This window comes from Ovis canadensis, chromosome 14, assembly GCF_042477335.2.
Source record: "Ovis canadensis isolate MfBH-ARS-UI-01 breed Bighorn chromosome 14, ARS-UI_OviCan_v2, whole genome shotgun sequence".
In the NCBI taxonomy this organism is placed as follows: Eukaryota; Metazoa; Chordata; class Mammalia; order Artiodactyla; family Bovidae; genus Ovis; species Ovis canadensis.
In genome coordinates this window covers 75,336,568-75,394,474 of record NC_091258.1, presented here as the reverse complement: position 1 = coordinate 75,394,474, position 57,907 = coordinate 75,336,568, and the positions used below count along the sequence as shown (strand labels likewise).

General features: G+C 40.8%; 1 protein-coding gene across 9 annotated transcripts; it reads left to right on the top strand.

Annotated features, from left to right (window-relative positions):
* The first annotated feature begins 23,003 nt into the window (after positions 1-23,003).
* On the top strand, positions 23,004-47,442 carry LOC138419241 (zinc finger protein 708-like). Of its 9 annotated transcripts, none has more exons than XM_069551843.2 (6): positions 23,004-23,097; positions 23,694-23,777; positions 37,362-37,488; positions 37,979-38,071; positions 40,861-40,964; positions 43,309-47,442. In XM_069551843.2, the coding sequence occupies exons 5-6, from the start codon at positions 40,943-40,945 to the stop codon at positions 45,093-45,095; spliced, it is 1,809 nt and encodes a 602-aa protein (XP_069407944.1). In that variant the 5' UTR covers positions 23,004-23,097; positions 23,694-23,777; positions 37,362-37,488; positions 37,979-38,071; positions 40,861-40,942; the 3' UTR covers positions 45,096-47,442. The 9 variants fall into 9 exon arrangements, with proteins under 9 accessions (XP_069407944.1, XP_069407934.1, XP_069407937.1 ...); XM_069551833.2 differs by lacking the exon at positions 40,861-40,964 and adding an exon at positions 27,663-27,749 and having other exon boundaries at positions 23,042-23,097; XM_069551834.2 differs by lacking the exon at positions 40,861-40,964 and adding an exon at positions 27,663-27,749 and having other exon boundaries at positions 23,058-23,097; positions 23,383-23,777.
* Positions 47,443-57,907: the final 10,465 nt, after the last annotated feature.

The following is a 57,907-nucleotide window of genomic DNA, read 5'->3' as shown; positions in this document are numbered from 1 at the left end:
GAATACACAGAAGAACTGTACAAAAAAAGACCTTCATGACCCAGATAATCACGATGGTGTGATCACTCACCTAGAGCCAGACATCCTGGAATGTGAAGTCAAGTGAGCCTTAGAAAGCACCACTACGAATAAAGCTAGTGGAAGTCATGGCATTTCAGTTGAGCTATTTCAAATCCTGAAAGATGTTGCTGTCAAAATGCTGCACTCAATGTGCCAGCAAATTTGGAAAACTCAGCAGTGGCCACAGGACTGGAAAAGGTCAGTGTTCATTCCAATCCCAAAGAAAGGCAATGCCAAAGAATGCTCAAACTACCACACAATTGCACTCATCTCACATGCTAGTAAAGTAATGCTCAAAACTCTCCAAGCCAGGCTTCAGCAATATGTGAACCATGAACTTCCAGATGTTCAAACTGGTTTTAGAAAAGGTAGAGGAATCAGAGATCAAATAGCCAACATCCTGGCAATTGGAAAACTCCTGGCAAATTGAAAAAACCTTGGATCATTGAAAAAGCAAGATAGTTCCAGAAAAACATCTATTTCTGCTTTATTGACTATGCCAAAGCCTTTGACTGTCTGGATCACAATAAACTGTGGAAAATTCTTCAAGAGATGGGAATACCAGACCACCTGACCTGCCTCTTGAGAAACCTATACGCAGCTCAGGAAGCAACAGTTAGACCTGGACATGGAACAACAGACTGGTTGAAATAGGAAAAGGAGTACGTCAAGGCTGTATATTGTCACCCTGCTTATTTAACTTCTATGCAGAGTACATCATGAGAAATGCTGGACTGGAAGAAGCACAAGCTGGAATCAAGATTGCCGGGAGAAATATCAATCACCTCAGATATGCAGATGACACCACCCTTATGGCAGAAAGTGAAGAGGAACTAAAAAGCCTCTTGATGAAAGTGAAAGAGGAAAGTGAAAAATTTGGCTTAAAGCTCAACATTCAGAAAACGAAGATCATGGCTTCTGGTCCCATCACTTCATGGGAAACAGTGGAAATAGTGTCAGGCTTTATTTTGGGGGGCTCCAAAATCACTGCAGATGGTGATTGCAGCCATGAAATTAAAAGACGCTTACTCCTTGGAAGCAAAGTTATGACTAACCTAGATAGCATGTTGAAAAGCAGAGACATTACTTTGCCAACTGAGGTCCGTCTAGTCAAGGCTATGGTTTTTCCTGTGTTCATGTATGGATGTGAGAGTTGGACAGTGAAGAAAGCTGAGCGCCAAAGAATTGATGCTTTTGAACTGTGGTGTTGGAGAAGACTCTTGAGAGTCCCTTGGACTGCAAGGAGATCCAACCAGTCCATTCTGAAGGAGATCAGCCCTGGGATTTCTTTGGAAGGAATGATGCTAAAGCTGAAACTCCAGTACTTTGGCCACCTCATGCGAAGAGTTGACTCATTGGAAAAGACTGTGATGCTGGGAGGGATTAGGGGCAGGAAGAGAAGAGGATGACAGAGGATGAGATGGCTGAATGGCATCAGTGACTCGATGGACGTGAGTCTGAGTGAACTCCAGGAGTTTGTGATGGATAGGGAGGCCTGGCGTGCTGCGATTCATGGGGTTGCAACGACTGAACTGAACTAAGCCAGGTGGCGCTAGTGGCAAAGAACCCGCCTGCCAAAATAGGAGACTGGAACAGACGTGGATTCCATCTCTAGGTGGGAAAGAGCCCCTGGAGAAGGGACTGGCAACCCACTCCAATATTCTTGCCTGGAGAATTCCATGGACAGAGCAACCTGGCGGGCTACAGTTCATGGCATTGCAAAGAGTCATACATGACTGAAAGGGACTTAGCCTGCATGCACAGCAGGGAAGGACATTACCATAACAAAACAGAACCTTTTGGATGAATTCAACATCCTATTATTTTTCTTTGCTGCTTCAGAATTTATAGCAGGAATTGATGTGTTCTATGATGTATTGACTACTTCCCTGACTTTGTGTTGACCATAAAAAAGGCTGAGTGCTAAAGAATTGGTTCTTTCAAATTGTGGTGCTGGAGAAGACTCTTGGGAGTCCCTTGAACAGCATGGATATCAAACCAGTCAATCCTAAAGGAAATCAATGAGTATTCATTGGAAGGACTGAAGCTGAAACTCCAATGCTTTGGCCACCTGATGCGAAGAGCCGACTCATTGGAAAAGACCCCGAAGCTGGGAAGGATTGAAGGCAGGAGGAGAAGGGGATATAGAGGATGAGATGGTTGGATGGCTTCACCCACTCAGTGGACATGTGTTTGAGCAAACTCTGGAAGATGGTGAAGTACAGGGAAGCCTGGCATGCTGCATAGGGTCTTTCATGGAGTGGCAAAGGGTCGTATAGAACTGAGGGACTGAACAACATCCCTGTCAGGAAAAGCGCAGGAAGAGTTGGTGAGACGAGCTCTTCCACTGTCTGCCAGTAGGGGGTGTGATAGGATAGGATGTAGCCTGTGTGCCTTTGTTGACAATTTGGATGGCTTGAACCTCAATTTCTCTATGAGAAACTGTGAACACGTTTCTGCCAGTAGGAAACAGAAAAGTTGAGAGTCCTGTTTACCAATTAAGGTTTATTGGTGGCTTCCCTGGTGGCCCAGTGGTTAAGAATACATCTTGCAGTGCAAGGGACACTGGTTCAGCCCCTGGTCTGGGAAGATCCCACATGCCTTGGGACAACTAAGCCCTTGCACCACAACTACTGAGTCTGTACTCTAGAACCTAGGAGCTGCAACTGCTGAAGTCCAGGTGCCTTAGAACCTGTGCTCCACAAGGAAAGAAACCACTGCAATGAGAAGCCAACACACAACAACAAAGATGCACCATAACCAATAAATATAGGAGAAAAAAAATTTATTGAACTATTCAAGCAAATTTCCCATGTTTAAACCTTCTCCTCGGGATATCAATCTGACAGAACTTGTGCTTCTAGAAGTTCCAACCCCAAATGCTCACACTGCTTAGAGATCCCAGGTGTGCTGGGTGTGGTATCTCTAGCTCAGGGCTACTGAAAATGGATCTTGGGAAAGCAACATCAGCACCAGCAGGAAACTTTAGTTATAGACTCATTGCACGGGTTCCACCTCAAACCTCCGGATTCATAGCTTCTTAGAGTCGGGCCGTGATCCCAAAGATTTTCTTCATTTTCAAGGTTCAGGAAAAAACCATTCAGCCAGGTGATTTCCCATCAAGATCACATGACCAGTGTTAAGAAATAACCTCACCGGTGCCCTCCTCACAGACTTCTCAGTTGGCTCTGTGGGAACATCAGTGTGGCTTGTAGGAAGTGGCTCTAGGGAATTGTAAGGGGAGGCCCGGGTTAAGCACATGGTTTTCTGGGTATGATTATGAGTTCAGACCATGCTTTAGTCCGAGGACAGGCAACAAGTTCTGCTCTCCATGGGCTTTGAAGGGGCAAGTCAGTGCATCCCACACACCCCATGTTAGCAGAATTTGTGCAGGTATTTATATGAAGAGAGAAGTGTTGACAACAAGGAAAACCTCATAGATTGATCTCCATGTAGGAGCTGATTGTTCCCAAATCTCTCCTGAGACAAAAGACAGGAGACTGTGGCCTTTTCAGCTTTTCAAGGTCCTTCTGCCTGTAGGTATGTTGGGAGAAGGCGAGGAGCTATGCTGACACCTTTGAAGGCATAATCTCACGAATCTAATGTGATTCTTCCACATAACCTTGATGAGAAAATGATCCAGGGCAGGAGGAAGAAGAGGAAGAAATGGCAGCTTCTAAGGTAAATGTCCTGCTTGTGTTTAGAGACTGGGTTTGGTTTTCCTCCGGAAATGTCATGGTTTGAGAACCTGCAAACCTATATCTACTTTTGGTGTTCTTGCCTAGGTAGCTTGTTTTGAAAGTGTATTTTTAAACTTTTATTTATTACAATAATGAAGACCCAGCCCTTTAGACTACTTTTTCTTACATCTCCACTGTTTGCATCTAGGCTCCCTGTAAAGCATGATGAATTCTCAGTATGAATGAGTGAATTTCAAGTATTGAAAATACGGCCTTTGTGAGAGATCAACACAGGAAGGGATCAATAACTAAGATACCCATTGGGATGGGGTGGGACATTGGTATCTTAGTGAATAAGGGGAAAGTGGAGTCATTTCCTTACATCTGGATACAACATCAACTCTTTAGAGCTGGAATAAGAAAACGCACATATAAACAGGATGAACTTAGTGGTTCAGGATTCCTTAGAAATTTCTGAAAAAAAAAATTAGAGACTATACACTGGTAAGAAGGACTCAAGTATTTAAATGTATGGTTAGGGATACAGAAAAAGAGTAGTTATCTATGGATTGAAATTTGCATAAAAGATTTTTTAAAGATAGATTGATATTTCCTTTATTTTTGTCAAAAATATCTGAGCAGTGACAATGAGTCCTCTTGAGTGTTCCAGTCACCTGACACCAGTTTATCCCCTTACACCTGAAGTTCATGATTCAAGTGTTTTCTGTCAGATTCCCACACTTATGAAGTTCTTGTTTTTCCCCCATTATCTTTAATACTGATCTTGGAAAGATTTAGTGAGGGATGTGCATAAGCCATCCTGGTTAATATTGAAACTCCATTTCTTCTAGTTTCTCTTTGCTCCGAGTTGGCTTTGAAATATGAACAGGCAATTGTTTTAGTAGAGATACTGAGTTTTGTAAGGAGAGCTTTTCATGAGTCAAGTCAGGTTCTTTTCCTTTATAGATTATTATAGGTATTGAGTATAATTTCCTATGCTAGCAGCAGATCCTTGTTGGTTATCTATTTTATATATACTAGAGTGTATATGTTAATCCCAAACTCCTAATTATGTGTATTTTTCTAATGAATGTGTCCCCATTTTGGAAGAATCCCTGGGCTAGATGTGAATGAATGAAGAAGATGACACAGGTGAGAGATCCAAAGACCACAGAGGAAGCCAGATTTATTCAGATAGTTTGGGGAGATTGGCTTCACTAGAAGGATTTTTGAGAAGCCTGGGTTTATTTCTGTCAAAGAGGGACATGACGCCCCATTCTGTGCTCTTAAATCCTCCATGTGTTCTTCAGCTCCAGTGGTTTGCCCTCACATTCACTGAGAGCCAAAACCTTCCCCCTGGTCTGTGACGATCTGCATAATCTGGCTGCTCTTCCACTGTTTTGGGGGACCTAGGAAAAGCTGCTAACAGTTCTGACAAACTCTGTGTTAAACCCTTTTAAAATTTTTATGTCTGCCTCAAGTCAGAAAAGTGTGAGGAGAGTTGAGGAGATCCTGGGACTAGTTGACAAGATTCCAGAAATACTGGGGAAGGATATATGCTTCCTGCTTTCTAATTTTCAATAGACTCTTAAAACATAAGTCTCCAAAGTTCAGACTCGGGCATTTCATCAGAGGGTAAAGCACCTTAAAATCATAAAATGTAATCCCCTCTTTCTACCTCCCAGTTTTCTTTTACTACCTACAAGCAGGCATTACACAAATCTCCACCGCCCCTGAGGCTATGTCAGGTCTAAGCCCACCTGTGGACCTCACCTCACTGAACAGATGAGAAAACAGATGAGTTTAGTTTGGCTCCTTCTGGCACTTCTCCACAGCTGGTGTTCAAAATTTCCCCAAACCCAAAAGTAGATAAATGGGAGGTGTGTTTTGATGCTTTCATTTCCTGCGTTTTTATTAATAACTGTGCCCTCATAAGCATCCAGTCCATCACCCTGTCCTTATTTCCATGGATCCAGGACCCGCTGAGAGACTTTTCCCTAAGATCAATAACAAGATTAAGGATGCCCACCCTCACCATTTCTATTAACACAGTATTAAAAGACCTAGCATAGCAATCAGCCTATGGAATAAATGGAATCCTAATGAGAAGGGAAGAAGTAAAACTGTCACTACTTGCAGATAACAGAATGCTGTATATAGAAATCCCTGAAGACTCCACCAAGAATCTATGAGAACTAATCAATGACTTCAGGAAATTTTCAGGATACCTAATTATTTCTACATATAATTTTGAAATTCTGAGCGAAAGCAAAAAACAACCTGCCAGGACTGACTGAGGAAGAAAGGGAAATCTGAACAGACCCATCACTAATAGATTAAATTTGTAATAAAGATAACCAAAAAAAAAAAAGGTCCATGACTGGACTGTTCTAGAGAAGAATTCTAACTAACGTATAGCGAAGATATAATATCGTCATTTTTAATAGTTTATTTATTTATTCATTCAGTTTTGGTTATGCTGGGTCTTCATTGCTGATTGGGGCTTTCTCTAGATGAAGTGCAAAGTAATTGCAGTTTTTCATTGTTGAACTTTGGGATTTGATATTGGAATACTTTCTGAAACGTGGTTATGTTATACATCATTTTGATGTGCATTTCACACTTAATTTTTTTTTTTTGCTAATGACATCACTTGCTATTTATTTTAGACTATGGAAAAGATGTTAGACAAAAAGCAAATTTGAGCAACATTTTTTATTGAAGTTCAACATGGGTCTTAAAGCAGCGAAGACAACAGACAACATCAGCAACAATTTGGCCCAGGAACTGCTAATGAACATACAGTGCAGTGGCGGTTCAAGAAGTTTTGCAAAGGAGACAGGTCTTGAGGGAGCACCAGCACTAAAAGGGAACTTTTTAAAGAGTCATTTCATGGCCCCACTTCCAACCTGCTAACTTCTTAGAGGAAAGAACCAATCCCAAAGGGCTTTGTGGTCTCCCTGGTGGCTCAGATGGTAAAGAATCCGCCTGCAATGGGGAAAACACGGGTTTGATCCCTGGGTTGGGAAGATCCCCTGGACTAGGGCATGGCAACCCACTCCAGTATGTTTGCCTAGAGAATCCCCATGGACAGAGGAGCCTGACAGGCTATAGCCCATGAGGTTGCAAAGAGTTGGACACGACTGAGGGAGACTTTGTAACGCCTCAAGGCGGGGCGGGGCGGGGCGTGTGGGAGTAACATTTGGCTAAGTGGTTCCTATTGGTTTCTCATTAGGGTCATATGACCAGCATTAATAAGTAATGTCACATGTGCCTTCCTTACAGAGTCCATCAGTTGGTCCTGTAGGAGCGTCAGTGTTCTTTAGATGAAGTGCTCCAGATGATTCTGAGGTGTGACCAGCGTTAAATCCTTGAGCTCCTGAGGGAGTTTAGACCATTTAGTCCAAGGAGAGGCAGTAAGTTCTGTTCAACACGGGTTTGAAGGGCAAGTCAGGCAGCCCTTACCCTGGGGGAGCAGAACTTGGGGACCTCCATAGGAGAGGAGAGAGGTAAACAAAGAACAACTCACAGGGCGGAATTCACATAGGAGCTGATTGTTCCTGAATCTTTTCTGAGACCAAGAGGTGGGTCTTCTCAGATTTTTAAGGTCCTTCTGCCTGTGAGGGTGTTGGGAGTAGGCAAAGGAACTGGCTGATGCCTTTGAAGGTATAGTCTCATGATGCTGCTGTCATTCCTCCATGTAACCTTGGTGAGAAAACTACCCAGGGCAGGAGGAAGAGGGAGGAGCAAATGGCAGATTCTCAGGTAAATGATCTGATCCAGGTTAGAGACTGTCTGCTTTTCCTCCTGAAATGCCCTGAATTGAAAACATACAAATATTTAATTCTCTACTTATGATATTCTTGCCTAGCAAGATTATTTTCAGCTACTTATGTTATTTATTTATTTTTATTCTTATGAGTCACAATCAGCTCTCTTCTCTCTCCCTGAGTTTCTTTGCCATTGTCTGCATTTAGACTTCCTATAGTGCATGAAGCATTCTCACCATGAATTAGTAACTTTCAGTTATTGAAAATATTCCCTTTGTGAGAGATCAACACGGGAAGGCACTGTAATCAGCATTCCCATCAGGTTGGATGTGGGTGTTGGGATCTTAGTGAATACAGTGAAAGTGGAGGAGTTAACCTTAAATCTGGATACAAGATCAGCTCTTAGAATAGGATTAAGAAACAAAAGGCACATATTAACAGAATGACCTTAGTGGTCCAGAATTCCTTAAAAAATTCTGAGAAAAAAATCAGTCTATTCTCTACACTGGTTTAAAAAAAAAAAAAAGACTTACTATTTAAATGCACTATTAGGGATACAGAATATGGGAGGTATGTATGGACTGAAATTTGCATGAAATTGATATTTTTTTCAAGATTCAGATTTCCTCATTTTCCCCCAAAACATCCATCCAATGACAGTTGTCCTTAGTGTTTCAGTCACCAGACACCGATTTATCCAGTTACACTTGATATTCACTGATTCAGGTGTTTGACACCAGATTCACATACTATGAAGTTCCTAATTTACCCTTTATCTTTTTATTTATTTATTTATTGCTGTGCTGGCTCTTTGTTGTTGCTAGGGCTTTTCTCTAATTATGGTGTGGGGGAGGAGGCAGTTGGGGGGGGGGGCTACTCTCTAGTTGTGGTGCATGGGCTTCTTATTACAGAGCACCAGCTCTAGGGCTTGCAGGCTTCAGTAGTGTAGCACGTGGGCTCAGTAGTTGCAGTTTCCAGGCTCTAGCTTGCAGGCTCAGTACTTGTGGCACATGGGTTCAGTTGCTCTCTGGCATGTAGGATCTTCCTGGACCAGGGATTGAACTCATGTCTCTTGTGTTGGCAGGCGAATTCTTCACCAATGAGCCACCAGGGGAGCCTGTAATTTCCCCTTTGTCTTTAAATGAATGTCTTTGAAAGATTTAGTGAAGAATGTGGATAAGCCAATCCAGTTAATGTGGAAGCTCATTTCTTCCAGTTCTCTTTGTTTTTAGTTGGCTTTGAAATATGAACAGGCAACTGTGTTCAGTAGAGATACCCAGTTTTGTAACCATACGTTTTCATCAGTCAAATCAGATTCTCTTCCCTTACATGTTATTGCAAGATATTGAGTATAGTTCCCTGTGCTACACAGTTGGCATTCATCGATTATCTATTTTATATATACTACAGTATATATGGGCTTCCCAGGTGGCACTAGCAGTAAAGAACATACCTGCCAGTGCAGGTAGGCATAAGAGAGGCAGGTCTGACCCCTGGGTTGGGAAGATCCCCTGGGGGAGGGCCTGGCAACTCACTCCAGCATTCTTGCCTGGAAAATCCCATAGACAAAGGAGCCTCGTGGGCTATGGTTGGACAAGATTGAAGCAACCTTGCACACACATGCACAGTGTATATGTTAATCCCAAACTCCTAATTATGTTTATTTTTCTAATGAACAGGTCCTCTTTGTGGAGTAAAGGAAGAATCCCTGGGCTACGTGTGAATGAATGAAGCAGATGACACAGGTGAGAGGTCTAAAGATCACAGAGGAAACCAGGCTAAAAATTTGGTTTGGGAAAATCTGCTTCATTAGAATGATCTTTGAGAAACCTGAGTTTATTTCTGTTGTTGTCATAGAGGGAGTTCTCCGGCCTAATTCTTGGGTTCTTAAACCTCCATGTGTTCTTCAGCTCCAGTGGTTTTCCCTCACATTCACTGTCTGTGAGGACCTGCATAATCTGGTTGCTCTTCCACTACTTTGGAGGACCTAGGAAATGCTACTAACAGTTCTGACAAACTCAGTGTTAACCCCTTTGGAAGTTCTGTGTCAGCCTCACGTCAGACAGGTGTGAGCAGAGTCCTGGAGATACTGAGATTAGTTGACAAAATTCCAGAAATACTGGGAACAGATATATATTTCCTGCATTCTAATTTCTGATTGAAATTTCAAACATGAGTCTCCAAAGTTCAGACTCAGTCATTTCATCAGAATGTAAAGCACCTCCCTAAAGTCTTAAAGTGTTATCCTCAGTTTCTACCTCCCAATTTTGTTTTACTTCATCCCTTATTTTTTTTTAGATTGGAGGAAATTGCTTTGCAGTGTTGTGATGATCTCTGCCATACATCAATACAAATCAATCATACATACATATATATATATATATATATATATATATATATATATATCTTCACTCCCACTTGAGCCTCCCCCCCCATGCCCATTCCACTCCCTGAGATTGTCACGGAGTAAAGTAACTCAGAAAAAGATAAACAAATATCGTATATAAATGCATATATATGGAATTGAGAAAAATAATACTAATGAACATTAGACATTTCAAGTGTATTTGCCCCAATTGTAAAACCATTTAATATGTCTATTAACTCATAGAATTCATTTTTTAAACTTCTCTTTAACTTTTTATTTTATATTGGAATGTAGCCAACTAACAAAAATGAGATAGTTAAAGCTGAACAACAAAGGGACTCAGCCAACATATTTAGGTATGAATTTTCTCCCAAACTTCCATCCCATCCAGGCTGTCACACAATGTTGAGCAGAGTTCCCTGTGCTATGCAGTAGGTCCTTGTTGGTTATCCATTTTAAAAATAGCCATGTGTACATATTGATCCCTTATGGAGAATTGATGCTAATTTTTCTTAGTGTTGCTGGAGTAATCCAGTTAATTCATCTACTCCAGGGTTGTTTTTTTTTTTAGTTACTCTTTTAGTCTATTTAATAGTTGTAGGTATTTTGTAATTTTTAATTCATTCATGCTAATACCTAAGGGGTTCTGTTTCCAGAAATTCAATCTTTTTGTTGTTGTTGTTGAGGTCTTCAATTTTTTGTTGTAGTATTGTTCAGAGTAGCATGATATAATTACTTTTAGCTCTATGGTATCAATTATTATGTCTCTCCTTTTATTTCTCATTTTAGTTGCATCTCACCTCTTCTTAATCTGGCTAAGGGTTTGTCAACATTGCATACAATTGTAAAGCATGTTCACTCAAAGTTAAATGGGCTCTTGGTTATTTGTTATCTTTCGGTGATATCTTCTCATGACATCCAATGTTTGTTCCCAAAGAAGCCATGCATAGGAAATTCACGTGTAATGTGCTGGGAAATTCTGAGAGTTCTTGGCTTGGAAATTTACTTAATGAAAGAGTGGGAATGTAAGGAGGCCTGTGAAGGGCCAAAAGGATGTTATTTTGGATGTAACCAATTAGGACAGTTACTCATAATGAAAACATGATTGCCAAAAGAAATTGAGGATATACATCAAATTGGGAAAAATTTCATTGGAAGTCAGTAATTTTGGCAGAAAAACAAGTTTTTGTAAGACCCACATGATTAAAAATATATGTATATTCTCTGAATGAATTTTGGAAAACATGGAAAATCATCTAGTCTATGCTACAAATAATTACTCAAACCAGTATGAATATAGGTTTGAATTAAACAGTCAGTCATACATGTCTGGAAGCCAGAGATTTGAAAATGAGGGAAGAAAATCTCACTATGATCAATTTGAGAGATCCTTTAGTGAGGGCTCATTATTTTCCCACCAACAAACATTTTCTCCCTATTCCAATATCTATAATGTTGATAATAATGAGAAAGTCTTTATCCAGCCATCATCATTCAATGGATATTATAACGTGGAACAACCTTCCATGTGTAATCCAACAAGTGAGGCCTTAAGCAACAGCTCCATCTTCAATCATTACAACAGTGTTTATGATGGAGCCAGAATCTACCCATGCCTTGAATCTAGGAATCACTTTGACCAAGACTCTGGTCTCATGAAATATCAGAGAAAATGTTCAGAGAACCATGGTAAAAGGAATTAATGTAATAATATACTTTATCAAAGTTCAAATCTTATTACACAGGGAAGCATGCACACTGGAGAGAAGAACTGCACATTTAGTGAATGTGGTGGAGTTCTCAACCTGTCTTCAATGCTTCACATCAGGAAAGTCATACTAAGAAAGAACATTATAAGTGTAATATATGTGGGAAAGTCTTTAATAAATCATCAAGTCTAAAGAGACATTGGAAAATTCATATTGAAGGGAAACCTTACAAATATACAGAATGTGGCAAAGCCTTTAACTGGCGTTCCTCCCTTGCTCAGCAACAGTGAATTCATACTGGAGAGAAGCCTTACAAATGTAAAGAATGTGACACAGCCTTCAACTGTTACTCAAATATCACTAAACATCAGAGAATTCATACTAGAGAGAAATCTTATAAATGTACAAAAAACCTTACAAATGTACAAATGTGGCAAAGCCTTTAACAGACATTCGTATCTTGTTCATCAGTGAATTCACACTGGAGAGAAGCCTTACTAATGTACAGAATGTGGAAGGCCTTTAATTGCCATTCAAACCTTACTCAACATAAGTGGATTCATACAAATATAAATAATGTGACAAAGCCTTGAAGTGAGCCATCACCTCACTCAGCATCAGTGTATGCTGAGGAGAGATCCTACAAATGTAATGAGTGATGAAAGAGTTTTGTTCTAAACATACACATCAGGAAATGCTAGGTAGTTCATACTGGGAAGAACAATTAATGATCTAAAAAATATAGAAAAGTATTTAATTTAAGAAAATAAGGTCTAAATAAATATCAGAAAAATCATAGTAGATAGCATTCAGTCAATAACCCTTTTCTGGTATTGATATATATGTTCCTATTGCCATTTTGTTAATTGTTTGGGGTTGATTTTGTAGACCTTTTTTCTTTTCTTGTATTTCTTGACTATATAAGAAATAAATAGGAACATATATATCAGTCTAGGAACATATATATCAATAATTACTTTAAATGTAAATGGATTAAATGCTCCAACCAAAAGACACAGACTGGCTGAATGGATTAAAAAATAAGACATATATATGCTGTCTACAAGAAACCCACTTCAGACCTGAAGACACATTTAGAATGAAAGTGAGAGGATGGAAAATTATATTCCATCCTAATGGGAAGCTAAAGAAAGCTGGACAAAATAGACCTTAAAATAAAGAATATTACAAGAGATAAGGAAGGACACTACATAATGATCAAGGGATCAGTCCAAGAGGAAGACAACAATTGTAAATATCTATGCACCCAACATAGCAGCACCTCAATACATAAGACAAACACTAACAGACATAAAAGGAGAAATTGACAGTAACACAATAATAGTAGGAGACTTTAACACCCTATTCACACCAATGGACAGATCATCAAAACAGAAAATTAAAACAGAAACACAAGTCTTAAATGACACATTAGATGAGATGAATCTCATTGATATCTTCAGGACATTCCATCCAAATGCAGAAGAGTACATCTTCTTCTCAAGTGCATATAGAATATTCTCCAGGATAGACCACATCTTGGGTCACAAGTCAAACCTCAGTAAATTTAAGAATATTAAAATTGTATCAAGGATCTACCCTGACTACCGCACTATGAGGATAGATATCAATTACAAGAAAAAACTATAAGAAACACAAACACATGGAGATTAAACAATACGTTTCTAAATAACCAACAGGTTACTGAAGAAATCAAAAAGGAAATCAACAAATTTCCAGAAACAAACGACAATGAGAACATGACAACTCAAAACCTATGGGTTGCAGCAAAAGCAGTTCTAAGAGGGAAGTTTATAGCAATACAATCCTACCTCAAGAAACAAGAAAAACATCAAATAGACAACCTAACTTTACACCTAAAGCAACTGAAAAAAGAACAAAAAATTAGTAGAAGGAAAGAAATCATAAAGATCAGAGCAGAAATAAATGAAAAAGAAATGAAAGGAATAATAGTAAAGATTAATAAAACTAAAAGCTAGTTCCTTGAGAAGATAAACAAAATTGACAAACCTTTGGCCAGACTCATCAAGAAAAAAAGAAAGATCAAATCAACAAAATTAGAAATGAAAAAAGAGAGGTTACAGCAGACAATGCAGAAATACAAAGATTATAAGAGACTATTATGAACAACTATATGGCAATAAAATGGATAACCTGGAAGAAATGGACAGATTATTAGAAAAGTTCAATCTTCCAAGACTGAACCAGGAAGATAAAGAAGTTATAAACAACCCAATTACAAGGACTGATATTGAAGCTGTGATCAATAATCTCCCACAAAACAAGCCCAGTACCAGATGACTTCACAGGAGAATTCTATCAAACATTTAGAGAAGAGCTAATGCTTATCCTTCTAAAACTCTTTCAAAAAATTGCAGAGGAAGGGACACTTCCAAATTCATTCTACAAGGCCACCATCACACTGATACCAAAAGCAGAAAAAGACAACACAAAAAAAGACTACAGGCCAATATCACTGATGAACATAGATGCAAAAATCCTCAACAAAATTTTAGCAAACAGAATTCAGCAACACATCAAAAAGCTCATACACCCAATAAAGTTGGGTTTATTCCAGGGATGCAAGGATTCAATATATGCAAATCAATCAATGTGATACACCATATTAACAAATTGAAAGAAAAAAACCATATGATCATCTCAATAGATGTAGACAAGGTCTTTGACAAAATTCAGCATCCATTTATGATTAAAAGTCTTTAAAAAATGGGCATAGAAGGAATCTACATCAACATATATGATAAGCCTACAGCAAACATTATTCTCAATGGTGAAAAATTGAATGCATTCCCCCTAAGATCAGAAACAAGACAAGGGTGTCCACGTTCACCACTATTATTCAACATGGTTCTCGAAGTCCTAGCTACAGCAATCAGAGAAGAAAAAGAAATGAATCCAGATTGGAAAAGAATTAAAGCTCTCACTGTTTGCAGATGACAAGATACTGTACATGGAAAACCCTAAAGATAGAAAATTACTGAGCTAATCAGTGAATTTGGCAAAGTTGCAGGATACAAAATCAATACACAGAAATCACTTGCATTTCTATATAGTAACAATGAAAAATCAGAAAGAGAAATTAAGAAATCAATCCCATTCACCATTGCAACAAAAAGAAATATCTAGGAATAAATTTACCTAAGGAGACAAAAGAACTGTACATAGAAAACCATAAGACACTAATGAAAGAATTCAAAGATGACGTATACAGATGGAGAAATATTACATGTTCCAGGGTAGGAAGAATCAGTATTGTGAAAATGACTATACTACCAAATGCAATCTACAGATTCAATGTGATCCCTATCAAATTAGCAATGGTATTTTTCACACAACTAGAACAAAGACATTTATAATTCATATGGAAACACAAAAGACCCTGAATAGCCAAAGCAGTCTTGAGAAAGAAGAATGGAGCTGAAAGAATCAACTTTCCTGACTTCAGTGTATACTACAAGGGTACAGTCATCAAGATAGTATGGTGCTGGCACAAAAACAGAAATATAGACCAATGGACCAAGATAGAAAGCCCAGAAATAAACCCACGCACCTATGGGTACCTTATTTTTGACAAAAAGGGCAAGAATATACAATGGGGCAAAGACAATCTCTTCACTAAATGGTGCTGGGAATATTGGACAGCTACATGTAAAAAAACAGAAGCAGAAGATATTAAGAAGAGGTGGCAAGAATACACGGAAGAACTGTAAAAAAAAAGATCTTCACGACCCAGATAATCATGATGATGTGATCACTAATCTAGAGCCAGAATCTTGGAATGTGATCTCAAGTGGGCCTTAGAAAGCATCACTATGAACAAAGCTAGTGGAGGTGATGGAATTCCAGTTGAGCTGTTTCAAATCCTGAAAGATGATGCTCTGAAAGTGCTGCACTCAATATGCCAGCAAATTTGGAAAACTCAGCAGTGGCCACAGGACTGGAAAAGGTCAGTGTTCATTCCAATCCCAAAGAAAGGCAATGCCAAAGAATGCTCAAACTACCACACAATTGCACTCATCTCACATGCTAATAAAGTAATGCTCAAAATTCTCCAAGCCAGGCTTCAGCAATACGTGAACCGTGAACTCCCTGATGTTCAAGCTGGTTTTAGAGAAAGCAGAGGAACCAGAGATCAAATTGCCAACAACCCCTGGATCATGGAAAAAGCAAGAGAGTTCCAGAAAAACATCTATTTCTGCTTTATTGACTATGCCAAAGCCTTTGACTGTGTGGATCACAATCAACTGTGGAAAATTCTGAAAGAGATGGGAATACCAGACCACCTGACCTGCCTCTTGAGAAATCTGTATGCAGGTCAGGAAGCAACAGTTAGAACTGGACATGGAACAACAGACTGGTTCCAAATAGGAAAAGGAGTATGTCAAGACTGTATATTGTCACCCTGCTTATTTCACTTCTATGCAGATAAAATCATGAGAAACGCTGGACTGGAACAAGCACAAGCTGGAATCAAGATTGCCAGGAAAAATATCAATAACCTCAGATATGCAGATGACACCACCCTTATGGCAGAAAGTGAAGAGGAACTAAAAAGCCTCTTGATGAAAGTGAAAGAGGAGAGTGAAAAAGTTGGCTTAAAGCTCGACATTAAGAAAACGAAGATCATGGCACCTGGTCCCATCACTTCATGGGAAATAGATGGGGAAACAGTGGAAACAGTGTCAGACTTTATTTTTGGGGGCTCCAAAATCACTGCAGATGGTGACTGCAGCCATGAAATTAAAAGACGCTTACTCCTTGGAAGAAAAGTTATGACCAACCTAGATAGCATATTCAAAAGCAGAGACATTACTTTGCCAACAAACATCCATCTAGTGAAGGCTATGGTTTTTTCTATGGTCATGTATGGATGTGAGAGTTGGACTGTGAAGAAAGCTGAGAGCCGAAAAATTGATGCTTTTGAACTGTGGTGTTGGAGAAAACTCTTGAGAGTCCCTTGGACTGCAAGGAGATCCAACCGGTCCATTCTGAAGGAGATTAGCCATGGGATTTCTTTGGAGGGAATGATGCTGAAGCTGAAACTCCAGTACTTTGGCCACCCCATGAGAAGAGCTGACTCATTGGAAAAGACTGATGCTGGGAGGGATTGGGGGTAGGAGGAGAAGGGGATGACAGAGGATGAGATGGCTGGATGGCATCACGGACTCAATGGAAGTGAGTCTGAGTGAACTCCGAGAGATGGTGATGGACAGGGAGGCCTGGCGTGCTGCGATTCATGGGGTCGCAAAAAGTCAGACACGACTGCGCGACTGAACTGAACTGAACTGAATTGAAGTTAAGAAACACCTGGAGTAATGGAAATTTGGCCTTAGGATACAGAATGAAGCAGGGCAAAGGCAAATAGAGTTTCGCCAAGAGAATGCACTGGTCATAGTAAACACCCTCTTCCAACAACACAAGAGAAGACTCTACACATAGACATCACCAGATGGTCAACACTGAAATCAGATTCATTATATTCTTTGCAGCCAAAGTTGGAGAAGCTCTATACAGTCAGCAAAAAAAAAATATATATATATATACCAGGACGTGACTGTGGCTCAGATCATGAACTCCTTATTGCCACATTCAGACTTAAATTGAAGACAGTAGGGAAAACCACTAGATCATTCAGGTATGACATAAATCAAATCCCTTATGATTATACTGTGGAAGTGAGAAATAGATTTAAGGGACTACATCTGATAGATAGAGTGCTGATGAACTATGGACTGAGGTTCGTGACATTGAATAGGAGACAGTGATCAAGACCATCCCCATGGAAAAGGAATGCAAAAAAACAAAATGGCTGTCTGGCGAGGCCTTATAAATAGCTGTGAAAAGAAGAGAAGTGAAAAGCAAAGGAGAAAAAGAAAATATGAGCACCTCATGCAGAGTTCCAAAGAGTAGCAAGAAGAGATAAGAAAGCCTTCCTCAGCAATCAATGCAAAGAAATAAAGGAAAACAACAGAACTGGAAACACTAGAGATCTCTTCAAGAAAATTAGAGACACCAAGAGAACATTTCATGCAAAGATGGGATCGATAAAGGACAGAAATGGTATGGATCCAACAGAAGCAGAAGATATTAAGAAGAGGTGGTGAGAATACACAGAACTGTACACAAATGATCTTCATGACCAAGATAATCACGATGGTGTGATCACTCACCTAGAGCCAGACATTCTGAAATGTGAAGTCAAGTGGGCCTTAGAAAACATCACTATGGACAAAGCTAGTGGATGTGATGGAATTCCAGTTGAGCTATTTAAAATCCTAAAAGATAATTCTGTGAAAGTTCTGCACTCAATGTGCCAGCAAAATTGGAAAACTCTGCAGTGGCCACAGGACTGGAAAATGTCAGTTTTCATTCCAATCCCAAAGAAAGGCAATGCCAAAGAATGCTCAAACTACCACACGATTGCACTCACCTCACACTCTAGTAAAGTAATGTTCAAAATTCTCCAAGCCAGGCTTCAGCAATACGTGAACCGTGAACCTTCAGGTGTTCAAGCTGGTTTTAGAAAAGGTAGAGGAACCAGAGATCAAATTGCCAACATCCACTGGATCATCAAAAAAGCAAGAAAGTTCCAGAAAAACATCTATATCTGCTTTATTGACTATGCCAAAGCCTTTGACTGTTTGGATTGCAATAAACTATGGAAAATTCTGAAAGAGATGGGAATACCAGACCGCCTGACCTGCCTCTTGAGAAACCTATATGCAGGTCAGGAAGCAACACATAGACGGGACATGGAACAACAGACTGGTTCCAAATAGGAAAAGGAGTACGTCAAGGTTGTATATTGTCACCCTGCTTATTTAACTGATATGCAGAGGACATCATGAGAAATGCTGGGCTGGAAGAAGCACAAACTGAAATCAAGATTGCTGGGAGAAATATCAATAACCTCAGATATGCAGATGACACCATCCTTATGGCAGAAAGTGAAGAGGAACTAAAAAGCCTCTTGATGAAAGTGAAAGAGGAGAGTGAAAAAGTTGGCTTAAAGCTCAACATTCAGAAAACGAAGATCATGGTATCTGGTCCCATCACTTCATAGGAAATAGATGGGGAAACAATGGAAACAGTGTCAGACTTTATTTTTGGGGCTCCAAAATCACAGTTGGTGATTGCAGCCATGAAATTAAAAGACACTTACTCTTTGGAAGTAAAGTTATGACCAACCTAGATAGCATATTCAAAAGCAGAGACATTACTTTGCCGACTAAGGTCCGTCTAGTCAAGGCTACGGTTTTTCCAGTAGTCATGTATGGATGTGAGATGGAATGTGAAGAAAGCTGTGTGCTGAAGAATTGATGCTTTTGAACTGTGGTGTTGGAGAATACTCTTGAGAGTCCCTTGGACTGCAAGGACATCCAACCAGTCCATTCTAAAGGAGATCAGTTCTGGGTGTTCTTTGGAAGGAATGATGCTATAGCTGAAACTCCAGTACTTTGGCCACCTCATTCAAAGAGTTGACTCATTGGGAAAGACTGATGCTGGGAGGGATTGGGGATAGGAGGAAAAGGGGATGACAGAGGATGAGATGGCTGGATGGCATCACCGACTCGATGGACATGAATTTGAGTGAACTCCTGGAGTTGGTGATGGACAGGGAGGCCTGGCGTGCTGCAATTCATGGGGTCGCAAACAGTAGGACACAACTGAGCGACTAAACTGAACTGAAATGAACAAAGGAAGGGAATTTCATGTGTCTGCCTGTGTAATTTGTATCTATGCGATGTGTTTCTACCAAAGATGAGTTATTTCCTATTTTGAAATACTGAACTCTGCCTCCATTTAGATTATGAGTAGAAAAATGGAGCCAAAGCACCTGTGAGGGATTTTCAAGCATTTCTCCATCTGTCATTTTACAAAGGTGAAACTTTCATATCTCATTGTCTGAAATGTCTTAGAAGTTCTCAAAATCAATCTTGAGGCAAATAACCCCTGTTTATAGTTAGGGTTCAATGTCTGATAGATGGAAATTCACATATAATTTCAACTACAGTCTGAAATAGCAGGTACACCTGAGTGCCAACTCCCTAGAGAATATTCTCCTAGTTCTTAGTCATCAAAATCATATTCAGAACAAGAGGTTCCAGCAGGGAACTGTAAGATTTGACCTACTGATACTTTTGTCATGAAAATAAGTATCAATATCCTCTACTTAGAATTTGTCCCCATTCACAGATACTTAAGAAAGATATTTTCTTTTCATTTTTGTTCACACCCCAAAGCATGGGGGACCTTAGTTCCCTGGCTAGGGAAGTTTCTGCATAGGAAAAAAAGAAAGCGAAAGTCGCTCAGTGGTGTCCGACTCTTTGCAACCACATGGAGTGTCCATGGAATTCTTCAGGCCAGAATACTGGAGTGGGTAGCCTTTCCCTTCTCCAGGTGATCTTCCCAACCCAAAGATCGAACCTAGTTCTCCTGCATTGCAGGCGGATTCTTTACCAGCTGAGCCACCAGGGAACCCTGCATCAGAAGTTGGGGTCTTAATCATTGGACTGCCAGGGAAGCTCCTAAACACATTTTCTTTAATAAGTAATTTATTAACTTGACATACATTTTCCTTTATGTTGTAATGATTAATGCTTTCTGTGTGAGAAATGATTAAAACTTCAACTTTGAGATCTTAGCTCTTCCACCAGGGATTGAACCCACTTAACCTGCAGTAGAAGCAGTGTCTTAACCACTAAACTACCAGGGAAGTTGTTAATCTCACACTGAAAGAGAAAGGTGTACTCTCCTGGGATACAGTTGTCTGTGGATCTCTCACTGTTTTTCCTGTCTTCTTTTACCTCTTCTCCAGATTATCCTTTCAAGGACTGGGTGAAGAGGAGGAGGGTAGGAAAGAAGGCCAACATCGGGGGAGGGTGTTTGGGAAACTAAGTGCAGAGCAGTTGGTTTGATCCACGTGTCCCATTTGGCCAGTTTCGTGCCCAGTTTTAGCACAGAAAGTCCTGCTTTTTGGAAACTTGTTCAGTCCTGGAAGAAGCAAAGCAATTGGTTGCTTCAGGAGCAGCAATTAACAGGGGCAATCTGTATATCAACAGATTCTGGCAGGAGTAACAGTATGTCATTTCTGTGGTTGCGTTATAAACAACAATGTGGATTCCGATCTCCCTCTTTCTTTCCGGAATCACTTCCTAAGAGAAAAGCTAGCTGCCCTGATGTAACCAGATCTCTGGTTATGTTAGGTAAGTAAAACAGGGAAAAGGAGTCCAAAATGGCGGTGGCTACAGACAAGGAAGGGAAAACCCCGTGAAAATAGAACAAAATTAGGTCTGAAGACCGGAGTGAGGACCTCAGGTAAAACACTCCTGGCTGGCCCAATTTACATAAGACAGGCCGAGAGAGAGAGAGAGAGAGAGAGAGAGAGAGAGAGAGAGAGAGAGAGAGAGAGAGAGAGAGAGAGAGAGAGAGAGAGAGAGAGAGAGAGAGAGAGAGGGAGAGAGAGAGAGATAAACATATAAATAGAGGAGCCAGAGCCAGCTCTCTCTCTCTCCCCCAGTGCTGGGGCGCTCTTCTTTAGATCAACGTGCCCTCACGCCTCGAAGATGGATTTTCCTGCTATCTTCTAAATAAAATAGAGCTGTAACACTGAGCTGTAACACTGATTTGTCTAAGAGTTATAACACGGTCCATTCAAGACCTGAGAGCTATAACACGGTCTATCCAAGACCTGAGAGCTGTGACATGCCTAGGGGGCTTTAATGTTTGTCACTCCAAATCTTTGTTGTGACGAGACAAAAAATCGAAAAAACATACACTCATGTGACAGTTACAATTACTGAGGCTTCCTCCTGTTAGACAGGTAGAATAGAAAATAGGAGTCCAAAATAGCCGTGGCTAAAAGAGAAGAAAACGAAGATCATGGCATCCGGTCCCATCACTTCATGGGAAATAGATGGGGAAACAGTGAAAACAGTGTCAGACTTTATTTTGGGGGGCTCCAAAATCACTGCAGATGGTGACTGCAGCCATGAAATTAAAAGACGCTTACTCCTTGGAAGAAAAGTCATGACCAACCTAGATAGCATATTCCAAAGCAGAGACATTACTTTGCCAACAAAGGTCCGTCTAGTCAAGGCTATGGTTTTTCCTATGGTCATGTATGGATGTGAGAGTTGGACTGTGAAGAAAGCTGAGCTCTGAAGAATTGATGCTTTTGAAGTGTGGTGTTGGAGAAGACTCTTGAGAGTCCCTTGGACTGCAAGAAGATCCAACCAGTCCATTCTAAAGGAGATCAGCCCTGGGTGTTCTTTGGAAGGAATGATGCTAAAGCTGAAGCTCCAGTACTTTGGCCACCTCATGCGAAGAGTTGACTCATTGGAAAAGACTCTGATGCTGGGAGGGATTGGGGGCAGGAGGAGAAGGGGATGATGACAGAGGATGAGATGGCTGGATGGCATCAGGGACTCGATGGACGTGAGTCTGAGTGAACTCCGGGAGATGGTGATGGACAGGGAGGCCTGCGATTCATGGGGTCGCAAAGGGTCGGACACGACTGAGCGAGTGAACTGAACTGAACTGAAAAGACAAAAAAGGGAAAAGGCTGCGAAAATAAAACAAAGGAAGGTCTGAGGACTGGAGTGACAACTTCGGGTAGAAGAGCAAACCTGGTAAGCCCAATTTGCATAGGGCAAGACCAAGGGGAAGGGAAAAAAACATAAAAAGAAGAGTCAAAGGGCTCCCTCTCCCCCCCACGCCCTGGGGCACTCTTCTCTTTGAGTCTTTGGGTCAACACGCCCTCACATCTTGAAGATGGAATTTCCTGCTATTATCTAAATAAAACAGAGCTGTAACCCTGATTTGTCTAGGGGCTATAACACCGTCCGTTTGAGACCTGAGAGCTATAACACGGGCCGAGGGGGGGCTTTAATGTCCGTCACTCCAAATCTTTGTTGTGACGAGACAGAATCGAGGAGCCTACACTCTCGTGACACTCCCAACAGATCATCTGAGTTATTGCATTCTACTTTTCGTCACTAAGGAGACACCCATCTTCACACAGTCACACAGGGGCTTTTGAATTTTAGCCGTTTTTCAACTTGCTGAAAACATCTCAGCTTTCCTTAGAGGCAGCTCTCAAAATTCTTCTCTTTTGCATTAAGTTGTGTGAAACATTAACTTAGAACAAGCAGGAAGCAGCTCTGCTCCAGAGGAAATCAAAGAGATTTAAAGGCATCAACAGGGACAGAAATTGAAGCACAGCTGGACAGAAGGACCAACAGACCCAAAACTGACAGGGGCGGCGTCAGGGGAGGTAAAGCTCCGCCCCCACTGGCCCCGCCCCTACACACCTGCGCTTCCGGCCTCGTCCCACCTTCTCCCCTTACATCGCTCTCATTGGCCGCGGCGTAGCGCACTCACCTTCCTTTGTAACGGATCTTCCGCCCGCGCGTGCGCAGTATCGTGCAGACCCGGAATTGCGTTTAAATGACCGACAGAGAGTTCTGGTGAGTTTGTTTAAAACCTGGATTTCGTAGTCCCACAGCCTGCTGTCCTTCACACGTGGGTTTCGGGGGTCTCTGTGGACGTTCAAACTACCGTCCCCATTTTCCCGTCCCCAGTGTGTCCTCGCATCGCCGTTAGAAGTTCTGAAGTCCTTTTAGCTGCCGGGTCCCTGGGGCCCGCGTTCGCTTCCTGTTGATATCGTTCTAGAGTCCGTGTCCTTCTCTGGCAATTCTACCTTCTAACTTGTAGAGACCGCTGCTTAAAGTCCTGCATTGTCCAACCCCTAGGTCCCTGATCCACGAAGAGGTGAAGGAAGGAGGTCCTATTCTGTATGGAGTTTGGTCAGGGTCTTGCCTAAGGTTTGAACGGGAGGGTCAGCCAAGAACGTGTGGCTTTCACAGGAAGGGCCGCGAGTTCAGAAGAAAAGAATAAAACTAAAAACGCCTCGTTTAATTCTGTGTTCCAAAATCCCTGCTGTGTCCTTGGACTTAGAAGATTGTGTTTTGTGCCTGTTGAGATCCTCCCTCTGTGTGGGGCTGTGTTACAGGGACCTCGGTGTGTTTTTCTAAGTATTGTACAGCCTATTCTCAACACTCAGGGGTCCCTTCCCAAGACTGATCTTACCTGAGAAGGAATCCCAGAGGAAGAGGAAAGCAAGGAGTCAGAAATGACTCATCTAGAGGTAAGAGGCATAGTCCTTTTGTTTGTTTGTTCTGTCTCTCTTTCCTGAAATGCTGCTTCTTTGGACTTGATAAGCTTCTTAACTTCTGAACGGGTTTGTTTGAACTGACCCATAGTCATCATCCCGAGGGACCCTCCTGGCACATCAGTGTGACAGAAAACAGAGTATTGCCAGCCAAACAAGCTCACTCAAGTGTTTATTGCGGTTTAGCCTCATAGGCGGGATTGATAATATCTCCAGCGTTCTCCCCTTCTTAGAGGCTGGGCTAATAAGCCCACCTGGCTCAAAGCCCCAAACCTCTAGTAACATCCTTGGTCTTTTGAAATGGCCAGCCTCACAACCTGAGTCGTCCCATTATTAAACTAGGGGCCACCATGTAGGTCATGTTTTTAGCATAAGTAATCAGGGCCCACGGAGAGTAATAAAGCTACTTCAGTCACTAAGGAAATTCCCAATGGGGTGGGGGTGGGGGAATTCCAAGTTAATAAAATTGAAAGTAGTTAACTACTTAATTCCAAGTAGTTAAGAAACTTCCACAACCTGGGGACCAAAGCCTGCCAAATTCTTTTTTTGTTGTTATTGTTTTAGTATTTATTTAGTTTTGGCCATACTGGGATTTTGCTGATGCACTTGGGCTTTCTCTGTTGTGATTAGGAGGAGCTACTATCTTGTTGTGGAGCTCTGGCTTTAAGGCACTGGTTCAGTCGTTGTATTAATAACTGGCAGGCTCTGGAGCAGGTGGGCTTCAGTAGTTGTGGCACACTAGCTTAGCTGCTTCAAGGCATGTGGGATGGTTCCTGACCAGGGATGGAACCCATGTTATCTGCATTGACAGGCAGATTTCTCACCACTGGACCATCAGCCAAGTCCCTAAATTCTTTATTACACGATGCTGAAACCTAAATCTTTCTTTTATGCCCTTTGACCCCCCCCCCAGGCCCCCACCCCCCGCTGATTTTTGTTGTTACCTTGGAATACCTCACCTGTTGCGTTATTTAAAAAAAAATTTGTTGTGTTTACCTTCTATTTTATTGTTCAAAATAATGTCTAAGTCTCTCTTTAGGTATGCTTCTTTGGCTACCTTCTTGCCATTTTGCATCATTTATTTTGAAGTTTTACTAGTCTATACAGTGATAACTTCATCTGTAATTTGGCAGAATTAGATTTACAGATAATTACAGAAATCTGTAATTTCCCTCTATTTTGTTTTTTTGTGTTTTTAAATTCAGAATTATGTTGGCTCTCCTGGATACAGCTGAGTCTTATATTTGCAATATCCGTGTTTGTTTTGAGTTTGAATTGTTCTGAATTTGCAGTCACTGGAGTCTTTAGGTCACCACATCTTCCAGGTAAAACCTGTGATTTTCAGACATTATGTGCTTCAGTAAAGGTTTACAGTTTCTCCATATAGGTCTGGAAATGTGTTCTAAATAGGTGCCATGCTATATTTGCTAATAAAATGTAGACTATTTCTCATATTGTGTTTTTGATTATTCTTACTAAAGAGAAAAGGTTATTTTCAGTGAACCCTGGTGGCTCAGTGGTAAAGAATCCGCCTGCCAATATAGGAGAACTGGGTTTGATCCCTGGGTTGGGAAGGTCCCTTAGAGAATGGCAACCCCTCCAGTATTCTTGCCTGGGAAATCCCATGGACAGAGGAGTCTGGATGGCTACAGTCCATGCGATTGCAAACTGTTAGGCATGATTGACGTGACTTAGCAGGCATTCATGCACAATTTGTAAACGTTTGTTTTACCATAAATGCTAAAATACACTTGAATTTTTTTTAAAAGGTAGATTAAAAATGTTTCTTCCAAAAGATCTGTTACTTATGCACAGTTGCTTTTACCTTAAGTGTGTTTATGTGTGCATCTTTGTGTGCAGAAACCTAGGGTTTATAAAAGCCATCATTTCATGAATATTTTTATTCTAACCTTTGAAAATTGTTCTTACATATTTTCCATGGCCTTAGATTGTTTCATTTTAGTGAAATGAATTTATAGTTCCATTTTAATAAATGTATGCATGAAAATATTCATATGATTTGATCAGTTATTTTTCTTGTATTTTGTATTCTTCACAGTTAGAGAAACTTCTATGAACTTTCTTTAGAGTTGTCCCTATGTGTTTGTCTGTTTAGAGTACATAAAGTGAGGCAAATTTAAGCTATTTAAGGAATGTTTGCTACATATTTGCAAAAAGGTGGAACAACAACATAATTGATTTTAAATTATTTCCATTACACATCCAAGACTGTGTAAAAACTCTCAGAAATATATATCAGTTCCATTCAGTTCAGTCGCTCAGTCGTGTCCGACTCTTTGTGACCCCATGGATCGCAGCATGCCAGGCCACCCTATCCATCAACAACTCCTGGAGTTCACTCAGACTCACGTCCATCGAGTCCGTGATGCCATCCAGCCATCTCATCCTCTGTCATCCCCTTCTCCTCCTGCCCCCAATCCCTCCCAGCATCAGAGTCTTTTCCAATGAGTCAGCTCTTCTCTTGAGGTGGCCAAAGTACTGGAGCTTCAGCTTTAGCATCATTCCTTCCAAAGAAATCCCAGAGTTGATCTCCTTCAGAATGGACTGGTTGGATCTCCTTGCAGTCCAAGGGACTCTCAAGAGTCTTCTCCAACACCACAGTTCAAAAGCATCAATTCTTCAGCGCTCAGCTTTCTTCACAGTCTAACTCTCACATCCATACACTACCAGTGGAAAAACCATAGCCTTGACTAAATGGACCTTTGTTGGCAAAGTAATGTCTCTGCTTTTGAATATACTATCTAGGTTGGTTCTAACTTTTCTTCCAAGGAGTAAGCGTCTTTTAATTTCATGGCTGCAGTCACCATCTGCGGTGATTTTGGAGCCCCCCAAAATAAAGTCTGACACTGTTTTCACTGTTTCCCCATCTATTTCCCATGAAGTGATGGGACCAGATGCCATGATCTTTGTTTTCTGAATGTTGAGCTTTAAGCCAACTTTTTCACTCTCCTCTTTCACTTTCATCAAGAGGCTTTTTAGTTCCTCTTCACTTTCTGCCATAAGAGTGGTGTCATCTGCATATAGTATATCTTAAATAGTTAAAATGATTGTTTCTACTGAGGATGCTATCATATTTGAACTGTAAAATTTGAAAAACACTTTACATTCAAAAGTAAATATGAATGCTTACCTTACTATTGTATTTCATTACTATTCAAAATGGTTGTTCATGGAGCAGAATTTTGAACATCATTAGTTAAAAGAAGCTTGTTAACAGTACTCTGAAAAAAGTTAAGCTTGTTAAAATAAATGGCATATTTCTCCCACTTAAGACCTCTTGGGTAAGAGTATGCTTTTTAAAAATATTACCTGTTTCCTTGATAGACAATTCATGCTGTGTCATACAAATACAACACTCAAAAACAAATATGCCCATGTGGTTCTGATTATTTTATCATTTTTTTTCCAGGTCAGAATAGTTTCTGAAAGTGTATGGGTCATTTCTTATCTTTTTTTTTTTTTTTTTTGGTTTCAGATTACAGTAGAAAATATTGCTGTGTAAAAGTATTATAGTAAACCACCAGTTCAGTCCTGCTCCCAAGACTGAGATAATGAGATGAATTGTATGCATGAATTTACTTCAGTAAACTCTTTCCCTTCAGTTACTCTTCCTAGTCATGACCCTCCCTCTTGAAATATGGGTTGTCTTCTGACCTAATGACCATTGTTAATTCTTTGTTTCCTTGGTAACAGTTACTATTCGTTTGGTTTTCTGATCTTTATCATTGTCAAATAAATTCCTTAACAGCCTATATATGCTCACACAAAGATCATTAAAGCACCCTTATTCCATCAGAGCTTGGGTCCCCATATCTATCTTTCTCTCTCTCTCTCCCTCAGGCTAATTCTCTGGAGCATGGAATCCTGCTGAGCTCACTTTCTTGCCTAGGCTTTCCAGACCTCCTTGAGAGAATGCCCTGTGCCTTCGTGAGTGGTACAAGCCCTGTGTCAAGGGCTTTATTGGTTCTCTGCATAAACCAGGGAATATCAGCCCCTTTCTCTCTTTTACTTTCTTATCGTTGACTCTGACCATCGGATTCTGGTCCATTAAAGGACCACAACATTAGGCTACAGATCAGGGAAGGTATATATGAAGTGAAATTTGCTTACAGCACATTTTTAAAATATTTATTTGGCTGCACTGGGTCTTCTTGTGGCAGGTAAGATCTTCAGTCATCCTTGTAATTTTCAGCTTCTTTGGTTGTGACATGTAAACGCTTAGCTATTGCATGTGGGATCTAGTTTCCTGATCAGGGAAAGAACCAGACCTCTGTGCATTGGGAGCTCATGTTCTTAGTCACTGAAGTCCCCGAAATAACATTTTTTAATGATAGATTCAGATCATAGTTTCCATAATAATGCCAAAATACACATGTAGCGATAATGCTTTCCTCCATGAACTTCTTACTCCATGACTCATGTTGACATGTTTAGGTGTTTCTGTGAGATTCCCATGCTCTGATTTTTTTTTTTTTTCCACTTGACTTGAACAAGTGTCTTGGAAAGAAAAAGTGAGGGATGTGTCTAAACTATCACAATTAACGGAGTAACTGCATGTCTTCTTACTTTCTTTCTGCTTTGGAAAATGAACACTCATGTGTATTTAGCAGAGATGCTGGGTTTTGGGAGTGGGAGTTTTCATCCCAAGCCCAGGTCTGATCTTTTCCAGTACACTCCATGCTTACATCACAGAGTCTCATCACAGGTAATTACACAGGTATTTGTATTTTCCAAAATACTTACAAGAATCTTATTAGTCCTAATCTATGCTCAACTGTATTAAAATTTAAAATACAGCTCAGTGCAAATAAAGAATATCATCCTCTAGCATTATGTACATTTTACCCCGCTCAAAATTACCTGATTTAGTGACATGAAAAACTTTCCCTCTTCCTCTAATTGAGCATATAGACCCATTTGAGTGTATGTCTGTACTCAGTAGAGATGAGTTTGAGTAGGCTCCAGGAGTTGGTGGAGGCCTGGAAAGCTGTGTGCCATGGGATAGCGAAGAGTCGTTTATGACTGAGCAACTGAACTGAACCGTATGTATGAAAATATTAACATGACTTGATCAATTTTTTCTTCTTGTTTTCTTTTTGCTTTGTTTTCTTGAAGAACTTCTGGGGAAGGGAATGACTACCCATTCCACTATTCCTGCTTGGGAATTTCTTGGACAGAGGAATCTGGCAAGTTAGAGTCCATGGGGTCAGAAAGAATGGGACATGACTGAGTGACTAAAACTTTTCTTGTCTTTAGTATTCTTTACAGTTGCAGAAACTTGTGAAAGTGCTGCACTCTCAATATGCCAGCAAATTTGGAAAACTCAGCAGTGGCCACAGGACTGGAAAAGGCCCTTTTCATTCCAATCCCAAAGAAATCCGAAAGAATGCTCAAACTACCACACAATTGCACTCACCTCACACGCTAGTAAAGTAATGTTCAAAATTCTCCAAGCCAGGCTTCAGCAATACGTGAACCGTGAACTTCCAGATGTTCAAGCTGGTTTTAGAAAAGGCAGAGGAACCAGAGATCAAATTGCCAACATCCACTGGATCATCGAAAAAGCAACAGAGTTCCAGAAAAAAACATCTGTTTCTGCTTTATTGACTATGCCAAAGCCTTTGACTGTGTGGGTTGCAAAAAAACTGTGGAAAATTCCGAAAGAAATGGAAATGCCAGACCGCCTGACCTGCAACTTGAGAAACCTATATGCAGGTCAGGAAGCAACAGTTGAACTAGACATGGAACAAGAGACTGGTTCCAAATACAAAAAGAGTTTGTCAAGACTGTATATTGTCACCCTGCTTATTTAACTGATACTCAGAGTACATCATGAGAAGCACTGGGCTGGAAGAAGCACAAGCTGGAATCAAGATTGCCGCGAGAAATATCAATAATCTTAGATATGCAGATGACACCACCCTTATGGCAGAAAGTGAAGAGGAACTAAAGAGCCTCTTAATGAAAGTGAAAGTGGAGAGTGAAAAAGTTGGCTGAAAGCTCAACATTCAGAAAATGAAGATCATGGCATCTGGTCCCATCACTTCATGGGAAATAGATAGGAAACCAGTGTCAGATGTTATTTTTGGGGGCTCCAAAGTCACTGCAGTTGGTGACTGCAGCCATGACATTAAAAGATGCTTACTCCTTGGAAGGAAAGTTAAGACCAACCTAGATAGCATACTGAAAAGCAGAGACATTGCTTGGCCAACAAAGGTCCATCTAGTCAAGGCTATGGTTTTTCCAGTAGTCATGTATGGATGTGAGAGTTGGACTGTGAAGAAAGCTGAGCACTGAAGAATTGATGCTTTTGAACTGTGGTGCTCAGAAGACTCTTGGTAGTACCTTGGACTGCAAGGAGATCCAAACAGTCCCTCCTAAAGGAGACCAGTACTGGGTGTTCATTGGAAGGACTGATGCTGAGGCTGAAATTCCAATACTTTGGCCACCTCATGCAAAGAGTTGACTCATTGGAAAAGACCCTGATGCTGGGTGTAATTGGGGGCAGGAGAAGGGGACGATAAAGGATGAGATGGCTGGATGGCATCACTGGCTCGATGCACATGAGTTTGGGTGAACTCCGGGAATTGGTGATGGACAGGGAGGCCTGGCGTGCTACAAATCATGGGGTAGCAAAGAGTCGGACATTACTGAGCAACTGAACTGAACTGAAATGAGCAGAAACTTGTATCAACTTTTCTTAGAGTTGTCTCTGTGAATCTGTCTGGTTTTATTAGTTAAAAGTAATTATGTCTAAAGTACATAAACTGAAGTAAAGTTTCAGCTCTGCCATTTAATGGCTGTTTGTTAAAATATATGCCAAAAGGAACAAGAGGAACATTACTGATTTTTAGTTACTTCTTTTACACTTTCAAGACTCTGATAAAAAGTCAGAAAACTATAGAGTATATACTAAACAGTTAAAATGATTCTTTCTACCAAGGTTGTGGTTACCCAAAGTGTGAAGAGCAGATAAAACCAAGGAGGATCTTAGAATGTAGAAACTGATTAACCAGATCGGTATTGTCTTATGTCTGGAAATTCTTTTCCAACCCACAGCCATACCATGACATTTTTGGTAGCTTGTTCGGGGAGTTGGAGTTTCTTCCTCCCATCTTCGCTTCTCCTTTCTCATAGGGAACCTCTGCCAACAGGCAAGTGCTGTTGCAGCAACGTAGGAACTCTGGCCAGGGTTAACCTCTGGTATGTTCCAAAGGCCCCACTGCTCACTGCACCCAAAGTAGCTGCAGCTTGAATGGATGAGTGAAAGTGAAAGTGAAGTCGCTCAGTGTTGTCTGACTCTTTGTGATCCCATAGACTGTAGTCTACCAGGCTTCTTTGTCCATGGAATTTTCCAGGCAAGAATACTGGAGTGGGTTGCCATTTCCTTCTCCAGGGGATCTTCCTGACCCAAGGATCAAACCCAGGTCTCCTGCATTGCAGGCAGACGCTTTACCCTCTGAGCCACCAGGGAAGCCCTGGTGAGGGTCTCTCCTTTGTGTTTTTTCCGACTGAGGACTATGCCAACCAATATTGTGTGGGCACAGGACAGACACATAAAAGCCATTAGGGTGCCTTCCACAGAAAGACTCCCATGTGAGGTTAGGGGGCACACAGAACGGATCAGGCCACAAGGGCATCTGGCCCCAGCAAGACAACTTCTGTTCACCGTGTCAGGTTGAAGCAAAACAGAGACCATTGTCCCTGGACCACCGCCTCCCAAATATATTGTAAGGCGGATTCCTCAGCCTTCTTCCCTGTCACTTTCTCTTCTTTCCCCTTTGGTCCAGATTGATTTACAGGAACCTGGGTGTTGCCTCTGAGCTGTCCCAAGAGTGCCTTCCATGTTTTAGGGAATCACCAAATGGTGAGTCACCTGGTTGTTCCTGGGAATCTCTTTCTCTGCCTGTGTCACCTGGTGGCTTAGCTGCAGGGTTCTCAGAGGTCTCCTCTCACTGTCGGACGTGACTGTTGGGACACTCGGCCATTTTGTGCATTAGTCGCATGGAGAGATCACTGGGAGAAAAGGGACGCCTTTCTGTCAGCCAGTGACTCTCAGTACTCCCATTCTATGGTAGGTAGGCTAAGAGTGGGTTCTGTTACATCCCAGGAGGCTCTTTCATAATCAGCCCTTGGCTACATTCTCAGTGGAAGATTTTGACACGCCAAAATGCCTGGCACCAATAGAAACGGGGGCACCCCTAAAATGTCCTCTGAATGGCACACTAGGTTTTGCCAAAAGAAGGGAAAGGACTCAGAATTTCCTTGCATTCTGTTGCCTCTCTGTCGCCTGTCCCTCTCTGTCTCTCTCCATCAGATTTCATAGATGACCCCTACTCGACCTTTCATATCCACATGATCTCTAGGAAAGGATTCTGAGATTCCCTTTGGTCCAGGTCTTTCTTCTATATTCAAAAGCCTGAAGGATCAAAAAATGTCCTAACATTCTAAAGAATCCCCTTCTAAGGAAGCTTATCTCTCAGGCGGAGAGGGAACCAAGCTTCCCCTACTCCTGAACATCCTAAAGAATTCCCTTCTGACTACTGTTTCTCAGGCCTGGGAAGGACCAAGCTTCCCCCAGTCCTGCAAATTCCCTCAACCCTTCAGATTCTTCTGATGGGACAAAGACCTCACTTCCCACCAGAGGGACGTCCAAGAATTTTATCAGCTGAAATGCCCCTGATATCAGAGTCAATTTGAGCATTATTTGGTCTATATTTTAGCTATAAAACTAAAACTACAGAAAGGAAAGATGACTTTTTGACACAGGATGGCCCTGATATTCTTTAGACTCTGGAGAAAACTGATTAAAATGAAATTTTCTTTCCCTCTGAAACTGCAAAACCCTTTCTTTTTGCATATGCATTTAAAAACAACTAGCTTGTTAAAAGTCCTGCCTAGAGAAAAGCTTGAAGTTAACCCTTTCCATATCCTTGAAATACATTGCCTGATTTACCTGAGACCTAACTCAGCCTTGGGCAAGTCAGAACTTCAAACAAACAAACAAACAAAAAAGGGTCCAAGAGAAGTTTTAAATCTCAGGCAGGAAACTATGAGATCTCTCTCTGGATTTGTGTATGTGTCAGTGTGCGCTCTATTGTGTGTGTGTGTGTTTTTTTTAATGCTGAAGTTGTAAATGAGTTCTAACATAATTGGCCTAAAGGAAAGTAAGCGCTTACAATTCAGACAATTCTAACTATAAGAGAAATTAACCTAAATGAATTTCAGATTCACGTGAACTGGGAAATATAAATAGTAAATATGTAGTATTAATGTTTGTTTGCTCATCTAATATAGATACGTCTGAGTCATTAAGCACAGTATTTTCATTGTGCCTAGATTTATTATAAGTTAAATATTGTTATATTTTTATATCTGTTACAAGTTTGTCAACCAGCAAAGTACCTCTAGGAATGGGGGGGAAAAATTATCACTGGTATATATGTTCACCAATCTACAGAATGCTTAAGTTCTTGGTTGCTTACAGAAAGTAGCATGTGTATTTTCAGTAAAGAAGGTATGAGGAATGAAATTACATTTTATGAAGGGTAAAGGAGGTAGGTCCGACTTACAGGTGGCTGTTTCAGGATGGGAGAACAAAGTAATGGGTATAGGAAGTGATAAAAAGGTTTCATGGAAAGTGGACACCAAGGGAAGAGTTTTATGCATAAACACAAGTTTTCTTGAGATGTTGAGCTGCCTTTGATAATGGATTTTAAGTTTCTTTACCTCTGATGTGATCTGTTCTATGTTTACCTTTGAAATCTTCTTTGTTACTTTGGCTAAGTAAATACTTTGTTTCCCAGTGATCTATATGGTTTAATCTGACTGAGTGTTATAACCCCTTTTGATATTTGCCCACAAAACTTCCTAAGTAACTTGACTTCTAGCTGACTTTGGAATGCTTCAGAGGGCCCCTGAGACATCCCAGGGAGCTATTAAACTACCAGAGTTCATTGGACATGTTAAATTACATGGGAAGTACTGTTGAGGGGGTGATAAATCTTCTCGGATTATACTGTATGGTTGATGTTAATATAGATATAATATTGATATATATTATATAATATAGATATCCTAAAATTATGTGGAGTTCATATAGATCTGATATGCCCTAATAAAATGTGGTCAACTATAATTCTACTTATCCTGGTAAAGTGTTACAAGTCACAGCAGTGACCTGGCTACATTGTTACTTGCAGTTTAATCAGATTTAAACATGCCTTCTATGATTGCACTCTGATGCCTTTGTAAGAATACTGCTACTTCATGATTTATGGAAAAGATTTTTCTTTTTATTTTAGGGAAAGCAAATATATATTTATTATATATATGTATTGTATATTTGTATAGTTTGCATCTTTATTAAATATTATATATTTATGTTTATATTAACAGACATTAAAGGAAAATAGAAATAGTTATAATTGGGGACTTTAGTATCCCACTTTCAACAACGGATAGATCATATAGACAGAAAATAAGGAAAAATTAGACTTAAAACTATGTATTACACCAAATGGACTTAACAGACATATACAGAACATTTCATCTATCAACAGAATACACATTCCAATAAACAGATTTTGTTTGTTTGCTATCTGGTAAGCTTGTTGGAGAAGGGAATGGCAACCCACTCCAGTATTCTTGCCTGGAGAATCCCACGGACAGAGGAGCCTGGTGGGCTACAGTCCGGGCGGTCACAAAGAGTCGGACTCGACCGAGTGACTAACATGCAAGCTTGTACCAGACTGGAATTCAGTCTAATCTCTATGTTAATAAAACAAAGTTTCCTTAGAATGCAACTTTCAATAAGAGATTATGAGTTTCTTGGCATTTGAGTGATTTATATTCATTTTAAAAATCTTTTTGTTAGTTTGGCAAAGTAAATAAGCATACTTAAGATTATGGTACATTTAGACAAAACTCATTCTTCTACAAAAATAACCCCTCATGGTTAGACTTTTGCCATCCTGATGTTCTTAAAACATGGCCATGGTCTGCTTGTCAATCAGGGAATTAAAAATGTGTGAAAAATAGCTATAAATCAAAGAGTCAGGGCTGTGGGAAATCCAACATGGCTGCCTGGCTTTTCCCAGCTCCCTGACAAACCTCGTTTTTATTTGATGGGTTAAAGCTTTCCCTGGCTACAGGTTTCATGCCCTCATAGTGAAAAAGTTATGTTTAACTGAATATTAACTTTTTATCTAGTGTTTACTAAGACTCACTTCTGAGATGGTTCCTTCTTATATTTCTAAAAGATTCAATTAAGTTATTAAAAAGTTTGTTTCTAAAGCTAATCTCAGTAAACAATCTTCAGATGAAGATTGGATGCTCCATGATATACAACCAGGAGATTACCTCCAGGCTATAGTCATTTAACAAGTGAAGTTAGATGACCTGGGGAATACTGGGCTCTACCTAATGAAAGTTCTTGACTTTTCATTCTTACTTACATCCTGACTAATAACTGCTAGTTATAGCTATATTAATTTCTATGTCACTTGTTTCAAAAGATTGTTTCTTATGTTACTCAATGTGTGACTGAGCCTGTGATAAAATGCTAATATGAAGTTCCACATGCTATCAATGATTGTAATAATGTAACTCTAGATGTGGGAAGTAGGAAGAAAAGGGAATATTTTCCTGGACCAAGAGGCTAGTAAGACAGGTATGGTCCAGAGATTTTGCTACTCACAAGGCCTGGCCTAGAAAAAGCACACTGAGTGACCTATCGATGGAACCTTCCCCAGACCTGGGAATGAGCCTTCCCAGTGCCATGGGACACAATAGATGAGTAATGCCCCCAAAGCATGGTCAAATATGTGGCTATGAAGAAACCCTGCTAACTGAACTCTGCCAGCTGTCTCTACAAAGATGACATCATGACCACAGCAAGCTCCTGACTTTCAGCCCCCCCCCCCACTGAAAGCTGTTCAGAGTAGAGATCAGAAATAAGGCAATCTGTGCCCTGGGAAAAACGTAGAACTGCCTTCTGATAGTCAGATGTTTTCAGGTAAAGATTTTATGAGGCCAGACTCTGGCTTCTTTTCGTACCTAGAGAAACACTAACGTCATGAACCAATGTCCGGTCCTGGTTCTCCTAAGTAACCCCTGAGCAGCTTTTCTACTTCTCTTAATCTTTAGGCCTTGTAACTTTAACTTTCTTGTAAAGTTTGTTTCTTCTAAAATACCACAAATTTCCAAATGGTCGTGCAAGAATATTCCCTGCCCAACACCTAGAAAATGCTGAAACAAGTCACCTTATCATTCCATGGACTCTCATCTCTCTGCATAAATGCACCCTGACAGAGTAGGCAAATGGAACCCAGAGCCCCATGTACCTCTGCTCAGCCTGAAGAAGCCAGAGTGGTCATTGCCCCTTTTTCCTTGAAACTGGATTCCCAGATGTGTGAGAAGGGAAATGGGTAGATAGTTAGACATGAGCAGGGTATCAACAAGGGCCAAGAATTGACCCTAAAAATAGGGAGGTATGTGGTGACCCAGGGACAAAAGAGTAGATAATACCAAGGAGGGCCTTGGAATGCAGGAACGAAAAAACAAGACCCCTTACCATCTTTCCCTCCTCCTGTTGTAAGTATTGATTTCAGGTCCTCCTGAGGAGTGTAAATGATCTCCCCTCCTACCCCATAAGGAGAAAGTATTTTTCTTACTCTTTCCCCACCCTGTATATGTGCCTCTTCATTCAGCAATGATCCGCAAGACCCCTATTTCACTCCTTGTATCCTGGCTATGAAAGTGGACTAAGGACCTCTGTTCAACATCTGCTCTCCCTTGAGCTGTCCTGCTCTTCTAACAGCATCCCCCATTCTAATAAACTTAATTTCCTTCTCAGTTTGTCTCATGTCTTGAAATTTTTTTCCAACACGAGCCCAGACCACAAGAAAAGTTATTATCCTATTAGACCTGTTAATATCTGTAAAACAGTTCAAGTTCCAACTTAAGTATGAATTCTTTCCTTACTATTCTATTTCATTTTTGTTCAAAATCGTCATTCATCGAGCAGAATTTTCAACATTACCAACTCAAATATCCTTGCTAGAATTGTGGCACTTTGGCCCCACTTCAGAACTCTTGGCTCAGAATATACTTTTAAAAATTCCTGTTTCTTTGACAAACAATTTATCCTATGTCACACGAATAGAACACTGAACAATATGTTAATGTTGCCCTGATTATTTTATAATTGCTCTCTCAGATGAGAGTAGTTTCTCTAATGGCTTGTGGATCATAACTCATCCTCCTTTCTTCACATTAGAAATTGGGTAAAAAGGATTACAAAAAAATGTATTTTATAAAATTATATTATTATAAAAATATAAATATAAAATATATATAAATAATATATATTTACATATTTATATATATAAATAAAATATAAAAAAGATTATTAAAAAATATATTTTATACCAGCCAAGCCACCAACTGACAACCAGATCTCTGAACTTGCCGTTTGCATCTTGAGTCACATTAGAAAGTCTTCCCATGGCCACATGGCATCTGTACTTTGTATTTCAGGGACAGCTGACATTCCAGGATGTGGCCATCGATTTCACTCAAGAGGAGTGGGAATGCCTGGACCTCGGTCAGCGGGAATTATACAGGGATGTGATGTTACAGAACTATGGGAACCTGGCCTCCTTGGGTGAGGATAACTGCCTTCCGGAATCCCTTATTTACCCGCTGGGTTTTTGTCCGTCATGTCAAGAATGTCTTCTGAAATTTTCTGCTTCCCACGGTAGTTTCAGATCTCTGCTTTCTAGGGGAAAATAGGTATTTGTGAGTTTAGAAAGAAAGTCTTCCTGATTCGTTATGCTGGTGATGTTTTTCTTCCTTAATGTACTCTGCCTCCTTCGTTCTAGGTTAGTGGTAATTGTGTAAATTCTGTGATATTAAATAGTTGCACCCTGTCTTAATTTCACAGTGACACTACTTACTTTTGCCTTAGTACTACTTGACCAGAATCTCAGGATCTGATTGTTAGGTGTTTGTTAGTATTGTATAGCGGCTTTGAATAAAGTATTTCAGGAAATCGTTTTATAGAACAAAATGCTTTCTCATCTCACCTGAATACATATAGGATTCGATACTGATGAATCTCTAACAACACAAATATTCCTTTCTCTGATCAATAGGTCTTGTCTCTAAACTGGACCTGGTCGCCTTTCTGGAGCAATTGAAGGATCCCAGGAATATAAAGAGAATGGAGACAACAGCCATTTACCCAGGTAGGTGTGAATGGATGGAGATGATGACTCAGATGAGAGGTAGGAGGAACTGATCCTTCATCATATAGTTTTGGAAGATTTGCTTCAATGGAAATGGTTTTCGAAAACCTGGCTTTGTGTCTGCTACTGTCATAGAAATGTATCACCTGCCCCATTCTGTCTCTTAAATCATTCATGAATTTATCTCCAGTGATTATTTTCATCCATCATAGTATGAACTAGAAGTCTCCTCTTGGCTTGTGACAAACTCCATTCATTCGTTGCTCTTTGATTTCTTGGGGCCCTAGGAAGACTCTGCCCATTTCTGAGTAACTGTATGACAGTCCTTTTAAAGTTTCCTTCTACCTCTACACAGAAGTGTGTGAGTGGAGTGGTAGACAAACTGCCAAACTGCTTGGAATACTGGGGACGGGTTTTCGTTCTCTGATTTATAATTTCCTACCCACTGGGAGCGACACATAGGACCTTCTAAATAAATTTCAAATTCAAGTAATTTTTCACTGCAGAAAGCAAAACCTCATGAAAATGAAAGAATGCACAACTCAGGTTGACTTCAAAGTTTCTCTTTTCCTTATATGATCTCATTAAATATCTAGTGTATTTGCCCCAATTCTAACATGCTAAAATACTTTATTATGTTCTATTACTTCATAGAATTTTAAAATAAATTGACATGAAATCTCACCACATTTTCCACTATGTTATTAATGGTTGATTCAAACTATTAAAATTTCTAATTGGAATATAGCTGTTCTACTATACAGCAAAAAGAATCAATTATACATATTAGTCAGTTCAGTTCAGTCACTCACTCGAGTCTGACTCTGTGATCCATGGTCTCCAGCAAGCCAGGCTTCCCTGTCCATCAGCAACTCCCAGAGCTTCCTCAAACTCATGTCCATCAAGTCACTGATGCCATGCAACCATCTCATCCTCTGTCGTCCCCTTCTCTCATCTTCAATTTTTCCCATCATCAGGGTCTTTTTCAGTGAGTCTGTTCTTCGCATCAGGTGGTCAAAGTATTGGATCTTCAGCTTCAGCATGTCCTTCCAATGAATACTGAGGACTGATTTCCTTTAGGATGGAGTGGTGTGATCTTGCAGTCCAAGGAACTCTCAAGAGTCTTCTTCAACACCACAGTTCAAAAGCATCAATTCTTTGGCACTCAGCTGTCTTCATGCTCCAACTCGCACATCCATAGATGACTACTGGAAAAACCATAGCTTTGACTAGATGGACCTTTGTCAGCAAAGTAATGTTTCTGGTTTTTAATATGCTGCCTAGGTTGGTCATAGCTTTTCTTCCAAGGAGCAAGCGTCTTGTACTTTCATGGCTGTAGTCACTATCTGCAGTGATTTTGGAACCCCCAAATTAAAGTCTCTCTCTGTTTCCACTGTTTCTTCCACTGTTTGTCATGAAACGATCTGACCGGTGCCATGATCTTCCTTTTTTGAAGCTTAAGTTTAAAGCCAGCTTTTTCACCCTCTTCTTTCATTTTCATCAAGAGACTCCTCAGTTCCACTTTGTGAGAAAGTCATTTCCTAGGCAGGTTGATAAGAAGTCTAGGGGTCCTCAGGGAGAGAGGTGTCCGAATTCTCAAGGAGGAAAAAGGGACAAACTTTTTTTCCTTCTACATTCCTTAGGATTATGTATCCTGCCTGAGGACAGTCTCTAGATTGAACCTTCTGGATAATCCTGTTATCTTAACCTGTAAATTATGGGAGTACGTCTGGTCTTTACAAGGATGATGTAACAATAATGTCTCCTGCCTAAGGCAGTCTCTGGACTAAACCTTCTAGCTAATCCTGTTATCTTAAAATGTAAATTATGGGGGTAGGTCTGGTGAGATCTTTACAACCTCCAGACATTCTTTGGATTCATTGGAGAGTATATAACTCCATTGCTAACAGTAGCATGGGGGTACTCTTTCTACCCTCTTCTGATGTCTACCCCTTTCTGATGTCTAGAAGCTTCTCTATCTCCTTTATACTTTAATAAAACTTTATTACAAAAAAAGCTCTGAGCAATCCAGCATCGTCTCTGGCCCCGAATTGAATTCTTATCCTCCAGAACAAGAATCCCGGCGTCTTTGCGTGATTCAGCAACAACGTTTCATTCACTTTCTGCTATAAGGGTGGTGTCATCTGTATATCTGAGATTATGGATATTTCTCTGTGAAATCTTGATTCCAATTTGTGCTTCATCCAACCTGGTATGTTGCATGATGTACTGTGCATATAGGTTAAATAAGCAGGGTGACAATATATAGCCTTGACGTACTCCTTTCCCAATTTGGAATCAGTCCGTTGTCACATGTCCAGTTCTCCCTGTTGCTTCTTGACATGCATACAGATTTCTCAAGACGCAGGTAGGGTACTCTGGTGTTCCCATCTCTCTAAGCATTTTCCATGGTTGCTTGTTATCCACACAATCAAAGACTGTGGTGTAGTCAATAAAGCAGATGTAGTTGTTTTTCCAGAACTCTCTTGCTTATTCTATTATCCAAGGGATGTTGGCAATTTGATATCTCATTCCTCTGCCATTTCTAAATCCAGCTTGAGCAGCTGGAAGCTCTCAGTTCATGTACTGTTAAAGCCTCACTTGGAGAATATTGAGCCTTTGTTGTTGTTTGAAATGAGGAAAATTGTGTAGTAGTTTGAGCGTTCTTTGGCATTGCCTTTCTTTGTGATTGGAAGGAAAACTGACCTTTTCTCGTCCTGTGGCCACTGCTGAATTTTCCAAATTTGCTGGCTTATCAAGTGCAGAACTTTAGCATTATCTTCTTTTAGGACTTGAAATGGGTCAGCTGGAGTTCCATCACCTGCACTAGCTTGTTGGTCTTCATGCCTTCTAACACCGACTTGACTTTGGATGCCAGGATGTCTCTTACTAGGTGAGTGATCACACCATCGTGGTTATCTCAGTCATTAAGATCTTTTTTGTATAGTTCTTCCATGTATTCTTGGCAACTTCTCTTAATATCTTCTGCTTCTTTTAGGTCCATCCCATTTCTGTCCTTTATTGTTCCCATCTTTGCATGAAATATTCCTGGTACCTCTAATTTTCTTAAAGAGATCTCTAGTCTTTACCGTCCTATTGATTTCCTTCCCATTTAGGTCTCCACAGAGCAATGAGTAGAGTTCCCTCTTTCAATCATAGTTTGAAAGTCTCTCTTTTTATTTGATTTCTTAAAACTAGGACTTTATTAAGTTTCTCTTATTTGTATTCAGCTTCCTCAGACAGTGCCTTATGTCTCCTCAGTTTCTGCTTAGTTCTCTGTCACTATCATCTATGATTTTTAAATTGAAACATCTCAGAAACATAGACCATTCTCAGAAACATGTGTGGCAAGAAGTAGATTTAAGAATTACTAGGCACCTAGGATGTGAAAGTGTTTGGTGCTCCACTTAAGATGACTAAAAGCAAGAAGTAATTATTAGATTGCCTATCACCTCTTAATTCAATGGTCCTTGGAGGTTTTTGTCTTGTTTCTTCCCCATAACCTATTTCTTTGCCATCTCATTTTGTCCAGCCTTCTGTTTGTGGTCTCTGTTTTGAAGAGTGCAGGAGTGTAGTTAGTCTTCCTTCTGGTATCTGCACCTTGGTGGGTGAGGTTGGTCCAGAGGTTTGTGCCCTTATCCTCTCTTGATCTGTGCTTTGATTGCTGTTAACCTTGACCAGAGCCTGCCGGGGATATTCAGGGCTGTTTTCCCATTGTTCTGTGGTTGTTACTGCCCTCTCTCTGGTGGGGCCTGCGCCCTGCTTGGTGGAATAGAGACCCCAGATCTGAGACTTCACTGTGATTCTGATCTGTGGTGCGAGGCAGGTGGGATGGAGCACACCCACTGGGAGAGAAGTCACTGAGTATTACTCCTCTGGGGATGTTCACCTCAGGGTGTGCTCTGGTGCCCCCTCATGCATTCTGCAAGCTCCTATGCTATGTAGTGTTGGCACTGCTGTTGTCCCCACCTTAACCATGGGCATGATGGCACATGGCCCTAGTGTCTCTCAGCTGTTGTTTTCACAAGGTCACCAGCATAGATTCAGTGAAGTCAGGTCCTGGGATTTCATTCAGCGTGGAGTTGGACCTGCTGTTGTTCTATGGGGCAGCTCAGGCTCTGTCCTGGCCCAGCTCCCTTGTGTAGGAGTCCACAAAGTCTACAGCTGCTAAAGCTATTCCTGCCATGAATGAGAGAGCCCTGGTATTTGATTCAGATGCTCTGTAGGGGCTGAGGTTATAAAGCCAGTTGTGGGTGTACGACCCTGGCTTGTGTTGCTTCAAGGAGAGTTTTCAGCTTTTCTTCTTTATCCTTGGGGTTCACGTGTGCTTTCAGCTCCATCTGTGCCTATGGCCAACTCACAGGTGTCTGCTCCTGAGGCTACCCAGAGCACAGGAGTCTGCTGATTGTGGATGAGGTCAATGGGGGAGGCCATGACTGGGGGCTCTAAAGACCTATGTGGGTGGGGTTCTTCGTAGTCCCTGTCAAGCAGGGGCCAGCACAAGGGACAAGGGATGCAGTGGGCTTCTTCTTTGGGCATCATTCACCAACAGCACTCTGCTCTCTTGTGATTTAGGCTTCCACCATAAGCATCCCGTTTTCAGAGCTCCTCCCTTACTCCCATCCCTTCAGGATGTTTCCTCATCACCAACAGCAGTCCGCTGCCTGGGTCTGCTCTCCAAACCCCACATTTCAGCATGCAGCTCTTTTCTTCATTGATGGACATGCCTTTAAGGTTGGGTGGGCAGTGCTGGCGTCAGTACCCTGTGTGCAGCTCTCACTCTGTCCTGCTGCCACATGCTGGTGTTCTCTTGTCACAGAGAATGAGCCTCTCCTTCTGTCCAAACTGAGCTCACCCAGTGAGGGGCTTCCCCCGATATGGAGACCTCGCCTCAGTTTCATCTCCCCAAAGGGTTGCAGGCCTGAATCCACTTCCTCTCTTCTTCCTTTTCCTTCTTCTTTCTTTTGTCCTACCTGGCTCAGCAGGAGTCTTTCTTGTCCTTTCAGATTTCCAAGGGCCTCTGCTAGTGTTCAGCTGGGCTCTGTGAGAATTGTTTCATTTCTCATTCATTTATGGAGAAAGAGATGAGCTTCACATCTGCCTAAGCCTCCGGCATCTTGATCCTTCCGTCTCTGTTTTATTTTTAAACTAGCTAATGGTCATCAATTTTTTCTAAATCTTTAAAGATATTCACTGAGAATAGCAGGGAAAATTACTTCTTATTTGGTATCTTTCAGCTATGTCTCCACAAGACACCCAGGATTTGATGCCGAAGAATGCAGCGTTAGAAGATGTATTCCCAAAAGGAAACCTAGGAATATATCAAATATTTCTGAAAGACTGGGAATATACAAGGGTATATGAAAGACAGAGAGGATGTTTATATGGACATAAAGAAATGGAAACAGTTACACATAATGCTAACATCACTGGAAAAAGAAAGGAACAACGTGAGTCAAATTGGGAAAATGACCAACTTCAGTCTTCAACATCTGCCGAGAAGTGTAAGTGTTTAAGAAAAGATTTCCATCGTCTTTTGAAACATACATGTTCTCTGAAAGGAAACGTGGAAAGTCTGAAAGGTAACCTAGTCTCTACTGCAGATACTCATTCAGACAATTCTGAACGTAGGCTTCGACTAAACATACATTCAAGCATGTCTGAACACGTACAATTTAACAATGAGTGGGCAAACTCACAATCTAATCAATTTGAGGGATCCATGAGCAGGGGGTCATTTGTCTTCCCCCAACAGATATTTTCTCTGCATTCCAAGATGTATCATGGTGATGATAATGGAACAGACACAATCCAACCATTATTGTTCAGTACATATTGTGATATGGTTAATACACAACAACTTTCTATGTGTAATAAAATGAGTCATGCCTTAAATAAGAGCTCCAATTCCAGTAATTACAAGAATATTTATGGTGGAGTGAGAAGGTATTCAGGCAATGAAACTGGGTATACAGTTGAAGGAGATGCAAACCTTATGAAACATCAGGGGCCCAAATCTTCAGAGAAGGATTCTAAAAGTAGTAAATGTAGAAATACCTTTGATCAAATGTCAGGCTTTTCTCTAGATAAGACTACTTGTCCTGAAGACAGGATTTGTCGTGAATATGGTCAGGTTTCTAATCAGTCTTCAGAACTTATTCAACAGCACACTGTTCAGAATCCACAGAAAGAAAACCAGTGTAAGATATGTGGGAAAGTGTTTAGTAAGTCATGCCATCTAAGTAGACATAACAAAATTCATACAGGAAGGAAACCTTTCAAATGTACAGAATGTAGCAAAGTGTTTAACCTTCGATCACTTCTTACTAAACATCAGAGAATTCACACTGGAGAGAGACCTTATAAATGTACAGAATGTGGCAAAGCCTTTACTTACAACTCACATCTTACTCAACATCTGCGAATTCATACTGGAGAGAAACCTTATAAATGTACAGAATGTAGCAAAGCCTTTGTCTGTTACTCACATCTCACCTATCATCAGCAAATTCATACTGGAGAAAGAGCTTATAGATGTACAGAATGTAGCAAAGCCTTTATCTGTTACTCACAGCTAACCTATCATCAGCGAATTCATACTGGAGAGAAGCCTTATAAATGTACAGAATGTAGCAAAGCCTTTCATCGTCTCTCACTTCTTACTGGACATCAGCGAATTCATTCTGGGGAGAGACCTTATAAATGTAAAGAATGTGACAAAGCCTTTATTCAGTGCTCAAATCTCACTCGACATCAGCAAATTCATACTGGAGAGAAGCCTTATAAATGTAAAGAATGTAACAAAGCCTTTCATCAGTACTCAGTTCTTACTACACATCAGCGAATTCATTCTGGGGAGAGACCTTATAAATGTAAAGAATGTAGCAAGGCCTTTATTCAGTGTGCACATCTTACTCAGCATCAGCGAATTCATACTGGAGAGAGACCTTATAAATGTACAGAATGTGGCAAAGCCTTTAGTCATAGTAGTAATCTCACTAAACATCTGAGAACACACACTTAACCCTAGTAATGGAACAAGTGATGGAAGAGGTTTGCCCTAAACATGCATCAAAAAACACAAGAGTTTGTACAAGAAACCTCTGGAAATGATGTAACAAATATGTTGAAAGTTATTTAATCAAAAGTTAAATTGAAGTAAATATCAGAGATTGCATACTAGAAGTCATTTCATCAATTTTGTTTTCAGAAGTTTCTCTGAAGGAGAATGACTGCAGGGAGTACTTCATAGTTAAAACACATAGAAAATGGATATATTACCATGAATTGTGACATGAAGGTTAATGGTTCAGTTCAGTCACTCAGTCATGTCCAACTCTTTGCGACCCCATGAATCGCAGCACGCCAGGCCTCCCTGTCCATCACCAACTCCCGGAGTTCACTCAGACTCATGTCCATCGAGTCCGTGATGCCATCCAGCCATCTCATCCTCTGTCGTCCCCTTCTCCTCCTGCCCCCAATCCCTCCCAGCATCAGAGTCTTTTCCAATGAGTCAACTCTTTGCATGAGGTGGCCAAACTAGCTTCAGCATCATTCCCTCCAAGGAAATCCCAGGGCTGATCTCCTTTAGAATGGACTGGTTGGATCTCCTTGCAGCCCAGGGGACTCTCAAGAGTCATCTCCAACACCACAGTACAAAAGCATCAATTCTTCAGTGCTCAGCTTTCTCACAGCCTAACTCTCACATACATACACAACCACGGGAAAAACTATAGCCTTGACTAGACGGACCTTTGTTGGCAAAGTAATGTCTCTGCTTTAGAGAGTTACAATTCTTAGCTATGTGTGTATGCTTGTTAATAATGACGTGATTTGAGATTATTTGAAGTGAACGTAATTCAGCAGTCAAATAATCCATACTATGCTTTGTTTCTAGTGTGTTTGCAAACATAGGTCTTTGATGGTTTACTAAAGATTAGCCTTTTTATATGTGTTGCAACCATTTCTATCTATTCTCCATTAAAACATGAAGGATACCATACTGTAAAATGGACAATGAACATCTAAATGGAGGTATTTGTCATTGATGTCAAATATCTGCAGGTTGCCATGGTATAAGTGATCATTTAATCTTTCCATGTATTAAAGTAGGACAGAAGTTGGTTGTAAGGTTTCAATAGTAATATCCTTTATTTGTAAGAAGAACACGATGACAGTTCACTGCAATATTGATGTATCTTTATGATATCAACACAAGTCATGATTATTACTTAACAATCGTGAAATAAAGACAGCAATAACCTAGAAACGTAAGAAACTCTTCCTGGAAAAGGCATGGAATTAGTGTATATCATGCTTGCGAAGTGCTTCCTAGGCTTTGTTTGGTAAGCTGTAAAAATTACAAATCTCACATCATTATATCAAAAAATGAATATTTTTCTCCGTACTTTTTATCTGTATTTAATCGTGGATTATACCGTGGCTTGTAAAAGGTTTTGTTTCAAATATGTGTGAAATTAATACATGGTTATTAATAAAAGTGAATGGCTTTTAGTGTTTCGGTTGATTATAATGAATGAAATGTTAACCCACCACCAAGAGTAACCTCACCCACCTTATTTAAGGTTGTAGTGAGGAGCCCACAATGAACTATTTGGTAACACAGAGAGATGGCATATGTGTAAATTAGTTTACTCACTAGCTTTAAATTTCTCATAACTTCAGATATATTCCATCATTTCTGTGTTGTAGCTCCTCTCCCATTTTGTAACTACTTGGACACTGGGATGATTCTAATAAGAAAGATTATACAAATTATTGTAGACAGTTTCCCTAAACTACTCCATGCTATTGCTGCCTCAGCATTTGTCTGGGGAGCAGGCAGCCTGCAGGTCCTTGAGCTTACACCAGCCAGTCCTGTGAGCCCCTGCACTAGGTGACCACCTTCCTGAGATCAGCAGTCTTGCTGAACCCCAGAGTCTGTTCACAGGACCCCCTTCAATCACACTGAGAGAATCAATTTCTGGGCAGGCTGCTAAGTCTGGGGATTCCCAAGGAGAGAGGAGTCTGGAATTCTCAAGGAGGAAGTACTTTTTTTCCCCTCTACATTTCTTAGCATTATGTAACAAATTCTCCTGCTTGAGGACAGTCTCTCAGGGCGGGGTGGGGGGGAGGGGGCGGGGGGAACAACCTTGTGGCTAATCCTGTTGTCTAAAAATGTAAAGTATGGGAGTCATTCTAGTGAGGTCTTTACAACCTCCAAACATTCTTTTGATTGACTGTAATAACTAATTAATTAAAAGTATATAACTCCTTTGCTAATACTAGTGAGGGGGCACTCTTTCTGCCCCCTTCTGATGTCTAGGTCAGAAGCTTTCTCTATCTCTTTTATACTTTAATAAAACTATTACACAAAAGCTCTGAGTGATCAAGCCTCATCTCTGGCCCCAGATTGAATTCTTTTCCACAGGAGGCCAAAAATCCAGGCATCTTTTGTGGTTGAGCAGCAACCTTTCATGCCTTGGAGAGGGGAATGACAACCCACTCCAGTGTTCTTGCCTGGAGAATCCCAGGAACGGGAGAGCCTGGTGGGCTGCCATCTATGGGGTCACACAGAGTCGGCCACGACTGAAGTGACTTAGCAGCAGAAGCAACCTTTCAATACTGTCACTGTTCTTACCAGAATCCTCATCTTGGTTTGAATGGATTAATCCACACTCAGCCTAGGAAGCCCGAGGCACTTCACCCAGTTCAGTTCAGTTCAGTTGCTCAGTCGTGTCCGACTGTTTGCGACCCCATGAGTCACAGCACGCCAGGCCTCCCTGTCCATCACCAACTCTCGGAGTCCACTCAGACTCACGTCCATCGAGTCAGTGATGCCATCCAGCCATCTCATTCTCTGTCATCCCCTTCTCCTCCTGCCCCCAATCCCTCCCAGCATCAGAGTCTTTTCCAATGAGTCAACTCTTCTCATGAGGTGGCCAAAGTACTGGAGTTTCAGCTTGAGCATCATTCCCTCCGAAGAAATCCCAGGGCTGATCTTCAGAATGGACGGGTTGGATCTCCTTGCAGTCCAAGGGACTCTCAAGAGTCTTCTCCAACACCACAGTTCAAAAGCATCAATTCTTCGGTGCCCAGCTTTCTTCACAGTCCAACTCTCACATCCATACATGACCACTGGAAAAACTATAGCCTTGACTAGACGGACCTTTGTTGGCAAAGCAATGTCTCTGCTTTTGCATATGCTATCTCTGTTGGTCATAACTTTTCTTCCAAGGAGTAAGCGTCTTTTAATTTCATGGCTGCAGTCACCATCTGCAGTGATTTTGGAGCCCAAAAAAATAAAGTCTGACACTTTCCACTGTTTCCCCATCTACTTCCCATAAAATGATGGGACCAGATGCCATGATCTTTATATTCTGAATGTTGAGCTTTAAGCCAACTTATTCACTCTCCTCTTTCATTTTCATCAAGAGGCTTTTTAGTTCCTCTTCACTTTCTGCCATAAGGGTGGTGTCATCTGCATATCTGAGGTTATCGATATTTCTCCTGGCAATCTTGATTCCAGCTTGTGCTTCTTCCAGCCCAGCATTTCTCATGATGTACTCTGCATAGAAGTTAAATAAGCAGGGTGACAGTATACAGCCTTGCCATACTCCTTTTCCTATTTGGAACCAGTCTGTTGTTCCATGTCCAGTTCTAACTGTTGCTTCCTGACCTGCATATAGGTTTCTCAAGAGGCAGGTCAGGTGGTCTGCAATTCCCATCTCTTTCAGAATTTTCCACAGTTTATTGTGATCCACACAGTAAAAGACTTTGGCATAGTCAATAAAGCAGATATAAATGTTTTTCTGGAACTCTCTTGTTTTTTTCTATGATCCAGCGGATGTTGGCTATTTGATCTCTGGTTCCTCTGCCTTTTCTAAAACCAGCTTGAACATCTGGAAGTTCACAGTTCACGTATTGCTGAAGCTTGACTTGGAGAATTTTGAGCATTACTAGCGTGTGAGATGAGTGGAATTGTGTGGTAGTTTGAGTATTCTTTGGCATTGCCTTTCATTGGGATTGGAATGAAAATTGACCTTTTCCAGTCCTGTGGCCACTGCTGAGTTTTCCAAATTTGCTGACATATTGAGTGCAGCACTTTCACAGCATCATCTTTCAGGATTTGAAATAGCTCCACTGGAATTCCATCGCCTCCACTAGCTTTGTTCAGAGTGATGCTTTCTAAGGCCCACTTGATTTCACATTCCAGGATGTCTGGCTCTAGGTGAGTGATCACACCATCGTGATTATCTTGGTCGTGAAGATCTTTTTTGTACAGTTCTTCTTTGTATACTTGCCACCTCTTCTTAATATCTTCTTCTGTTACGTCCATACCATTTCTGTCCTTTATCGAGCCCATCTTTGCATGCAATGTTCCCTTGGTATCTCTAATTTTCTTGAAGAGATCTCTAGTCTTTCCCATTCTGTTGTTTTCTTCTGTTTCTTTGCATTGATCATTGAGGAAGGCTTTTTTATCTCTTCTTGCTATTCTTTGAACTCTGTATTCAGATGCTTGTATCTTTTTTTTTTTTCTCCTTTGCTTTTCACTTCTCTTCTTTTCACAGCTATTTGTAAGGCCTCCCCAGACAGCCATTTTCCTTTTTTGCATTTCTTTTCCACTTCACTCAGGGTAACTGCAAAGCTGAACTGCACGTTCTCCTGTTTTCTCTGCCTGATTCTAGCTTTACCTCTCTCAGAAATTCCTGCCCTAAATCCTCCCCTACAGAGAGGTCTTAGGTGTGGTGAGTGTGAGGCTTTGAGCTCAGGACTCCTGAACGTTTGTTTGGGGGAAGAAACATCCGAAAAAAATGGGATTTGCTGATGACTCCATTAACGGCCACAGTGTAGACCTGCAGATTGATAACTTCTTGGAGTGGGGACCTGACCACCAGGGATTTGTATTCATTGAGATGGTTCAGAAATAATCATTAGCCAAGTGGTTTCCATCTGGTTTCCCATCAAGGTCACGTTACCAGTTGTCGGGGTCCAGCCCTGGTGGATCCAGGGTAATTCGAAGGTGGGGATGGAATCGGCGTCCTAGGAAAAAACTTATTTAATTACAGATATATATAGAGATTAGAAACGGATAGTGTAGTAGGAAAATTAGTGAAGAAAAAGAGGCTGAATAACTTGATTTACGTGGCATACCAATCACCACCTACGTAGGCCACAGGCGTCTTTCCATTCTCCCGAAGGAGAGGAGGCACTGAGGCCTCCCTGGTCCGATCTTAGAAGCCCAGGCAAAGTTAGTAGGCTTGGTGAGTACCCACGTACCAGATGGGAATTCAGCCAGAAGGGAAGAAAACGACATGGGGGAATCAGTCTTTCCAGAAACTGATCCGATTTCTTTATTTTTTAGGTTTGTTTATATACCTTTTGTTATACATAAGGATGAATACAGAGTCACGTGGGGGTCAGCAGACCTGACCCTTGTCACAATCAGGTGCTTCATGTAAAATTATGCAAAGGTCTTATGTGTTTTACATCATCTTCTGGCCATGAGGCCTGCTGACATTTTATGGCCCTTTCTGATAACGGTCAGTTAACCAGAAAACTTATTTTTTCCAGGGGTGATTTTTTTCTGAAACCAGGCGCCACCCTCCAAATAAAGTTGCATTCCTATAGGGTGAGGGTGTAGTGAGTTACAACTAAGAAAGGAATTTACTTAGTCTAAGGTTTAACATGATTAATCTTAAAGGTTAATACTTATTTCTCCTATATGCTAGTTATATTTATTATAAGGGCAAGGAATATGGAAATTTAGCAGCAAATATTGGCTTACCAAATGAAAACCCTTCACCAATGTTCCCCTTAAGATCTATTTAGACTTAAGATAGTGATAAAGTTGCATTTTTACATAGCAAGGACACAGTGATTTATAACAAAGTACAGTGATTTATAACAAAAGAGAAAATTCATTAACTCAAAAAGTCTAGTATTGCTAACATCAAAAACTACTATATTTCCTTTTCTATATTCCAAATACATTGATTGATATATTCCCAGGTGCCTAAGGATATGGAGGCCTGGCAGCAATCATTGACTCAACATTGAGAAAAGCCCTATGCTAATTAAGACTTTCAAAGTACTCCAAACTCTTTGTGCTGTTTATGGTTTAGAGGCTGTCACACAAGCTAGTCAGCAGAGAGGTTTGACCTGAGACACCCTTGTCACACCCAGGGCAGGGAATTAGCAGCAATTATTGGCACAATAAATGAAAACCCCTTCACCAATATAATTCCTAATCAACCCACTATACTATATTAATTATTTTCTAACTTTTCAAAAGAGTCTGTATGTAGAAAGTTTAAAGCATCTCGTGCCTCTCATGGTTAGGAGGCTGTAAACAATCACATGTGGCCGGACGAACCCACTCAGGCAGGCTAGAGAACCTCCAGAGGAGTTTGTAAGTTGAAACACTCTTGTCACTCCCAGGAATTTTTATTAACTGGAGCTGCAAGTTAACTCCTTCTCCGAGAGAAATGGTTATGGGGGAGAGCCCTGCGTAAAGTCAGAGGTGTAGGTGAGAGCATAAAACAGACTCTGGTTTTGGGGGTAGGTGCTCGGGAACAGGGGGTTTCCTGAGGCTTGATCACGCCTTTGAGTATGCCAAGCCCTCTTCCTCATGACCTTTGCCATGGGCGGAGTTCTTCAAGCTGGCTCCTGGCAACCAGGGTCAGGAAATGACCTCAATGGTGCCCTCCCAACAGAGTTCTATGTTGGTCCTTTGGGAGCATCACTGTGTTGTGTTGGAAGTGCTCCAGGGGATTGTAAGGGAGGCCCTGGTTAAGGACCTAGCTCCTGGTCCTTTTGTGAGAGCTGAGCCCCGACGTCAGTCTGAGGAGAAGGAGTAGGGTTGCTCTAGCTGGATTTGGATCAGGAAAGTCAGTCATCTCACATCATCTGCGGGAGCAGTGTTAGCAGCTCTCTATGAGGAAGAGAACAATCAAGAAATTAGTTCACAGGCTAGTCTCCACAAAGGAATTGATTGCTCCTGAATCTCTCCTGAGACAGAGGACAGGAGAGGTCGGTCTTCTCAGCTTTTCAAGGTCCTTCTGTCTGTAGGAGCGGTGGTTGCAGGTTAAAGAGCTGTGTTGATGCTGTCAAAGGTATTTTCTCAAAACTCAGAAGTGTGTTTGCAGCATAACATACCCAGAGAATTTAGAGCAGGAGGGACAAGAGGACAAAATGGCAGCTTCTCAGGTAAATGTCCTGTCCTGGGTCTGGGGCTGTGTCTGCTTTTCCTCCTGATATGCCCCAATGAGAATCTGCAAGGCTTTAGCTCTCTGCTCCTAATTTTTCTTCCCAGGCATTTGTTACCATCTTATTTTTTCCCATTTCATCTTATAATAGTCAAGACCTGGCCTTTAGACTACTTCTTTGTGTCCCAGAGCCTTTTCTCCCTTGTCTGCATCCTCGCTTTCTATGGAGCATGATGAATTCTCAGCATGAATCAGCGACTTTCAACTGTTAAAACTATTCTTTTTGTGAGAGATCAGCATGGGGAGTCACTCCTATCCTCACTCCCACTGGGATGTGGTTTGGTGTTGGGATTTTAGGGACGTTGGGAAATGCAGTGATGACTTAGCACTTGAATGCAATTTAGATATTTAAAATAGAGTTTGAAAGTGCCATTATACATAGAACCAACACTCTTCTGTCCATGGGATTTTCCGGGTAAGAATTCTGCAACGGGTTGCCATTTCCTCCTCCCCTCCTCCCCGGGATTCTCTCCACCCCGAGACTGAAGCTGCATCTCCAGCATTGGCAGGCAGATGCTTTACCACTTAGCCAGCCGGGAAGCCCAGTGACTCAACTCACTGGTCCAGAGTTTTTCAGAAAATTTTCAACGGGCATTGTACAGGGACATTTTGTTAGAGAACTATAGGAACCTGGCCTGCTTGGGTGATGACAGCTTCCTTCCAGAATCCCTTATCTACCCACTGGGTTTTGGTTCCATTATTTCTAGAATGTTTCTGAAATTTTCTGATTCCCACAATAGTTTGAAATCTCTTCTTTAGGGGAAATGGGTATGTGTGAGTTTAGAAATTAAGGCTTCGGGATAATTCATTATGCTGGTAAGCTTTTTCTTCCTTGATGTACTCTGCCTACTTCTGTGACAATCAGTTCCTAGGCAGGTTGATAAGAAATCTGGGGTCCCCGAGGAGGAGGGGTGGGGGTGTCTGGGACTCTTGAAGAGGAGATAGGGGTCTGGAATTCTAAAGGAGGAGGAAAGGAGAAACACCTTTTTTCCCCTCTACGTTCCTTTGTCTCAGACACGTAAAATGACTTTTTATTGTCTTTATGTGTCTTAGACACAGGACTTTTTCTTTAATCCCAGAACTGATGATTAAACAACAAACAACTCGGTTTAAACTCTGTACTAGGGATTATATAACAACAATGTATCCTGCTTGAGGACTCTTTCTCCTTCCTGAAAACCTTCTGACTTATCCTGATATCTTAGAATTTATATTATAGGAGTGGGTCTGATTCAGTTCAGTTCAGTCGCTCAGTCCTATTTGTGACCCAATGGACCACAGCACACCAGGCCTCCCTGTTCACCACCAACTCCTGGAGTTTCCTCAAACTCATGTCCATTGAGTCAGTGATGCCATCCAACCATTTCATCCTCTGTCATCCCCTTCTCCTCCCACCTTCAATCTTTCCTAGCATCACGGTCTTTTCAAATGAGTCAGGTCTCTGCATCAGCTCTCCAAAGTATTGGAGTTTCAGCTTCAGCATCAGTCCTTCCAATGCATATTCAGAACTGATTTCCTTTAGGATGGACTGGTTGGATATCCTTACAGTCTAAGAGACTTCCAAAAGACTTTTCCAACACCACAGTTTAAAAGCATCAATTCTTTGGTATTCAGCTTTCTTTGTAGTTCAACTCTCATATCCATACTTGACTACTGGAAAAACCATGTCTTTGACTAGATATACCTTTGTTGGCAAAGTAATGTCTTTGCTTTTTAATACGCTTTCTAGGTTGGTCATACCTTTTCTTCCAAGGAGCAAGCATCTTTTATTTTCATGGCTGCAGTCACCATCTGCAGTGATTTTGGAGCGCGCCCCCCCACCCCAAAATAAAGTCTATCACTGCTTAGATTGCTTCCCCAACTATTTGCCAAGAAGTGATGGGACCAGATGCAATGTTCTTAGTTTTCTGGATGTTGAGTTTTAAGCCAACTTTTTCACTCTCTTCTTTCAGTTTCTTTTTATTTTTTTCAAGAAAGAAGAACCTTTCTTTACATTGAGTTGAGCTCTTCTTCCAAGAAAACAAAAAGTGTCTCTTATATTCATTTTGTCCTCAATTCTTTTCTTAATTTAAGTATAGTTGATGTACAATATTACATTAGTTTCAGGTATATTCCATAGTGATTCAGTATTTTACAAATTATACCCCATTAAAAGTTATCACAAGACAATGGGAATAATTCCCTATGCTATACAATATATCCAGGTATTTATCTATTTTATACATAGTAGTTTTTTAATTTATTTATTTTAATTAGAGGCTAATTACTTTACAATATTGTAGTGGTTTCCTCTTTCAGTTTCATCGAGAGGGTCCTTAGTTCTTCTTCACTTTCTGCCATAAGGGCGGTGTCATCTGCATATCTGAGGTTATGAATAATTTTCCTGGCAATCTTGACTCTAGCTTGTGCTTCATCTAGCCCAGCATTTTTCATGATGTACTGTGCATATAAGTTAAATAAGCAGGGTGAAAATATACAGCCTTGAGTATTCCTTTCCCAATTTGGGACCAGTGTGTTGTCCCATGTCCAGTTCTAATTTGCTTCTTGACCTGCATTCAGATTTCTCCAGAGGCAGGTCAGGTGGTCTGGTGTTCCCATCTCCTGAAGAATTTCCAAGTTTGTTGTGATCCACACGGTCATAGGCTTTGGCATAGTCAATAAAGGGGTCTAGGTCTGGTAGGATCTCCCTATTGTTAAGTTCTAATCCTGTTATTCTCAAATGTAAATTGTCGGAGTGGGTCTGTTAAAATTTGTACAACCTTCAGACATTCTTTTGATTTATTGTAATTACTTATTTAAAAAGTATATAGCTTCCTTGCTTAGACTAGCAAGGGGGGGCACTCTCCACCCTCTTCTGATGTCTACGTCAGAAGCTTCACTGGCCCTTTTTCACTTTAATAAAACTCTGTTACATAAATGCTCTTGAGTGATCAACCCTGGTGCCTGGTCCCTGGTCCCGAAGTTAAATCTTCTTGTTTGGAGATCATAAATCTGACACCCTTCACTGTAACCTATCACTGCATTCTAGGTTAGTGGTAACTGTATAAGCTCTGTAGTATTAAATAGTCACACCTTTTCTTAATTTCACAATTACACACTTACTTTGCCTTCACAGTACTTGATCAGTATCTCAGGATCTGATGTTATGTGTTTCTTAGTGTTAAATAGGTGATTTGAATAAAGATTTTGGGGAATTCATTTTCCAGGCTGTATTAACATTCTCACTTGCATTCTCGTCTCAACTGAATACATATTGGATTAGACACTGATGAATCTCTGACAACACAAATATTCCTTTCTCTGATGAACAGGTCTTGTGGGCTATAAGCTGGACCTGATCACCTGTCTGGAGCAATTGAACAATCCCAGGAATATAAGGAGAATGGAGACAACAGCCATATATCAATGAATGGATGGAGATGATGACTCAAATAAGAGGTCCAAGAAGTAGTGAGGAAGTCATCCTTCATCAGGTGGTTTTGGAAGATCATCTTCAGTGGAAATGATTTTGGAAAACCTGGGTTTGTGTCCACTGCTGTCATAGAAATGTATCACCTGCCCTATTCTGTCTCTTAAATCATTCATAAATTCATCTCCAGTGATTACTTTCCTTCATCACAGTGTGAACTAAAAGTCTCCTCTTGGCTTGTGAGAAACTGCATTCATTGGCTGCTCTTCCATTTCTTGGGGGTCCTAGGAAAACTGTGCCCATTTTGAGTAACTGTATGACAGTCCTTTTAAAGTTTCTTTTTACCTCTAGCCAAAAATGTGTGAGTGAAGTGGTAGACAAACTGCTAAATTTCTAGGAATACTGGGGACAGTTTTGTGTATTCTGATTTATAACTTCCTATCCACTGGGAGCTAGAGATAGGACTTTCTAAATAAATTTCAAACTCAAATAGTTTTTTCACTACAGAAAGCAAAATCTCCCGAAAGTGAAGAATGCACATCTCAGGTTGACTTCAAAGTTTCTCTTTTCCTTATATGATCTCATATTAAATATCTTAAGTGTATTTCCCCCAATTCTAAAATGCTAAAATATTTAAATATTCAATTACCTCATAGAATTTTAAAATAAACTGGCATAAATGCTTAGCACATTTTCTACCATATTATTAACAGTTGATTCAAGCTATAACAAATTCTAGATTATATAAAGAAATCAGTTTAAAAATTCCTAATTGGAATATAGCTGTTTTAAAATTTTGTACTACTGTATCGCAAAGAGAATCAATTATACCTATCAGTCAGTTCAGTTCAGCCGCTCAGTCATGTCCAACTCTTTGGGACCCCATGGACTACAGCACACCAGGCTTCCCTGTCCATCACCAACTCCCAGACCCTGCTCAAACTCATGCCCATCAGTGATGCCATCCAAAGATCTCATCCTCTGTTGTCTGCTTCTCCTCCTGCCCTCAGTCTTACCCAGCATCAGGATGTTTTCCCAGTGCATCAGTTCTTCACATCAGATTGTCAAAGTATTGGAGCTTCAGCTTCAGCATCAGTCCTTTCAATGAATATTCAGGATGATTTCCTTTAGATTGGAGTGGAGATCTCCTTGCAGTCTAAGAGACTCTCAAGAGTCTTCTCCAATACCACAGTTCAAAAGCATCAATTCCTCGATGCTCAGCCTTCTTTATAGTTGAACTCTCATATCCATACATGACTACTGGAAAAACCATAGCTTTGACTAGACAGACGTTTGTCTGGAAAGTAATGTCTATATTTTTTATTGTGCTGTCTACATTGCTCATGGGCTTCCCTGGTGGTGCAGAGGTTAAAGCGTCTGCCTGCAATTTGGGAGACCTGGGTTCGATCCCTGGGTCGGGAAGATCCCCGGGAGAAGGAAACGGCAACCCACTCCAGTATTCTTGCCTGGAGAATCCCATGGACAGAGGAGCTTGGTGGGCTACAGTCCACTGGTCCCACAGAGTCGGACAAGACTGAGCGACTTCACTTTCACTTTCACACTGCTCATAGCTTTCCTTCCAAGGAGCAAGCGTTTTCTACTTTCATGGTTGAAGTCAACATCTGTAGTGATTTTGGAGCCCAAGAAAAGCAAGTCTGTCACTGTTTTGATTGTTTTCCCGTCTATTTGCCATGAAGTGATGGGACCGGATGCCATGATCTTGGTTTTTTGAATACTGAGTTTGATGCCAACTTTCTCACTCCTTTCTTTCAGTTTCATCAAGAAACTCCTCAGTTCCTCTTTGCTTTCTGCCAATAGGGTGGTGTCATCTGTATACCTGTGGTTAATGATAATTCTCCCTGCAGTCTTGATTCCTGTTTGTACTTCTTCAAGCCTGACATTTCACATGATATAAAGTGAAAGTGAAAGTTACTCAGTTCTGACCAACTCTTCGTGATCCTATGGACTATACAATCCATGGAATTCTTTAGGCCAGAATACTGGTGTGGGTAGCCCTTCCCTTCTGCAGGGGATCTTCCCAACCCAGGGACCGAACCAAGGTCTCCTGCATGAGGTACTCTGCATATAAGTTGAATAAGCAGGGTGACGATGGGCAGTCTTTACAGATTCCTTTCCCAATTTGGAACTAGTCCGTTGTAA

Excerpts from the sequence above, each read along its gene's own strand:
- LOC138419241 (XM_069551833.2), top strand. Across the intron at positions 37,489-37,978 it reads TGGGAACCTGGCCTCCTTGG|GTCTTGTCTCTAAACTGGAC; the intron begins GTGAGGATAACT and ends TCTGATCAATAG. Across the intron at positions 38,072-43,308 it reads GACAACAGCCATTTACCCAG|CTATGTCTCCACAAGACACC; the intron begins GTAGGTGTGAAT and ends GGTATCTTTCAG.